Source organism: Fringilla coelebs (assembly GCF_963513975.1).
Source record: "Fringilla coelebs genome assembly, chromosome: 20".
In the NCBI taxonomy this organism is placed as follows: Eukaryota; Metazoa; Chordata; class Aves; order Passeriformes; family Fringillidae; genus Fringilla; species Fringilla coelebs.
This window is the reverse complement of record NC_140046.1, coordinates 207,362-277,984: the sequence shown is the minus strand read 5'-3', so window position 1 is coordinate 277,984 and position 70,623 is coordinate 207,362. Positions and strand designations below refer to the sequence as shown.

General features: G+C 42.7%; 4 protein-coding genes across 6 annotated transcripts; 3 read left to right on the top strand and 1 right to left on the bottom strand.

The window, feature by feature from the left end:
• Positions 1–31,731: 31,731 nt before the first annotated feature.
• On the top strand, positions 31,732–43,902 carry SLC13A5 (solute carrier family 13 member 5; the record flags this gene model as incomplete). The annotated part of the gene is made up of 12 exons (XM_084219122.1): positions 31,732–31,841; positions 34,159–34,287; positions 35,061–35,197; positions 35,611–35,825; positions 37,113–37,284; positions 38,422–38,544; positions 39,081–39,293; positions 40,078–40,199; positions 40,469–40,587; positions 41,738–41,899; positions 42,869–43,006; positions 43,774–43,902. Exons 1-12 carry the CDS (start codon positions 31,737–31,739, stop codon positions 43,900–43,902), a joined length of 1,764 nt encoding a protein of 587 aa, XP_084075248.1. The 5' UTR covers positions 31,732–31,736.
• An 8,413-nt stretch (positions 43,903–52,315) lies between these two features.
• On the top strand, positions 52,316–54,500 carry MED31 (mediator complex subunit 31). The gene is made up of 4 exons (XM_084219173.1): positions 52,316–52,373; positions 52,700–52,777; positions 53,294–53,390; positions 54,121–54,500. The coding sequence occupies exons 1-4, from the start codon at positions 52,364–52,366 to the stop codon at positions 54,311–54,313; spliced, it is 378 nt and encodes a 125-aa protein (XP_084075299.1). The 5' UTR covers positions 52,316–52,363; the 3' UTR covers positions 54,314–54,500.
• Positions 54,501–55,493: 993 nt separating this feature from the next.
• TXNDC17 (thioredoxin domain containing 17) lies at positions 55,494–57,697 on the bottom strand. Its single transcript, XM_084218841.1, has 4 exons — positions 57,488–57,697; positions 56,712–56,793; positions 56,369–56,444; positions 55,494–55,770 (listed from the first exon to the last, which is right to left on the bottom strand). Exons 1-4 carry the CDS (start codon positions 57,627–57,629, stop codon positions 55,702–55,704), a joined length of 369 nt encoding a protein of 122 aa, XP_084074967.1. The 5' UTR covers positions 57,630–57,697; the 3' UTR covers positions 55,494–55,701.
• Positions 57,698–57,700: 3 nt separating this feature from the next.
• Positions 57,701–70,333, top strand: KIAA0753. 3 transcript variants are annotated; one of them, XR_014616642.1, is made up of 16 exons: positions 57,701–57,744; positions 58,042–58,182; positions 58,987–59,599; positions 60,097–60,203; positions 60,475–60,537; positions 61,371–61,586; positions 62,666–62,876; positions 63,921–64,120; positions 65,231–65,400; positions 66,165–66,254; positions 66,428–66,515; positions 66,715–66,888; positions 67,989–68,070; positions 68,723–68,843; positions 69,069–69,208; positions 69,306–70,333. XR_014616642.1 is itself a non-coding variant. In XM_084218839.1 (16 exons), the coding sequence occupies exons 2-16, from the start codon at positions 58,093–58,095 to the stop codon at positions 69,421–69,423; spliced, it is 2,568 nt and encodes an 855-aa protein (XP_084074965.1). In that variant the 5' UTR covers positions 57,701–57,744; positions 58,042–58,092; the 3' UTR covers positions 69,424–70,333. The 3 variants fall into 3 exon arrangements, 2 of the variants coding, with proteins under 2 accessions (XP_084074965.1, XP_084074966.1); XM_084218839.1 differs by having other exon boundaries at positions 68,984–69,208; XM_084218840.1 differs by lacking the exon at positions 69,306–70,333 and having other exon boundaries at positions 69,069–69,276.
• Positions 70,334–70,623: the final 290 nt, after the last annotated feature.

The window sequence follows — 70,623 nt, the reverse complement described above, 5'->3', positions numbered from 1 at the left end:
TTTCTTAAGCAGGATCAAAAAATAAAAGCTTGATTTTGAAACTTACATTTACCCAACTGTAAATAGGGTAAATTTCTCCCAAATTTGCCCTAAACCAGGACACCAATCAATGCTCACCCAAAAGATCAAACTTCAAGCCATCCTAGATACTGCTGCGGGGCACCTTCTTCTCAGCTGGGTTTCACCAGTCTGCTGCTTGCTGCAGGGACCTTTCTGTTAGGCAGAAGCCAAATAATCACTGTAATCAGGAACAAACTATGGATTTGTCTTCTAGACAGATGTATTAAAATTGTTGTGAAACAGAAAAATTTAATACTATGAAGATATATTCCACCATGTGTTATTTACCCCAAACCATTAGCTCATTAAATCAGGAATGCATAAAGTAGTCAATACTCAGTAACTAAGTCAAATTAAAATAAAATTAAAATGCAAAATGAGCTTTAAGCAATTCCATTTAATCTCCCTGTTTACAGATCTGGCAGTGATTGCAGGCTGCCTTGGGTGCCCATGCATCCCCCACAGCGCCTGGTGGCACAGAGGACAACCATTTGACCTCAGCCCCACACACCTGGAAATTGTCACCCTTCTTCACAGCACATGTGTGTGTTGAGGGATTTAATTTAACAATTCAAAGGTGTACACAGGCCAGAGGTCCTTTAGTGCTCCCTTCCCTCTGGAATACACAATGCACAGAGTCTGTGGTCCAGCTAATGAATGGGAAAGAAATATTCTCTTGCCTGTAAGCAGCAAGGAACAGAGTCCATATTTCCAATTGTCTAGAATGCATGTGCCCATCATAGCAACAGGAAAAGTGATATTAATCTACAGGAGAAAAAGAATGTGTGGCTTTAGCCTGAAGAAGTCAGGTCAGCACCCAAAGAATGGCTGAAACACACCTTTTCCCTGTGGAGCTCAGGTGTTCTCTCCATATCTACTCTCATATTCCTGTGTGGCAGCAGATCTGGAGATTATCTGGAATTTTTTGTCAGATTTTCAGTCTCTTCAGGCTCTTTTTAATGAAATGACATTGAGGAAAAGAGAGCAAGCTGGGATTATGATAATGCTGTGTTTTAAACAGAATTATTTAAGGCTCCCAGGAGACAGCTATTTTGATAGCACGGTTAGAGTATCACTGAAAACCAAGAGATAGACTCTCCAACCAGTTTGCTGTTAGAAAACTGATGACTTTATTCAGTGCTGCATACATGGGCGATTGTTCCACCTAACATGCATGTTATTGAATGAGTGGCTCCACTCTCCAGACAGCAAGCGCTTTCAATAAGCAAATGCTCAATGTAATGGATGAAAAACACCATTAATAAATAATAGTGCCACAAACACTGAAAGATGATCCACCTTTCAGTAAACTGCACGTGCTTTTCAGATTTTGTGACTTCATCTCCAGATCTCTTGGAAGTGGTGTATAAGTATAAAATATTGCAGCTATCACCGTTCATTTTAGCAATCAATTTTGCTCTTATGTGATATTCATGTTTTGCAAAAACAGCCGTTTGAAAGGAGTTTGCTGTGCTGTGTGTGAGCTAAAAACAAAGACAGGCTGTTGCAAATGGAGGCATAAAGTGGGCCAGTGGTAAAGGTGTTTTAAGAATTTAATAATTAAGAGTGTTTCCTAAAGAACAAGGAAAAGAGGTCATGTAAACTTCTGCCTTAAGCAGCTCTCAACTTTTCCAAACATCTGTGTTTTGAAAGCATGACCTTAAACTGTGTTAATCCTCAATATCTGCACTGTGATGTTTACCTCTATAAACAGCTGGTGTTTAGACATAACACCATATTTATTAAATACTTGCTTCCTATGTTTGGCTGGGGTTTTGTTTGCCTTCTGGTTAGCAAAATGAGTGCTGTGAACTGACTCAGCCTAGTCAGCTTCCTCAAGCCCACAAAAAATGACAAATGTAGTCAGAGGAGTGCTTCTCCCTTGGAAATGCCACGACTGATGATTAGCATTTCACTAACAGCACTGTCCTGGCTTCTCCTTATACCTTCCACACATCGACACTCCTCAGTCCCATAGTCTACCAATGGTCAAATCACGCAGGAGATAAGCAGCTTGCACAAGCCACAGAGTGGCTTCTCCTAGGCATAACACCAACTAAACACACCTTCACTTTTGACAAACCTTGCCTTCTGCTGTTCATTGTGAATGCAAACACAAGCCATCTGCTCTCCTGGGGCAAGTCAAAGTTGCTCAATGCACATGTACTGACTGTGCTTCCTTCAGCACCAAACGCTACCCGGGGTGCACCTGCTCTACCTGCACCAGAGCCAGCTCTGGGATTAGCACACACACGGTGCTTTCTTTTATCTCACAAACAAATTTCAGGAGTACCTTGTGGTGAGTTTCCATCTGTTCTGGCTGCTTAGACTGTCTGGGAGGCAGACCTGAAAAAATGAGACACCTCACAACTGCGTTCACTCTCAGTGGGATGTGGTTCACTGCTTGATCTGCCCCAGCCTGAATTCCTCTTGCTCTTGCCCATCATCTCCTCAAAGGGGATCATCTGCTCTGACATGTATTTTTATGGCTCCTTCAGTGCTGCAAATGCATACACATGGTCTGTAACAGACACTGCAGAGTTGTGATCACAGTAGTTTGTAGCAAGCCTCCTTCTTTGGATGCAAATCAGTTATTTTGGATCACTGAACAATAATCACTGTCAGTAGCAGAGAAAAGAAAGGGAAAACTTTCAAGAATGGGGACAAATATCTTGCTAGAACAGGAAATAACATACACTAGATAAGACTCTGAAGTCCTGAGGCCAAACAGCAGTACAATAGATTTCCATCTACACCTTTTCCTTGTCCCTGTACCTGCTGCAGCATTTTTCCAGCGACACCAAACAAATGACATTTTCAAGTCATTCATGCACCTGGGTCACTACAGGCACAACTTTGCATTGACCTTTATGTTAATCTCTGGTGAGGTGTGTGAAATTGAGCAAAACAGTACATTAATCACAGCTGACGTCATAGTTGGGACTCCCAGACATGTAAATGCACTCAGTGCACCCCTGTGAGCAGAATAATTTCCTACCAAGCTGCTTACTAAGTCGCAATCCTGCATAAAAACACCTGTGTCAGATCCTTATGCTACAGTTATGCTAAATTGGTTTTCACTCTGTTTATCCTTTTAGTCTTATTTTTTTTCCTCTTGTTTGCAAACAGAATTCTTATGGGAAACACCAAAAGAATGAAGCACCTGACTGCCAAATTTCTTTGCTCCAGATTGGTAATTATACTGTGTGGGTACAAAGGGCTTGAAGCTCTGAATGCTCACTAAGTTCTTGAAAAAATTCTAATATTATTTCTGATTTCTCCATCACGTGGCTCATTTTTCTCCTCTTATAAAGCATGAAAGAAGACAACCATGAACCATGAATTCTTGGAAGTGTGACTATGTGGATTGCACAACCCAGACAATATTCAACTCATGAATAAATCAGAATCCATCAATAACCCTGATGCGGAAATTCCATGCAAAGGTGCTTTCCAAAAAAAAAAAGTTCTCTTTAAAACTGGGAACTCCAGCAGTGTATTTCACGCCTTGGAGATAACATGACCATGCAGACATCAGCTCTGCTACAGTCACACCTCAGGAGCCCAACACCACAGCCTCTACTGGCTTGAGCCTAGCCACAGACTGGGACCCTTGGCAAAGTAACCCACCACCACTCCTGCCCAGCCAGCAGCATTCAACTCAGCTGCTGGGACCGGGGTTTGGCTCTGCTCCATGCTCAGCCCACCCCTGCCTGGGGGCAAAAGCCTCCAGAGATGCAGCCAGCAAGGGGGAGGTGAGGAAGAGCTGAGAACAAGTCACCCTTTTTTCCTCTGGGAGAATTTCCAAGATTAATCTCTGCAGAGACAAGAGTCCTGAAATATTTATATGAAGGATTTCATGCTTCAGTGTAAATCCCATTGTAAACCCTACAGAAATGACAGGGTTCTTCCTCCTCCCTTTCCCTCCTTGGCTGTCTCTCTCCACATATATAAAAATAAATATATATTGTGTAATATATAAATGTCTATAAAAAAATGGATAATATCTAGCTAGGCTGAATAAATTCAAAGTTATTGAGCTGTGGAATTACAATTGCCCAGAGAAAAGTACAGAAGGAAGTGACTTTCCTTCCTACAATGCAGGGGTGAGTAATGGACCATAAACATGAGCTGAGCTCCTCACCCTCCTGACTGACACAAATACACATCAGCTGGAAAATGCCAGGTCCATCTGAAGCCAGGCATGTGTTAGAGCTGAGGGAACAGGAGATAGGACCATCGTTATGGGGGAAAGAACAATACTGCCATCACAGCATAGAACTTCCAAACAGCATAAAGAAACCAAACGTAACTGGGAGAGGTGCAAACACTAATTCACAGCATTGAGCACCAAACTTCCCACTACTATGCTCCCTCCACAGACAAGATGTTTTTCAGCCAACACTGGTGAGGCACCAGCAGGTCCCAACACCTGAGGCTGATGACAGATTCACCAAGAGGGAGCTGGCATCAAATTGCTGCTCCATGGGAGAGATGGCAGTAGACTTTGACCCTCAAACTCTATGCCTACTCTAGTATCACAACAGCTTAATAATGTGGTCATCTTCAAGTTTAAAAACACTTCAAACTTTCTTCATTACAAGGATTTTTGCAATGAATTGCACCGCTGTTGTCAAGCTCAAGGTTTGCTTACCTGAGAATAAATTGTGCAGAGGGCCAATCCCAGTTGCTTCACCACATCAACCTGCCAGTGATCCAGAGCTAAGCCTGCAAGGAAAGGGTCCCCTTAGCACCATCCCTGTTTGTGTTGGCATTGCGGCATGTCTGCTGAGTAGAGGGCTTACTTTGATAAATGCGGAATTTCAGGTGAGAAAAGACACACCTGTAAACTGCACTCCTAGGCATTACTTCCCATGGAGAGCAAGGGCTCAGGCACGCTGATGGATCAGCCAGTGTTTGGTGCTGGGCACACATTATAGGTGACAGGCAGTGCCCAAAAAAGCTTTTTGCTCTGAATGAGCTACAAAGGTAGTTACTACGTTTTTGTGAGCTATAAATAAAGCAGAAATGTCTTTTCATAAAGGGTTTTTTCCATCCACAGATGGGGGAAAATAAAAAGCTTTCACACAGGTGTCTTCAAACAGCACAATGCTGCCTTTTCCAACATCCTCAGCTTTTGTCTGCTCCCAGAGGTTGTTCTCAACCCCCAAGCTCAGGGTCCAGCTCATTAGGAACATGCCTTGTGCTTGGCAGTGCTTCCTACAAGAGGCAAGGAAAGGCAATGCAGAGGGGTTTCAGCACCCGCCAGAACTTCCCAGTCGCAGGCAGAGCCCCGGCAGGACAGAGCAGCCCCAGGTCCAGGGAGGCTGAACATTCCCACCCCAGGACAACGGGCCCTGCCTCCTCCCCTGGTCCAGCCTTTAGGGACAGCCAAAAAGCCACAGGGCCTATTTTCAGAGCCTGAGGTCCTGCTGCACATGAACAGTATGAATCAGAGTGAGTGGAGCTGGCAATATGGTGATAATATATGATTTCTTTTTCTCAGTAATTGTTGCATGCTAAATTTAAACATGACAAAGCACATTGTATTTCTGCCTCAACTTTATGAAGAGCTTAGAAGAGCTTTCTAAGCTTCTAGCAGAATTGGTTATTTCAGGTTAATTGAAGTGTTGCAAGGTCAATGCTGTGAGCCCAGCGCATGCCTGTGTGCGGAGGATGAGAACGAGCCAAGGGCAACGAATGCAATGCACAGCAGCAACACTCACATGGGCTGTCAAAACACTTCCTGTATTTCCTTAGTTAATAAAAATTAGGAAATTAGTCCCAGCATTTTAGGAACAGTTAATGCAACAGTAATAGATATAGATAATCTATTGCAACATTAATAGGCAATCTCTTAAAATGCATTTACAGCCTCATATAATGGAGAGGACCCTGAAGTGCCAGCTCAGTAATGTGTACTGCTTAATTCTGAGGACACAGCTCTTTCCCTGCAAGCTTCTCTGGGAGACTGGCTTTGGGAAAGCAGAATCAACATCTGGCATTCTTGACTCCAGTAAAGGCCAGCCCCTGCCCACACACACAGCACTGGCACTGCACACAACTGCTGCACTCCTCACACTGGGCTCTGAATTTCAGAAAGGGAAAATCTTGAAAAATGTATCCAAAGATCAGTAGAATAGGGCAAAAGGCTTCAGAGCCCAATGAAGTGCCATGTTTCCAAAAGGAAATGAGATGGTGGAGAATTAATGTCTCCTGTAGTATTCTTGCTTCTTTTGACACGCTTGAGACTACCACTGGGGAGGAAGCCCAGGAACACTGCCATCAGCTGCCAGCTCATGGCATAGGCCACACAGACCCTTCCTAGCCCATTACTGGTGACAGCTTAAAAGTCTGATCTGCTTTTTAGAAGTTAGTGCACAAAAACATTTCAATGCACTATTCCATGCTGGGCATCCTTTAAAGGAAGCAAACACAGTCTAAGCCTTCCCATGTTGTTTTCATAGAGAAAATAAGCAAACTTTTCTGCCAATATTGTGTCATCTCATAAATTCCCTTCACAACAGAACAGCACTGAGTGATGTGAAGCAGACACTAACCCATTCCAGTGAATTACAGCATGGTCCTGAAAGCGGTTTCTTAACACTAGCAGTGGACTTTGGCTCCACAGGGTATTTAGCTATATTTGGTTATTTAGCTGTGAATTTTGGCTGCTGAACTGCTCACTTCCTTTGTTAGGCATGAGAAACAGCCACCGGGGTGTGCAATCCTAGCATAAAAGGAGGAGTACTTAATATCTAGTCTCATGTCACCTGGGTGCTGCGCAAGTCTTACACCACTCTGGGGACTGTCTCTAATACCAGACAGGCAGAAAACAGAAGATGGATTTAATTTGGATCTTTTGCATTAAGGCAAAAGTAATGCTATGACTTGGCTGGATGGAAATGCTACACTGAGTATCCCCACTATACAGCTTACATCTGCCAGTTGCAGAAACAGTATGATGGACAAGCCAAAAAGAGATCCAAAGAAGCCAAAAAGGTTCATTTGTGTAATTAAATGACTAATCAAGAAAAAATGCATCCATGGTGTGACAGGGATGAAACAAGGCAAGTGCATTTTACAGTGAAAGACACAAAAACTAGAGAATTCATTTTCTGTATCCATGTCCATTTGCATGGCTTCTGTTAGTAATCAGCACAGAGCCAGAGCAAGATCTTTTCTGGATCAAAAATATTTTAAAGTTCTAGCCATGTGGTCAACAGACAGAAATTACTGTAAAAACCTGTCTAGAGCCCAGCTGTTCCACCCTTGTGAAAAGGGTGTCTCCTTGTGAAAAGGAGACAAATAGCCATGTACTGCAGGGGACACACCTCCAGAGAAAACAGATTCTCCCTCACTGTCTCCTTGAACTGGGGAGAGACAAATTCTTATGGAATAATTCCATGTGTGCCTTATTAAAGCAAACAGCTGCATAGCAAGAAAAAATGAACTCAATGATTTGTAAAAATTCCATAAATCTCCTGCACTATGTTGCTGTCTTCTTTATGGTAATGGTCAATACTGAATATTAATTGAAAATCAATGATACCAATAATACTTCAACTAAATACAGACCATAGCTCTAAGTTTTCTTATATCTCCTGTGTGAGGCTTTCTCCAATATCATCGTAAGCACTTAATTTTTTGGCTATAATTAAAAATACTATCATGTGCTGTCTGAAAACTGATGACAGTGTTCATAAAAGCCTGCTAGGAAATGTATCATTGTGATCATAGCTTTACACAGAAGCTTCTCTATGGAGCCAAGGCAGTGGCTTGCCACCATTCAAGATGATCAACTGGGCCTTCAGAATGCACAAAGAGAGATTGTTTTTCCCATTGATGGGTACAAAGGCTGCAGTTTAATTTATAGAAATTATACCCTAATACCTTCCCAGAAGCACGGCTTTGAATGACAGGCATGTTGATTTTGTAAAACAACATCTGAAATAGAGTGGCACAAAAACACTGTCTCCAGTGTGTCCATAGGGCCACTTCACTGCCCATCAGGACAAATGTCCTGGGGCACTAAAGAGATTGCATTTATAATAATTATGTTAGAATTACAATGATGAATTCTGATAGCTGTGACTTCTGCAGGGTTATGACTGGAATGCAAAATTACATATGATCTCTTCATTCTTTGCCATTTGACTTGCATTTCCTTCAGCAAGACTTGGAAAACCTGAACTTAGTGTTAGCATTGGTACACCTCCCCTGCAGATTAACGGCAAAAACATTAACCCATTTCAACTGATTGTCAAATTCAAACCCTTAATAAAGTAGCTCACAGAGTGGTATAAGAGTCAGGACGTGAAACAATTACAATTAAAAAACCTGAAAATAGAACCTAAGCTGCAAAAAGGGATCAGGATTACTATTTCTCAATGTTGTACAGTTTCAAACGACACCTAATTCCAAGCCATAAATTACTTTTCTTTTTAACACAAAGATATTTTATAACATTTCAACCCATTATACTACAAACTGCAAGTAAACTTTTGTATGAAATATGAAGACGCATTACTTAACTCCCAAAAGGTGTGTTTTGACAATGTGTTTTGCTTGTCCCTGACTATTTCCTTGATATCAATACACCCCCATTTTCAGTGTTAATGAAATATCAATTCCCAAAAGAAAACTGTCCCATCAGAGAACTCTTCATAGCCAGAAGGCCAGGCTGCCAAAGGCAGCAGAAAATTTGAAAAATTAAATGCTTCAGCTGTCTTTCTGGAATACCTTAGCTATCAGTTCTGAGGTTACCAATCCAAACCTCAGACCACAGGTCCTTGGCTGCAGTTCTGCCTTGCTCTTAGCACTTATGTGAAAGAACAGCCCTAGGGAATGGGATTTTCCAGGACAGCAGAAACCACAAACATTTTTCCCTTGGAGCTATTCTTAGACTGAAATATTCATCCTTAAATTGCTTCTGTGTCTCCAACTGGGTTGTCTGGCAAGCTGACAGACAAATCTTAGTAAGACATACTTGATAAATATGCCAGGAGAAGTACTTCCAGTCTTGTTACAAAAAGAAAAAAAAATGGGGGAAAAATTAGGGAAGGAGCAAAAGAGTAAGCAGGAAGAAAATACAAATTGCTCAGCTGCTCTGGCTCCATGGATAACTTCTGGGAAAAGGCAGTGAGGATTAGCAAAAATGACAATTTCAACAACTGGGTTAATGTCTTCCAGCAGATACAAGATCTGTTGCCTACTGAGTTCAACAGAGCCTTGACTTGCACAGCCACACAGTGCAACCTCATTTCAGCATGGTGAGAAAATGATTGATTGATTGCCAAGGCTCTGAAGGTACTGAACTTTTTTTTCTCCCTACAGTATTCACAGCAAGGTAAGCTACATAAATAAACAGCCCCGAGGTACATAAACTCCACTGAAAGGAAAACACATGATCCTGTCATAAAGCATTCATCCAAAAATTCTTCAAAACCATAAGTGAGGTTGTAATTTGCTGTCGCTGTAATTCAGACATTCATTTACTTTTCCAAAATTGTTCTTTCCACAGAGATCACTCTGCCTCCAAAGCAAAACTCAAAATCATATCACCGACCTGTTAGGTTTAGATCTTATTTTTGAGGATTTTTGTTTGATTTTATAATGAGAGGTTAAATACCTCAGAGCTCAGTTACCCCAGCAAACTGTCTGCATCCAAAACACCCCCAGAAGGGCTAAGCTTCTCCTAAGGAGTAAAAAAAAAAAGGCAAAATGAAGAGGGATGTTTCCATGAACCACACTTTTCTGGAGAAAAAATTTACTGAATACATAATTTTTACTGATTTTTTTTTTTAACCACACCTACTGAGAATGCATTTTAATAACTACTGAACCTTTACGAAAAAAATTAAACCCTGAACAATACTTCCAACAACACACACACAGTTCCCTGTGGCAGACTTATTCAGAAATAGAAATTCATTTAGCTCCTAATTGATTGATCATTATGCCACAGCTCTTCAACAAAATGGAATTAAGAGGACCCATGTAATATTGTTATATAGTTTCCTTGTGGGGAGCAGAGTGAGACATCTCACAATTCACACTGGTTTTTATTACAATGTCACTTGTTAGTTGCAATTTGATTCCTTTTTAAATTGTTTTCTGGCTTAGGATTTATTTCATTGTATCACTGCAGTTCCAATGGCCTGTGGGGACAGCTTGCCCGACTGGCACCCACTCCCTGCATGGGACTGGGGCAGAGAGACAGAGCCAAGTCACCACAACTTCCCTGCAAAATTTTCCACAAGACTGTCAGATAAAGCAATCCCTGCAAGGAAAATTTTTTACATACTATTCAGGATTATAGTTGTATTAATCAAGAATTTGTAGATCAGTGACTTAAAAAACCTTTAAGCTATAATTAAGCACCTGAAATTCACATGAGAATCGACATGGAAATTAAAACCACTCATATTGCAAAATAACTGTGCCCTTCTGCAGCACCAAAAAATCTTGTCTTGAAAGAATTAATTCTGATTACAAGGGATGAAAAAAAACCAAGACAGCCATACAGCTAAATTTAATGTGCATAGTCCCACTGAATTTATTAGGCTTTGAAATCAGGTGGAGGGCTGCAGAACCTTGGGATGGGCATGTCTCCCCTTGACCTGCTGTGATTCCGCAGGCTTGGGATCCATCTCAAGCAGCTCTGGCAGCTACCATGCAGCCAACAAGCAGCAGCTCTCATTTGCTGCACTCCTCAGATCACTGTTTCCCCTGTAAATCCCGCCATCTCACATCTCCCTTTGGATGTAGTATTTTAAAAAATCTGTTACAAGAGTTGCTCAGCAGTTGTTCAGCATAAATCCAGACATTTTTCCCCTCATTTCACAGTAAATAAATGACATTCCATCTTCTCAAAGATTTTGAGTTCTATTTCCATTTTAAAGTTCCTGTTGCTGGAGAAGTCCAACCTTGCTACCTTCTCCCCATCCCTGTGCTCATGAACACTTTAATTAAAGCCAAGCCATGTGCTCCAACAGCTGTATTTACTAGAGCAACTGTGGCTTGCCCTCTAAAACTAGTTCTTAGATGTTGTCAGCTGTGTTTATACAGATATGGGAAACTTCATGTGGCAAACTATTTGCCAAATACCCTGTGAATTAGCTATTTTCCCTGTGCTCAGATAATACTGGCATTACCTGGTTTTAAACTTCAACACATCTGTATTACAGTGCTGCAGATAAATCCTCAGCTAAAAGTTCAGTCTTGAAAGCAATTCTTTGGCAAGCACATTTATGCTGAACACAAAGGACACCCTGCCTAGTATTTCTTTGCTTTTCAGGATCGCACATCAAAGCCACTCTCTTGTTCAGCCATTGCTATTTTGGGAACAGCCCTCTTCCTCCTCTGAGGAGAGAGGTTCACAAGGAAGAAGAGGCAGGAGGTCACATCATCCTGCGTGGTACAAGCAGGGTGTCTGGGAACGTCACACCTGTGTAACCAAATTCATGTCTTTTCATTACCTGCAATGCTTAACACGGTAAGTGTGTCACAGGCAGAAGCATACAGGAGATACAGAAAGTCTTGCCCATTATTCACTCTGGATCCTCTTAAGACATGGAAAATTCACACCCTAAACCTAAATGATGCTGTGCTAGAACTGTGGCCAAAACAGCACTCATAGTACAGGGGCATCTCAACTATTACTGAACAGCAGAGCACCAAGGCTTTTCTGCTTCCCCTGCTGCCCTCAGTCAGTCAATAGGGAAAAGGCAAGTATAACAGGCTGGACAAACACACTGAGTAAGAAACATGCCTGTGTAGCATCCTACAGGAAGGAATCTGTGATCATCATGGATTATAGATGGAATGTGAATCGACTCATGATGTTGCTGCAAAGTATCAACTGGAGAGAATGCAGAGGGGAATGATCTGAGGTCTCAAAATTGCTTAGGAAAAAAACAGGTGAGAGAACAATTTAGTCTAAGGAAGGTCAGACTAAGGAGATCAGGTACAGATGTAACAGAAGGGAAAAGCATGAACATTAACATTATAGGGCTCTTTTCAGAGGCATTTAGATGTGCTAAATATCAAACTCTGTCAGGATTATGCTCCAAGTCACTCACCCTACTACTGAAAACAAATGTGTATCTTAAATTACAGCTAAACACTCATACAAGCAAATATCTTCCAGACGGTCAGAAGCATCATCTCAATAGAAGAAGCAAGCTTCTGCTCTATGAACAGACTTAAATTCAGAGCAACTCAAATCAGACCTCGGGATCTTAACTCCAGTTCAAGCCATGTCTATGCACATGATTCCAACAGGACTGCCGCATTTTATTCAAATGAAAAGAATAGAACAATCCTGCACACCTGCAGCAAGAGGCGTGTACACATTTATACAGTCCACATCAAGTACCTCTCGACAACTTAGTAGAACATGATGGTTAAAAATTTGAGCAAGCAGCTGTCAAGGAATTTATCATTCTGATAACGTTTGAGGTACAGATGTCAAGCGTTAATAGACCTGCTACAGTGTAAAAGAGCAGGAAGTCTCAGACCTTTCAGTTCAAAGGGAATAGTAACTCAAAGCCCTTTTGATCTGGTGATGACCTGCAAATCTGCACTTACCCACTCATTCTGCTGACTCCCAAGACAATCAAGCAGAAAAACCTCATGACAAGCAGCTTGGCAAAGCAGATGCTTACAGGATACACAACAGAAAAGTGACACAGCAATAAGTTTATAGGGATCCCTTCCCAGTATGTTTCTTAATAATTGCAACAATTTATCTTTTTCTTGATGTTTCAATTAGACCAGATCCCAGAACTAGTGAAATCGAGGAAAATCTTTCTGCTGATCTCAGGCACTTTGGACTAGTTTCTTCTGAAGCAATTTGTGTTTCATTCGACAATGCAGGTTAAACTTGCGTTAATCAAAGCACTGGTGACACTATCAGAAAGAAAACGTGACTTTTCCATGCCATTCCACCACTTTAAAAAAGACTCCGTGAAGAAGTTGACCTCTTCTCAGTCAAAATAAAAATGCCAAAGTTGCAGTAATCTACCTTTCCATCACTCTCACCTCGATAGTGAAAAACCCTCTAAGCGCTACACTTTAAACTTTACCAGGACCAGATGTATTTCAAAGGCAGTCTTCCCTTTCAGGATGGATTCTCCATCTCTGAAATGCAATTAATCTTACGCAACTTTTCCTCACAAATGTGTGAATACTGGGGATTAAGACTCACTTTAAAAGAGTGAAGGACTATGAAAATGTTGGGGAAGGGCAGGAGCACCAGGCACTTGCCTGACTACAAGGCCACGGGCTGTTGGGGCAATTAATGCCCCTCAGTCCGGCAGAGATCAGATCTCAGAGTCCCACTCCCTCGGCAAAGTTTCTGCTAGTGCTGTAGGGAATGCTGCCAGCCAGGGGCAGAAGGCACAGGCACCAGCAGTAGGAGAGGACCTTACTTCCTGGGGAACAAGTGTCTTACCCTCTTCCCAAGGTTCACACTTTTGCCAGAAAATATGCTTCCTAATGAGTTCCCTCGGAAGCAGAAAATAACGTTCAAAAGGCGAATTTTTAAAACTCAGCCTGAAGGAACCACAGAAAAGTTCTGGTTGAGAAGAAATGCTGTAAGGAATAAATGATCCAAAGTCCCTGCTGCTCTTTAAAGACATTTTTCCTTTTGCTTTCCTTCTCCTTTGAACTGAATGAGGCTACAAGTCCAGCTTGTCAAAAGAGTAGTAAATATTGCTCTTGAAAGCTCACCAGAGCTGAAACTTTACACAGGCTCAATTCTATTTCAGTTCCATTTGATATTCCAGGATATTCCATTCTTCACTGCATGGGTGAATGTCAAGTGTTTAATTCAACCCTCTGTGTCACTGTATGTCTATCACATTATCCACATACCCATGAAGTTACAGGATATTCACAATTATGATATATGAGCCCCTCCCCTTCAGGGAAAGGATTGCTACCTTTAACATTGAGTTTTGGCTCAGGGAAAAAAAAAGAAAGTAAGTATTTATACCAAAGTGTCAGAAGATCCCTAAACTTCAGTTATTGTTTCCATTTCACAGAGAAGGCACAAACTTGCAGTGCTAAGTGACAGCATAAAACCCTTAGATAGATGCATAATAATTTATTAATTACCTCTAATATAGACAGAAGTCCTTGGACATAGATATGATACAAGGAAACTGTCATGAATCACTACCACAGATTAAGAAACATCTGGTTTTTTTGCTTCCTCTTATCACTCATTCCATCTTTTTCATTTCCTAATGTTTCATTTCATGGTAGCAATGTTGAATACTAAAAAGACATATGTATTTAACTGTGTTCACTCATTTCCATGCTAATTAATTAAGGTTCCAATATATGCATTTTGTACAGGTTTGATAAATCCCTTTTAAATTGGTAATTTGAGCCCAAATATTCTTGCAGGGCAGAGAGAATCATTCACCTTCTGGCCACCTTTGCCTATGATGTCAATGCAGGGATTATTTTAATTAAAATATAGGTGAGAAAATCAATCAAAAGATAACAAACAGGCCAGATCACCCATTACCTGTAGCCAGTATATATATGGGATTCTAATCCAATTTATGAAACTTTAAAGCCAGTAAACCAATTAATTTTAAAATGCGTTTCAGTCAAGATGAAAAACCACTTTGTCTTGTGCTTTGTTTTTTAACGACACAAATACAGTGATTACTCCTAAGTGATATCCATCAGAAGACTCCTGGCAGTTTATATACCTCAAATACTTTGAGAGTGATGTTAGCAGACTGTTTTTTTCTGCTGTTATTTGCTTTCATTACAACATATTAAACCATGAAACAGAGGAATCTACTATGGTCCCACTGTGTTGTTCTTGAAAAAATACTGAAATTATGGGACCACTATGCAAGTACATAAAATACAATTACCTTACATCAGGTATTTCACTGAGCTCAAAACTGTAATTATTGTTTTAGGTTACATTATCATTTTAAAAAATAGGAAAAACCAGAGTGATGCAGCTAAAAAAGCTCTTCACTATGGAGAATTAAGTGAAAGTTTTGAAAAACAGGATAGTGTGTAATTAGACTTAACATATATCCAAGCAGATATTTACAGTCTTCAGGACAGTAAGACAAACAGGAAGCAAAAACTACCCAAATACAGCAAAAGTCACCATCAGTTTGGTGTACCAGAGGGTAATTTCATTCTGCATCACCAAAAATGGTTATTCAATGTGATGTACTCCATTCTTCTGAGCATCTTTTTCTCAGTTTTTCAGTTTGCTTTTTTGTCAGGGAGAACAAAAATAGAAGAAGGAAGAAAAACGGGAACAAAAAAAATTTCTGTCTCACCCAGCATAAAATGTATTTCATAGTAAAAGCACTCAGGAATCAGAGGAGAAGAAAAAATTTCCTATTTTTATGCCAAAGCTATATCATAAAATAATAGTTTAAGAACTGCCTCTATTCATAACCTCAGTTTCAATAAAAATGCTGCATTCATAAAATGAAATATAGGGTGGTAGGGCTGGATTTATCACTGGAATCTGCACACTGCCACAAAGCCCGTCCTGTATTAGTGACAACAGCTGTTGGTTTAATAACCCTAGAAAAGACCATTAAATTCCTTCAAATTTCCCATAAACAGATGGAAGAAATGCAAAAGTGTTAAAACATACGGGAGAACATATTGGAATTCAGCAGCCTCCTGGAGTGGCCAGGAATCCCAACACTGCAGCTTCCAGGCTGACACGGGTCCCCCCACAGTGCTGGAGGGAGCTTTGCTGTGGAAATAATGGAAATACGGGAAGATGATGGAACAGGCTGGATGTCTGGGGGCAGAGGTTGCTCTGACAGTTCACCCTCATGGCTTCTGCAAGCACAGATTTCCTTCCCACTCTATTTCCTTGGGAAGTTCTTTGCACCCAGAACTTCAGGACATGCAAAATTTTAACACACAGATGAACCCTTTCCCCAATAGCTGCAACAAACCTCGGACTGTGTATCACCTCTGCACTTCCTAGAACAAGAAAAAATTCATTTTAGGAAATAGGAATTTCCCAACAGCTTGAAAGAGAAATGGCAACAGGTCACAGATGAAATGTTTCCTGCGAGGCTTTTTTGTCTTGCACTGCAGTAAATCCCCCCAGCTGGGAGGGACCCCAGGACAGAGCGCCCTTTTTAGAGGCATTGGCATTGGAAACAAGACAAATTAAATCCTTCCTCACCAACCAGGCTGCAACTCACTGCATGTGGTCCAGACAGGAAAGCAGGACCATTGTTTCACTGACCTCACTCAGTGAGTGTCTGCATGCAGTTATATGCAGAAGTCTTTACATTTTTTACTCTTTATATATCATCAGCAATGAATTTTGTGAACTTTTTATCTTCCCAGTGAATGCAATTCCCACCCAAACAAGCTGACAGGAAGCTCATGAGCCATCTGCAATATGCTGCACCTTCCTTGTGTACACAAATAACTTTAGGTTTGCTCTTTCAAAAGACTACTTTTAATTCAGCAAAACCCAGTTACAATATTAAGCCAAAAATCTAGGCCTTGTCTCATTGTTTATTTATGGTAAATTTTCATAAACAAATGTTTCTTGTCTTCTCTAAATTGACAGCACCAAATGAACAAGTTTATCAAAGTCATTCCAAACTATATATAGCATAAACGTGGTTTTGTAAATCCAAGTCAGGCGTGTAATTATTGCAAATAATATTTCCTGCATTACTCACTTGACCAGAAAGGCATTTCAGTGAAATTTTGGCTAATAATTGACTCTTCTGAAAATCCATAATTTCAACTCAAAAAAAACCACATGCAAGTTGATATATTTATATACACACACTTCTACTTGCCATCTCACATGCCTGCCTACCCCGGTGTACATCACCAAACCTGGAAATTCAAAGGCTCTGTTCTGTCCCAGAGAAGTGTTATAGCTTGAAAGGGTTTACTCCCTACACCTTTTTTTTGTTTTATGTTTTTGATTTTGCGTTTTTGAAAGTGCTGCCAAGCATCACAGTCCTTGCTGAGAATTTCTGGCAATAGAACCAGAAATAATTGCTGTCTTTTTTGAGCCCAGTACAAAAGCCAGTGATCCTGCTCTCTCCTTCTTGCCTCTTGCATTCCTCTTAGTTCTTCAGACCCATTTTCCAACCCTAAGTATTCTGTGACTTTCTTTTTGTAGTAATGACTTCATACTGGAAAACCAATTTATCATCCAAATCAATTGCTTGTGCATTCTTGCAGAGCAGGCTTTCAATACACCAGTAACAGATAGAGGTGAGTTACAGCTACTGCTGGTGCCTCTAGACCCCCAAGACTCCCAGCACCTGGCCAACTGGGAAGCCAGACACAAATCTTTAAAAAACGTGAAACAGATGCACAAGATACTTACTTGAAGGCCCTCATTCAGAAATGGCCTTAAATTGTTATTCCTTATTCCTCCATAGCAGATGAAAGCTAATTTATCTTTGAATGAAAACATCTGCAGGAGATCTAATGTGTTTTAAAATATTCACAGTGACCTCACATAGAGCTGGACCTGCTTCAGCTTTCCTGAACACTGATGCAGAGATCAGCTGCAATGCAGGGATTAGAATTGCATCAGGAGCCCCTCTGACCCCCCCTGCAGAGCCATGGGACAGGGAGATGGAGAGGAGCTGTCATGGACTGCCTCCCCACAGGCCAAGCTGAGCTGACATCCTCCAACAGACAGAAACACCTCTGACCCTTTTATTCAATGACCGAAAGAGACACTTCACCCATAGGCTGACTCCTGGAGTTTTAGAGGGAAGTTGGTCCAAACAGGGCCCTTGAGCTGTGCCTGTGCTGAGGCTGAGCACAGTAGAGACCAGGTAAGCCTGGTGCCTCTTCTAAATCATGGCTTTGCTTGTTACTGATGTCAAATCACTAATCCCTTCTTTCTTGTGAGGCCAATTGAAAGGGGACAAGGAAAGCAAATAAACAGAAAAACAACAAACAATTTTTAAAAACCCAAAAAACTACAAACAACCAACACAAAAACTTGCACACAGAAACAGTACTTTCCTCAACAGAATTAGCTAATAAAGAACATAAAGGCACTTGGAGTTTTACTGGGTTAGGCTTCAATCCTTATTACAAAGTTTATAAATTATTTAATAATATTTATATTAATTATTTAACAAACCTTTTATTTAAACAGGCATTTGGTAGCAGAGAAACTGGAACAAACCATTTAAATCCTCAGCTTTATAATCTAAATAGGTAGGCTTAGCAGATATAAAAGTCACATTTCACAGGGAAAATCCATTTGCCGGACTCATTTCACCTTCCAAATTTGTTTCCATTCCTCAGAAACAGCATAAGATGAGGTTAAAAAGCACCTTTGGTGCCTGGTGCTGGTGTGGAGTGCAATACCCTCCCCAGCACCCCACAATCCCACCACAGCTTCCCCAGCAGTGATGGCAGAAGAGGCGAATGGCCCCTGTGCAATCATCAACACCATGGGGAGGGACAGGGCTTCTGCCTAGCCCCGGCCCGGCCCTGCCAGAGCAGAGGCTTAGGGGGTGGTCCTCATCATTCAGCTAGAATGAACCTGCAAACCACAGCTCTCTTCTCAGTGCCAGGGGCAGCTCTCACAGCTGTCCCTTTCAGCTCCATGGCAAACATTCTGATGGCTGCACCTCAGATCTTGCAGTCACTTCATCCTGGTGCTGCACAGAGGACTCATCCACTCACACAAAGAGGATGACTCACTCCCTCAAACTGGAAAACTGAGAATAAGCCTGTAGAGCATTGTCACCAGCAATTCTGTCTTTCCAGTCAATATTTAAACTCTGGTGGAGTTTCATGAGGGAACTTGCCCCCAAAGCTCCCTTTGAAAGCTGTCTGTGCCTTTCCCAACTTAGTGGTCGGCAGCCAGCACAGGGCTCCTTCAGTCCACAGGCTATGCTGTGCCTGGGCTTTAGGAGTGTCATCCCCAGGTGACACTGCAATGTGTGTGTGCATCTGTGTGTGTGCGTGTTAAGTCTCACTTTTCTCAAAGCTATCAAACTGCTTTAACTACTTCAATGCTCTACGTGCACAGTAATAGAATTGTTAAAGCTGAATCGTTAATCATTTGAGCTAGATCAATAAATAATTATCTGTGCCACACCACTGTGCTCATAAACAGAACCTTCTAGACACAGACACATGGTAAGTAAACAACAGCCACAGGGACATGTGCAAGAAAGGAAAACAGACATTCCTCACAGAAGCCGCTTTTTTTTCCTTAAGTGTATAATAGTGAGATTTGTGAAGTGCCAGAGCTCTGAACTGATAATTTATTCCTAAAACAATTAGAGGCTTTTGAAAATTTTATTACATAAAGAGCAAATTAATAATTATCATATCTGGTATTATTTCTGCACTATAATTTTAAAGCTGACCAGACATGCACAAAGGCACACAAACATGAGCAAAGTCATCATGACATGCCAAGGAGCAGTGATGGGGGTCTTGACCTGTGTAGGAGTTTTATGTAACACATTTCTTGCAATAATCTAAAAGTTGTGAGAGAAGAGGGAACAAAAAGTAGGCATCCAGTCACTGCCACCATTAAACTCCATTTTAATGCCCATGACATCTTTGAGAAATGCCTATTTAATTACCTCCTAATTAGGAGCCCTCCCATCCCCTCATGTCTCAGCTCTCATCTTCTCAGATAACTCTGGGAACTGGAGCTTTAAGGAGAAACAGCAAGCACTGCAAGACTTTAAATAAAAATTGCAAGACTTGTCATCCCTGCTACTTGAGTGTTTTCCTGTTTTCAAAACAGAGCCCTATGTGCTCCACCAAGGTGCTCACCACCAGACAAGATGTCACAACCAGGTCCATATCCCAGTTCTCATGAACCACCCCTGCAATGTCCCTTTTCAGTCTCTCCAGAGACACAAGTCCTTTTTTCAAGAGGAACCTTGCCCTAGTTTCAGCATGTTTCCAGGAGTAAAATCCTTACACAAGATTAAGAAAACAAAAGTAAACAAACAAACAAAATAATCCCAATGCTTCTCTAATAAAATCTACATAAGATAATGCATTTTTCATAGTGCATGAAAATAACAATAAAGATTCAAGCTCTTGTAGAAATCCATGATTCTCCTATTTCAAAAGCTTTTGTGCAAACAATATTTCCTTGAACTAATACAATACATTAAAGTGAAAGTTGTAATTTTACTATAATTGCATCAATAGGCAGTCACATTCTTCCATACAAAACTCTGAAGATGAAATTTTAAAGCAAGGTTCATAAATACAAGAAGAGAGAACGAAATAGCCTCTTTTTTGATAATTAAACAGTTAGCAGCTAAATTGCACTGTAATTGATTGGAAAATTGCTTTTTTAATGAGATTTAGTCACAAGGAAATAGATTTTTTCTTCAATACATCCAATGTGCATTGGGGTCATTTAAAGAGCAAACTGCCTTCCTGGGCTCTCCCGTAGAGATTGAACTTTCACTACGAGAAGTCACATCACCCAGCAAAGGATTTCCAGCCCTGCAAGGCTCAGCCCTGCAGCTCAGTTGTGCTGGACACCTGCAGGGCAGATGCAGGAGTGCATTGAGGGCATGGCAGGTGCAGGGGGTACAGGGGGTGCAGGTAAATACTCCTCACTGTCCCAGGAAATGAGCTTGCACCCTGCCAGCTCTGTTGTGTTTGGCTGATGCTGGGGTGGACTGGGAGCAGTGCTCCAGCAGAGGCCCCAGCCTGGACAGTCGAAATAGTCAAAACAATGTGAGAGAAAGTACTGAAGTATCTTTTAAAAGATGTATTATTTCAGACCTAATGTACTACTATGATTAATACAGTGCACAAAAGAGATAAAGTAGCCTTTCTTCAATACCAGAAAGGCCATTAAAATATTTGTTTTCAATTACATAGGAAACAGTCTAAAAGAAATCTTGTCCAGCTACCTTAAGAGCACTGAGTAAGCACATATTAAATGTAAATTATTATTTCTCATCCGTTAGTTACAGGAATTTTCCAAATGCTACAGGAAAAGAAGATTTTGAAGAATCCTGGTTTCTGCAAACAACCTATTATGTACAACAACACACGCATTACACAGTTAAGTCAGATTTTTAGTGTTTAGTTTCCAAGATTTCTATTGATGTGACTTGGACTGCAGTATAAACAGCAGTGATCACAATCATTTGTTGCTGCCATAGCAACGGAGAAAATTAAAAGGGCAAACACTGAAACTGAAGTGGCATCACAGTTGTAGCTTATAATTGCCTGACAGTAAAATGCTGTGCGCAGGGTAGCAGCAGCACTTGCAGATATCTGTGAAGCAGGTTTGCTGGCAGAGATCAAAGTCATTTAGGTCAGTTCTGAAATCAAGAATGAGCACCAGTTCTCATTTTTCTACAGTTCGTTTTTTTTTTTTTTTCCTCTCTCTCATGTAGGTAGATTTTTAAAAAGTAGTTCAGAGCAATCTTATGGAGATTTAAGCTATGCCCCCATTTTTCAGGCTTCTAATTTGGAACTCCAATGTAACTATTATTTGCCACTTCTGTTCTAGATTTTAGAATGTGGCAGACAACAGAGTCGCCTCTATTCATGCAGTTTCCACAGCACAGGGATGAATTTGCTTTTACTCTGCTGCCTCTGCAAGGTTTGCCATCACTGGAGATATTTCTGCCTACCTTAGTCCACTCACTCTCCCCTCCTGGTTACTTGCACTTTTACTGCATTTCCTATTTTCAGGGTCTTGTGTTCATATACCATAGGAGAAGGTGGTCCTGGTCATCTATCTAATAGTTTACTTTTTGCAGGGTTTTTTCTAAATAATCAAAAAAGTACTTGAGCTCAAGTTTCTGCCAAATTTTATCCCAATGTGACTCAAGACACCCAGAAAGACCTTCAGCAGCAAATGAAGAGATGCCAGTTATGAGGTACACAAGTTACATAGTTGGGTATGGTTCATAAAATACATGCCGTTTGTTTTAACATGCTGAGGCAGTGTGGGGGCCCTGTGTTGGCTCAACAGATGACTTTTACCCACTGGATTATGGAAAATCCACGCTCATAGAAGACAACAGTAAGACAATGAGATCCTGCATTGTCTTTTGCAACAGAACCACTGAGAAGCAGCAGTGGGCAAATTCAAAAATAGGTCATTCAGCTTCTCCCCATCAGCTCACTGCAGGGTATATTGTCAGTTTAATTTCCTCATTTAGTTCCTTCTGCTTCCTATAACACTGCTTTTGAATCACAACAGTGTTTGGGAGTAGGATATGCCAGCTGGCTTTGCAATGTTTTGTATATACACAAAAATCCTGCCTTCAAATGAGATTAACCTTTGAACAAAATTAATGCACACAGCATAGTGAGAAGCAGTCACCAGCACACAGCACCTAGGAAAGGGAGAAATATGACGTGTTCTTCATTCTTGTGCCTCAGAGATTGGGGTTAAAATTGTCACTACAAGAAAGGATTGTTTAAAAAAATACTGAATGGAGAGGCATGTAGGTAAGGATTTACTAGGTAAGAGGGTGATACAGAAATGGATTGCCTCCTGCCACTCCCAAAGTATAAAAATGTGACTTAAGCTTCAGGGTAAAACACTGAAATCCCAGAGTATTTGAAACTTCAGCAGTGCTTCAGGAGTATGATGCCATGTCTTCTGAGTACCTGTCCTGTTAAGGCTGAGCTTCCTTTTCTTGCACAGAAATATATTTTTAATCTGATAATAGCTTTGTGCATGGTAAATACAGCCTATCTATTTTTTTTAAGAAACAGACAGTAACAAAACAAATCCTCATTACCGAGCAGAACGACGGCACACTTACGATCTTTGCTTCTCTAGCATCTTCCAGTTCTATCTCCTGGGGAAATCCAGGCCGAGCTCTACGGTCCTCCCCTGCAGCCCAGAGAAGAGCACGTTGGGTCTTTATTGCCATCTAGTGACCGAAGCGAGTGCATTGGCACACCGAACACATCTGGGAATTTGGAAACCGACAAGCGCTGCTTTTCTCTCAGCCTGAACTTCGTGGTACCCAGTTACCCGCACCCCTTACGGACCTTGGGCCTCAGCTTTGCAGACGTGTGGGAACTACTGCTTTCATACAGTCCCGCCGCTCTGCAAATGAACCGGCCCTTCACCCTCCCACCAGGACCAGGCACTTTAGACAGAGGCCACTCACAAAACCAAGGAGCCTTGGTTTGTCCCCACGGAATACACCGAGCTTGGGAGCAGGGTCGCCGCACTGGGCAGCACATCCAGCCCCAGAGCGACATTTGGGTTGGCATCAGATGCTAACAGCCATCTCCTCACCCTGGGAGAAGTACAGAGACAGATTGCTTGCAGGTGTTTTGAAGATCCATCAGAGATGTGTTTTGTTTTGGAGGCTCTCTTGGTACTGAGACAGACTCCTGGCAGCTGGTACACCTGCACACAAAGCACCAGAGCATGCCAGGGGGCTGCAGAATGTTCCAGGCCATGGACACCTGGCTCGCTGCTCTCTTTTTCCAGATGCTGTTGTCTTTGACCCAGCTGGGATCTGACGTTATGAATTACCGAATGGTCCCGCGCCCGGGCTGGCCAGGCTGCTCCCGGTTCTCCTCTCGCCCGAGCCCGAGCCGCGGCCCCTCGCGGGGGAGCCGGTGCCACCCACAGCCACACGGTGCCTCTGCCGCCCACAGCCACACGGCGCCGGTGTCATCCACAGCCACACGGTGCCGGTGTCATCCACAGCCACACGGCGCCGCCCACAGCCACACGGTGCCGGGTGTCATCCACAGCCACACGGTGCCTCTGCCGCCCACAGCCACACGGTGCCACCCACAGCCACACGGTGCCTCTGCCGCCCACAGCCACACGGTGCCACCCACAGCCACACGGTGCCACCCACAGCCACACGGTGCCGGTGTCATCCACCGCCACACGGTGCCGCCACACGGTGCCACCCACAGCCACACGGTGCCGGTGTCATCCACAGCCACACGGCGCCGCCCACAGCCACACGGTGCCTCTGCCGCCCACAGCCACACGGTGCCACCCACAGCCACACGGCGCCGGTGTCATCCACAGCCACACGGCGCCGCCACACGGTGCCTCTGCCGCCCACAGCCACACGGTGCCACCCACAGCCACACGGTGCCGCCACACGGTGCCTCTGCCGCCCACAGCCACACGGTGCCACCCACAGCCACACGGCGCCGGTGTCATCCACAGCCACACGGCGCCGCCACACGGCGCCGCCACACGGTGCCTCTGCCGCCCACAGCCACACGGTGCCACCCACAGCCACACTGTGCCGGTGTCATCCACAGCCACACGGCGCCGCCACACGGCGCCGCCACACGGTGCCTCTGCCGCCCACAGCCACACGGTGCCACCCACAGCCACACGGTGCCGGTGTCATCCACCGCCACACGGTGCCTCTGCCGCCCACAGCCACACGGTGCCGGTGTCATCCACCGCCACACGGTGCCTCTGCCGCCCACAGCCACACGGTGCCGGTGTCATCCACCGCCACACGGTGCCTCTGCCGCCCACAGCCACACGGTGCCGGTGTCATCCACCGCCACACGGTGCCTCTGCCGCCCACAGCCACACGGTGCCGCCGCAGCACAGAGCACCGAACACCCCGCGCTCCTTAGCGGAGGAAACACCTCTCTAATAGGCAAGGTTTTCCCGCCCCTCCAAAGGGAAGAAATGGAAGGCTAAAGCCCGGCCTTGTGATCTGAGGCAGTTTTGTGGCCCTTTTCAGGCACAGCAACCTTGGTCCTGGTGCTGCAGTACGAGGTGTGACCCCATTGCCCTCACAATAACCTGTGACGGAGCACAGATAGTGTGCAGTGCTCTTGGTGTAACAGGGCTGGTGTGTGCATCATCGCTTTACCCACCTGTTCCGGCCCATTTGCTGTCCCGCGAGCATCCACTCTCCTTGCACGTTTCATTTTCCTGCCATTGGACTCTTATCAGTTTTCACTTGCATTTCAGGAGACAAACACCCTCAGTTATTCCTGGATGTTTCTGCCATCTCCTGAGATGAAGGTATTTGTGCTTGTCTTGGGTTCAGTGGTTCACTGAAGTCATGGAATGCAGGGTTTACTGCTTTCTAATTGAGAGAGCCACTGAAGTCATGGAATGCAGGGTTTACTGCTTTCTAATTGAGAGAGCTCAGCCCATGGCTGCTCATTCAGCAAAAAGGGGTTTTGTCTTCTCTCACAGCATTCCCAGCACCCAGCCAGCCCTTCCCACGGCAAACCTAAAACCATGCTGAACACGAATTCACCCCACAATCTTAAGGGCCGAGCCTCACCAGAAGGCCCTGTGGGAAAGGCCCAGCTGCAGGCCGGGGCCTGGGGGGGGGGGGGGGGGGGGGAGTCAGTTGGGAGCTGAGAGGCAGTTAGGAGTGAGGAGAGAGTCAGTTGAGTGACAGCTGGAAGTGAGGTTCTGATTGGCTGGAGGAACGTGTGGACAGCCATGAGCAGGAAGCTGATTGGGTGACAGGACGCGTGGACAGCAGCACAGCGGCTGAACCAGCCAATAGGTGCCCTTCTTCTGTTCAGTTCTGTTAAAGCTCGGTTGGGCTTCAGTTGTGTCCGGTGTTCATTAGAGGCATATCGCTATTTCTGCAGTAACGGGCTCTTCTTCGGACGCGTAAGAAGGTCCGTGCCACTTTGTTCCCCATTGCTACAGAGTCCTGGGCATTCGGGAGATCAGTTGTGATTGTGTAAGTATAGCCCTTTGCACGTGGGAAGCCAAGACCCGTGTGTCACTTCTCATGGTTTTGAAGGGTTGGAAGTGGCAGCAGAATGTTGCAATAGTCACAGGTCACCAGCATGTCAAAAGACTGAGTCTTTAAGAGCTTGAGGAACATGTGGCATTGGAGTCCCTGGGTTGATAGGAACGTAGTCTTTTCTGGGAGAGGGAAAGCTAATCTTCTTTCTTTTGTAGAGTTTGTCCAATGGCCTTGCTACTGTTCAAAACACACCAGGTTCTGTGATCCTCATGGCCCCTTTCAGTCTTCTCTTGTATGAAAGATGGCAAATTACCCTGAACAAAGAAATGAATGTTTTATCACTTAATTTCAAACGTATCAAGAAAAAGAATCATCAGTCATGGAGGGAAATTGAGGCAGCTGCTGGGTTTGCCATCGTCCATGCCCTGACACCTCTCTCTGCCAGATACTGCAAAATCGCCCACAGTGGTATTCTGAAAAGAGAGAACATGCAGCAGGAGAGAAGGCTGTGAAAGAAACCTCTACACAGCAAAGTAGCAAAAGAGCAGGAACTCGGGAATGTGAAATGCATACAAAATACTTTTGTTTCCTACTCAATGGAGGGCATACTCCTGCCATGTGGTTCTTCCTCTGCTGCCTCTCTTACAGGAGACCCAGATAACACTAAGGAAAATCCTAGAAACTCTTGAAATCCCCACTTTGTAGGAGTGAAGATCTCTCACCAATTTTTGCATAACTTGCTCTCTCCTGACATTTTTGTTTTTATTCTGCTGGAAATACTTTCTTCTAAGAGCAGAGAGGAAAAAAACCCCAAAACTGGAAGGCTCTGTTACATTAATTCTACCCCAAACATCTGTTTAGCCAAAACATTTTTTAAAGGAGAAGCAGCAGCATTGCCAGACAAGTATCAGGACTTGATTTTCAGTGGCAGTTCCACACACAGATTAATTTGCTAATCTTTAGAGAAACTCTGGGATCTCAGTTTCCTTCTTTCCCATATAGGTTTGAGTTACATTAGCTGGTTCAGCAGGTGGCAAGGTTCCTCCACCCCACCCCTGTCTGGCCTCTGCCCCCAGCACCCAGGCATGCTCCAGCCCAGGAGCAGAGGGAGCCTGTGACACCCTGAGGAAGGAGGCATGGCATGAGAGGTCCCTCCAGGCTGGCCTCAGGGCTGGCTTGTGGTGAGCAGGAGGGTAGGGGCATGCTGCCATCCCCTTTGCCTCTTGAGGGATGGTCATGATAGTATTTGGCCCCTCAAATGCACCTTGGCCTCCCTGGGGCAGTGCTGCTTTCCCTTGGACAAAAGCTGCCAGCTCATGGGAGGTGTTTTCCGTCCATCTCCACCTGGGAGAAACCCTTCATCGGGCCTCAGCCTCTCGTCCCCAGGCACACATGGGCTGCTCAGCCGTGCCCAGCAGATGCCTAGGCCTCACTGGTTCCCCAGTGGCCCTTGGAGCACTTCAGGGTATTCAAGTACGTTCCAGGTGAAATCTCCAACCTGCATTAGCCAGCACTGCCGTTCCTCACTGGGGATACTTTGCTGTGATTGGGATGGACCGACAGCACAGAGGCCCCAGGAACAGCAGCACATCCTGTCTCCTCCTGGACCTCAGCAATACATTTTTAAATAGGAAACTTCAGAAGATATATAAATTAGAGAGAAAAATAAACAGAACTTCATGTTTTTAATGCTAAGAAGTTTCAAGACTTTCTGAAGGAAAGTCGAGCATTTGTGTACCTGTTGCTACAACTGATCCCTTTTAGCTCTACAGTGCAAGTGGTGTCTCTGATGTGACAGACTCTACCCACTGTGGAACAATGGGATACAGGAGATGCAGAAAATATTAACTAACCTTCTTAGTCTGTCAAGTAGGGGCACTAATATTAATTATTTCACTTTGCAGGAGTATCAGAAAGAATCATTCACTAGTCTTTGCACAATGTATCATAATGTCATAGACAACAGCTGCCACAGATATTTCTCAGAAATTGGTGTGGTTCATTTCCCATCTAAACAAGCCCCTTCTGTCCCCCATTTTTCTCTGGGAAAAATGAAAGAAGAAGAAAAAGGAAGCGCAGTAAGCCATTATTTAGATCTGGGAATAATGAATGTTTATCTGGATTTTGTAACACAAATTATGTAATGAAGCAGAGAAAAGGCTTTTGAACAAATATGTTAATGAGATGGCAGCTAAGGGAGAGGTTACAGAGCTGCCAATTCTGAATCAAATTTTTAACGTGATTTTCTTTTGGATCTTTTTTCTTTTGTAGTCATTAGCCTGCACAGCATTTGAATGGGCTTTAGGGAACAAACTATATGGGAAACACCAATTCTAGGTCAAGGAAGACTGATCAGCAACATATACTGACTGAGAAAATCCCACTGACTCAAAATTCATAATGAGCCTTTTATGTAAAACATTGTTGGGCACGGGGATTGTGCCGAAAGGACTGTTCATTCAGAGTCTTGAGAGCTTTTCCTGGAAAAATATCAGATGCTCCACTGGGAACTTAGTTGAAAGCTACTCCTGAAGCAGGATAGTAGACTAGCAGTAACTGGGAAGGACCGACTGGAGGGAAAATGGAGAGCAATGAAGGAGTGGTTTTCTCTGAATGCTGGTAAAACTCTTTCTATTTAAATTCTGTGTAAACCTTCCAGTGCATAACATTACCATACAAGACCTCATCTAGGTACCTTTTGAAGGCAAGAATCAGATAGAGGTAAGTTTTGAGCTGGTTATTTTTTAAATATAACTTTCAGAAACCCTAGTAGAAAACATTCTTTTTCTGCTACATCCTAGAATATCTCAGGGTCAGTTGTTTTAATTTTTGCTTCTCGGTGTCAAGTATGAACCGACTTACAGTCCTTGTTTAATTTTATTTTGTTTAAACTTCTGTACCTCTTGCTGCTGCATGGAGCTTGCAACATGAAAGAACTTTAAAAAGAATGTGAGGGAGTTTTTGTCTCGAGAGAGAGTAGCAGTTATCTAGGTCAAATGGACTGTTTAGAACAAGCAAACCGTACTTGTGTGCTTGGGCAGCATTTGAATTAGAAGCAGAAAATATGTCTATCTGTAATTAAATGAACCAGCTTCTGCCTGTAAAGCCACCTTTTTACAGATCATTGCTATCCTCCAATAACTGGAGTAACTGGGATGCTTGCCTTGTAGAGAGTACAATATATCAGAAAAGCAGTTTCTCAGGAATGAACTAAGCTGTAAAAAAACCTGTATTTTACAATTTTTCTACCTGGACTGGCCCTGGAAATTCTGCTTTCTAAGTGGGATTGTTTTTCAGTCCCTTTCTCTACAAAATGATACACGTCAACCTTTCTTTACTAGTCTTCAGCAGTGTCCCACTTGTAACTGCAACTCTTGGCCATGGTTCACATAATTGACTCTAGTATCTGAAATACAAAAGGAAAGATTGCAAGATGCTGCAAGTGGTTTGGCAATGCTGTCAAGGTCACCTGGGCATTTTCTGTCTTGAAAGATGTGGCTGTTCCTGCCACAGCTGTTCCTTGCCCAGCCATAACTAGCCCAGTCTCTTGAGCTGGCTCTAGTGCTCACTGAACACTTCATTGAACCTATTCAGTTCACGAACAGCAGAAAAATGGTCTGCTTTCCTTGTCAAGTTAAATCAAATGAACCCCAGAGCCACCAGCTGAGAAACGCTGCAAACGCCAGGGAAGGTTGGTGGCAGTGAGCCACAAGATGGGCTTGGCTCTGTTACTCAAACCCTTAATTCTTGACATGTTTCAAAATACCTGGGTTTATTAGGGCAGCAGAACAGCAAATGGAAAAATGGTATCTTGCAACCAGGAAAAGGGATTTCATGTACAAGAGACCTGATTCAGCTCCTGGTTCCACCTCACATCACCACCCATGCCTAAGCCTCTTTCTAACTCAAAAATTTGAGTTCCTTTGAAAACTGATTTGAAACTTACTATCAAGAAGAACAAGAAAAGTACATTATTCAACACCAGGGTATCTAAGGATGCTACAGTCTCCTGCTTCTAAATGATGTCTGCAACCAAAAGCTGGTTTTGCCCACTGCTTCTAAAGCACTATTTAAAGCTATTGTGCTCAACTATGTTCAGAGCCATACTAACTAGAGGAAAGGATTCCTTTCTCTTGAAGGTGCACAGTTGGTCTCAATTAGCATGAGCTGAATTTCAGGCTGTGGGAGGTTTTTGTTTGAATGCTCTTTGGAGCACCTAAAACTCATCCTGGATGTTTTGCAAGTGCTTAGGCTCTCTGCAGCTCCCTTCTACCCAGCTGTCAGAACAGTTCTGTAAAGCAAGCAGCCAAAACTTTGTCTGTCCTCCCCTTGGCACAGTGAAAAGGAAGCTCATAATCAAATGATATGAAGGCCAGTTTGCAAGAATTCTGCACAATAAGCGAATATTGATTCCCTTTTCTGTATTGACAAAAAAAAGGACTGAGGCATGAATTAGCTAATTTAGCTAATTTAAATTGCTCATGGAGTCCCATGTCTCATCCCCAGGTACAGCAGGCAAGTCTCCTTTCACAAGATTAGTCCATCTAAAGGTATCAACACATTTTTTGTCTTTCTCTTTATGTTCTTTTTTCTTCACTGCATCTTATTGAAACAAGAAGACAACAAATAATATTTGCACTGTTCTATCTGAGTTAACCTTAGAACAACTCCTTTAGAGTGAACTATTTGCATTTTCTTATTTAAGTGCTTCTAGTCTTTTTTTCTTTTTTTGACTAGGAACCATTTTTTCATTGGAGACAGGCCACAGGAATTCAAGTTTTGGCCAATTCCCCCACTTTCTGCTAGACTTTGCACTGGTGTGAAGTGTGTTTCCTCTGTGTTGGTAAGTTACCCAGAGGGACTGCTCCAAAAGGTTTGAAGATTTGGAATATGTCCAGATCCGGTTGGCTACTTTTTTTCTTAGTGGGCATTCACTGCTTTTATAAATGAAAAGTAACATTGGAGTGTCTTGTTTTGAACTTCTGTCACTCAAGTTCCTTTGGTCAGCAGAGGACAAAGAGTGTAAGCTGTAGTCAGAGCTCCCTCATTACTTGCTGTGGAATCTGAAATTCTTTATTTCTGTGAGTAACTGCTTGGTAAGACTGCATTAAGAGACTGCAGGATCAAATTGTTGAGATATGATTTATGCTGACTTCAATTTCAGGTGGCTGTTGCCATCCCAGAAGCAATACCTAAAATATCAACTGTTTGTTTGTCCTCTGTCTAGTTGTCCCTTTCTGCCCACTCAGTCATGCTGGCCACCATCAGTAGGGCCGTCCCTTTGGATTCCAAGGCTGAGCTGTAGACAAAATCACTGAAGTCAACGTCAAAAATAACCTTTCAAGTTAACCTTCCTGGGTTATTTTTAACGCAGATCCAGAGGCACAATGTCTCTCAAAATAATAGCAAAACACAGCCATGCATGCCTGCACAGACCTTTGTTTTGGGGAGATCCCCACTGTGGTTTTAACTCTCCATTTCGCATTAGGAGCTCAGTCCTTCCTCAGCAGGGTGGGAATGAGCGAGGCGGGAGCAGCACCTCCCGAAAGCCCAGCTCCCGAAAGGGGCTGCGGCAGCCCCACGGTCCCTGCACGCTGTGGGAGTCTGTGCGTGCCGGCACCCCTCTGCGCGCTCTGTGAGCCGGGAGAGCGTTCTTACAACACTCTCCCGGCTGGGATGGTAGATGATACACAGCCCATTGAGCCGCTTTCCTTGGCACGGAGGTGGTCGGAAGGGAGGGGGTACGAGACCGGCCCTCGCCGTGTCCCGGCAGCCCGGCAGGGAGGCCGGGTGGGAGCGCTCCGGGAGGCTCGTTCGCTCTCGGTCCTCCGCCGCGCCGCTGCCCGGGGCGGCCCCCGGCGGGGCGGGCGGGACGTGTCGCCCCCGGCCGGGTCCCTCCCGTCCCTCCCGCCCCGTACTTAAAGCGGCGGCGGCGGGAGCTGCTCCCGCGCGCGCCCTGACCGTGTCACCCCACAGAGCATGGCCCCGACGTGCCTGCAGCCCCTGCTGAGGTACCGCAACTTCGCCATCCTCCTCCTCACGCCGCTGCTGCTGCTGCCTCTGCCGCTCGTTGTCACCACGAAGGTAGGTGCCTGCGGGGCCCCTGCCGGAACAGAGCCCGGCTCCGGGCCTGCTGCCCCCCGGATGACCCCGCTCCGCCCGGCTCCGGCCCTGCTCCCGGTGGCACCCAACCCACCGTGCCAATTAGATGCAATTCATTCTGGGCCAAGACAAACCCATGCGTAGCTGGCCGGCGTTGGGATTGTCCTGCATTATGTCGTAGCGATTGGAGTCAGCTGACGGGCAGGAGCGCGTCCCCCAGCTCTCTGCTGAGGGTCTGGTACTCCCAGCATGTTGCTTGGTGACATTCTCCATCCTGATGCAGTCAGCGTTGTGTTGTTTGAATTGGTCAGGATTTCAAATGCCATGTCCTCCAATTCATCCATCTTACTCCAGGGATGGTGACGGCACAACTCCTTTGCATTCAGTGGAGTTATGCTGGCATAAAATTGGAATAACCCAGGGAAGTTTGAGCTTTAGTGCCTTGTAGCCTTCTTGACCAAGTGTGAATGCTCAATTTGCAGTATTTTAGCCTACTAGAGCTTTGGAGGCTATTCTAATGCCAAAGCCAGCCTTTCTTCTGAGCAACTTGTATTGCTCAGTCTGTTTTAAAGTACAGGAAAATTTCATCTGTTTATAAACCAAATTGTCAACCCTTCTTGTTTACCTGTCTAAGTTATACCAGCCTGGCCTTTCAGTTGAATGGTGGTGCTTTATATAATGAGGAATTCCTGACTGTTAAGCTCTACTTTGATCAGAACTAGGAAAGATAATTTCAAAAAAAACTAGGTATGTCTTCAGTTTGCCATTATTTGCAGGCATATTTTGTCATTAGTCTAACCTAAGAAATTACATTATTTCACAATGGGAAGGCAATATTTCTGTCAGTGACTGCTTTTTCATCTCTCAGCCAGAAGGCAAGTCACTGTGTTTTGTGTCAACCGCACAGAAACACTAAAGAGACATTCTGTGACTGTTTCCATAAATCACATATATATAGGTATAAATACAAATATCTATTTAATTCCAAATCTTTCATTGTTTGAATTGGCCACAGTTGCTGGAGTTAAATTATAAGCATGGCTGTATTTTTGAACTTCACATAAATTATTTACTCTCTACTCTCTAAAACCAGGGTTTTGAATTTTATTCACTTAGAGTTATCTGTCTTTCATTCTAGCAACAGATTAACCAGTCAATTCTACCCCTGCATTACTGCAGTACAGCATGAATTGTATAATGAGTTGACCTTATATTTATAAAGGGAAGAGACTTCAACAGGACCTGCCTGATATCTTGTAGTCTCTGAAGAATTTATCTTTTCAAAACTTGTGCTGTAATTAATCTGGAAACTTGAGGGGAAGATTTTCACATTACTAAAAAAAGGTGTTTTCTGGTTCTTAAACTTCTCAACAAAATTAACTAAAACACAGCCCTACTTACTAATATCACCTGATGTCAATTTTTAAGTGTTACTGTCACACCATTTATTTTAGCAATAAAGTCACATTTGTTGTATTAGAGTAAAATCCCATAAACACAGGCCCTAAATAGGAGCAAATAGTGAGCTACAGAACACTGACTTCAGCTTTCAAGCAGTTCACTGTTAGCTAATGAATACCCGCTTCTCCTGACAATTTTTAGAGTACAAACCACAGAAGGCTGGGATACAGAAATGCCTGGTCAACAGCCCAAAAAGACATGTTACAACAATTCTAAACTAGGGAATCCCCGTAGCAGGTAGGGACAGTATGATATGGGAAGATAGTTTAATACCTCTAATGTGCTTAGTCACAAAAAAAAAAGGGGGGGGGGGGGGGTGGTTTACTTTAGGAGTTAACTTTAAAAAGCGAAGAACTTTTAAATTATTCAGTGAAATTGTTTCTGAGCTCAGCTCTGTTACTAGACATACATCAAAGACTTGTGAATTTCAGGAAAGCTAATCATCCACACTGGGAAATTTGGCTATCCGTTTAAAAAAGTTAACTCTATATTGCTGTTCTTGGCTCCTAGATGTAAAATCTGCTGACCTCAACGATCAAGAGGTACTTTTACATAGCAAGCTGTGCACCTACCTAGTGGTGGAAGATTTGTTTTTCTCACAGCATTTATTTTGTGGGGTTGTATTAAAGCAAACACTATGGTCTTCTTGGTCAAAGAGATCTTTTTATACAAGTGACTTCAGAACATGATTTAAAAGCACAAGTTTAAGTCCTGATTCAGTATAACTTGTTAAGCTACAGACAGTGGAGTGTGTGAGCCACTTGTAAGAGCTACCAATGTGTTTCTTATCTTTAAAAACAGTTTCTAATGCTTAAATATGTCTTCTATTATGTTGCAGGAGGCCAGATGTGCATATATCATCATTATCATGGCTGTGTACTGGTGTACTGAAGTGATCCCCCTGGCTGTCACCTCCCTCATGCCAGTGGTATTTTTCCCCCTGCTTGGAGTTCAGACCTCTAAAAAAGTGAGGAACTTGTGCAATCCAGGTCTGATACAGAGAAATCCAGTGCTGTGATCCCTCATCAATATTTAGCCAACAAGTCTGTATTAGTGTTCGGGGTTCTTATATGGGAGGATGCTGAGCTATGTACACATTTGCCCAAAGTGTTAACAGTGGGGGGCTTGAGGTGGTAGAGGGGAGGGTCTCTTTTGGACATGGATCCTGCTGGAGAGCATTCCACTAGTGCCAGCAGTTTGTGTGTTCCCAGCCACAAGGAGAAAGAAAAAGTAGAGCTGACAGTCTTCTGGGAGATCTCAAAATACATGGGACAAACTTGTGAGAGTTCGTCCCATGGTGCCAGCAGGTGTGCTGTGTCCTTCCCGGATCTCTGCCTGGGCTGTTTGTGCTGGAGACACGAGGCACAGGCTGTGTTCAGGTGCTGCAGCCCAGGTTCACTACTGCCCAACAAGCTGGTAAAGGCAGGTTGCCGATGGTGCTGAGAAAGCCCTTTTGGAGCTCAGTATTTCCAGCATCTTCCATACTTTGAACCCCCTGCTGCGTTCTAGGAAACTGGTCATTTTGCACAATGATGCACAAAGAGCTCCTGCACAGGCAAGTCAGCAGTTACACAGGAGATGAAGGGTTCAGGAAACTGCAGGGAGCCTGCAAGCAGCAGCTGCCTCTTGTTCCAGTGTTGGCTGGGGCCTGGTCCAGTCCATGGATTTATGAGAGGGTGGTAAGCAAATTGTACTAGTGAAGCAAGTATTTTGGCCTGACTTACCTTCTCTGTCTTACAGGTGTGCTTGCAGTACCTAAATAGCACAAACATGCTCTTCTTTGGAGGGCTGATTGTTGCAATTTCTGTTGAGCAGTGGAATCTTCACAAAAGGATTGCACTGAAGGTCCTTCTGATTCTTGGGGTGAAACCTGCGCTGTAAGAGTGTTACATTGTTTTTTTTCTTACCTCTTAGCAAAGGTCTAGGGACAATATTTAACAGTCAGCAGAGAAAGGATCCTTCGAGAGCCAGTTTAGCTGTACTTGCACAGAGTTTCCAGAAATAAAGACTAGCAACAGGAGCAGTTTATTTGTTCTTTATCCAAAACTAGCATCTGACTAAATTTTAGAGGCTTGCCATTGGGCACAAAATTATGACAGACTTAATTATGCCTTGGGATTCCTTCAGTAAACGTGGCAGAGCTGTTCTAGAAGGGAGTCTGGCCCTGCTCTATACTAGTGACTGCACACATCTCTGCCTGGGTTTTGCTCTCCAAATAATAGTGGCTATGAAGCCTAGCTGCATCTGTTCACTTTCTTCCTCTCTCCTCTGTGTCTTTCTCTCTTTTCAGCTTGATGCTGGGATTTATGATAGTCACTGCCTTCCTGTCAATGTGGATAAGCAACACAGCCACCACTGCCATGATGGTTCCTATTGTCCAGGCTGTCCTGGATCAATTGGACTCCACAGAGCATGATGGGACCACAGTGGACCAAACAACTGGGCAAACAAGTACAGTGATTGAGCTGAAGGAAAAGAGCACATCAGGGTCCACTGCAGTGCAGGGTAAGGGTCTGCTCACCAATAAGCTGATGCTACTGAACTTGCTACACTCAGCTCCCCGACCTAGGAGTGCTGTGTACCCTTTCCAAGGAAAGAGGATGGTAACCTGACTGAAATTCTGTAAATGTATGACATTTAGGTTTTACAAAATAGCTTTCAATTTTAATGGCTGCCATTTTGTATGCAAGTGCTAGAGCCCAGACAGGTTGTTATGTTCTTTCTTTCGAGCTGGAGTCATCTTCCTGGTTTCCCTAGACTTAACTGCCTGTTTAGGGAAGTGAAGAGCATATCCTGTGGGAAATAACCATCCAAACACCCAGCATTCCACTTTCTAAATCTTGTGGTTATCAGTGGGGATTCAGGTTCTAGGCCATGTAGGACTATTTGGAAAAATTATGTAAACACAATCTATTTTGGTTGTAGGGTAATAAATATCTCTTTATTGACCAGATGGTATGTAGAGGTAGGGAAAAGAAAGAGGACTACTTTAAAAGTCACATGGGAAAGAGGAACTGGTGTAATTTGACTCACAGTAGACAAGCTGTTCTTGTGTGTGATCTTACCCTGATGCTTGATTCCTCAAGGTCCTCTGCCACTGATGTGGTTCTACAATAGGTTTCACTTTAAATATGTGCACAAACTCAGACCCTCTCATTTCAGTGCTCTGCTGTGCTGTTACACAGGGCTATATTATTAAATATGATTAAAGATCAGATTCCAAGTGTAGTGAAGATAATAAGAATGTGCGAAAAATACCCTTTGGTATTGTTGAGTTGGTCGCAATTGCCATAAATTCTTTGTCCTGCACCATCAGTCCAGTCAGATTTCAAGATTAGAGTGTTACCCTCAGAGAACAATGGACACAGCAGTAAAGTTTCATGGTTATTGTAAGTTGACATAATGCCAAGCAAGGATTTGGGTTTCAGTGGGTTTTTTTTTCTGCCTGTATTCACAGCTGTTAAAGCTAGTTGGGTTCTTGTTGTGGAATTGGAATGGTTTCAGTGACTACAATATTTGGCTGGTGGTAAGCCTCTCTGTGAATCAAGACATTACTGAATAGGAGTTGTGGCACTGGTGTGGGCAACAGCATCCTTGGATCATGTAAACCCAGTCCATCAACCTCCTTCTTCTGTTCCTCGTGAACATTAGTCTGAAGTATTTAGGGAGATATCTGTGGGTTTTTTAATTAAAATAAATGGCACATACAAACCAGAAGCACTAAGCCTACAGACCCTATCCTGAACTCTCTGCCTTTCCAACTTTACCTGAGGCAAATAATTTTCTGTCTAGGTGTAAGCAATGAACAAGCCACTGATGACTCCAAATCTTCTGAGGAAATTAAAACGAGGCAGCGTATATGCAAGGGAATGACACTTTGTGTATGCTATGCTGCCAGCATTGGAGGAACTGCAACACTTACTGGAACAGGACCAAATGTGGTACTGAAAGGCCAGATGAATCAGTAAGTAATTTTTGCTGCTTCTCTTAGTTACACTGTCATACTGTTTGTGTGACCAATTGACTGGTCTTAGATGACAATTTCTGTTGTGAACTTCAAGCAATTAGTTGAGGAACTGAGAATGAGAAATGTGTAGGAAGTGTTTGGCCTCATTTTTTTTGCTTCAGCATCTTTTAAAAGGAAGCTATGTGATGGAATTAAGGTCTTCTGAAAAAATTGGAAGTACTTGTTGGCAATCAACATCCAAGTGGTTGATTGTGCGATATTGGTTCTTCTGTGTCCTGTTTTTCAACTGAAATGCAGCACATCTGGAAGAGGAACTACAGTAAAGAGCACCAGAAGAATGTGGATTACCTCTACTCATAAGCACACTGAAAAGAGCTAAAAGGAACTTGGCCCTTCCTGTAACACTGTTCCTCCATGCTGTGGCTGTGGAAACTGTGCAGTTGTGTTGTTGTGTCATTGCTAAACTGAGGTTGGGAACTGATCTACATGGAACCCAATCTGCAGTGGAAAATTTTCCAACATTACTTCCTTGTGTTGCAAGTGTTACAGCCTTACCTGCTACATTATCTCTTGGTTTTAACACCCAGCTGGAAATTGGCTATTGATATTTTTCCTCCAATCATTATTGGCAAGCACAGAGAATAACAAAAATTGCCTTTCTTAAAACACTGTCTTCATTCTTTCAAGTCAACTAGCAACTTTTTCATCTGTTGAAGGCAGCAGAAGTACAGATGTTAATTTCAGGGAAGATATTTATTGTTCTCTTACTAGAATGAGTTGGGAGGAAGAAAAAAATATCCTTTCTTGGAATAAATGAACAGGCGTGTTAGGAGTGAAAGGTGTCTAGAATTAATGGGAGATCTTTCGGCCACGCTTGTCTGACTGAGAACTAAAGTGTCATCATAAGCTCCTGTATGCATCAAATTAAAGCACAGGGAAAACTGACAGTCATTTAAGTTCTGCTCTGAAATCAGGCTGCCTTATCCCATGACTTAAATTAGGCTGTGCATGTTACATATGATTGCTTGTAATGATTGTCCTAGATTTACATGCATAATTGTCTCTAGCACATATTAAAGGGAGACTAGATTGCTAAATGTTTTGACGTTCATACAGAAAATAATTTCTTTACAGGTTGTACCCCGACAGTAATGATATTGTGGACTTTGCTTCCTGGTTTGGATTTTCATTCCCAAACATGGTCCTGATGTTGGTGCTAGCTTGGATTTGGTTACAGTGCTCCTTCATGGGACTCAAGTGAGTATTTATCTACATGATATTGTGTAAACCCCTCAGTAAGTTAGTGCAGATCAGCTTACTGAGATATCTGGCTAAAACAAATGCAGTGGCAAGTTATTAATTTTGTAGCAGAGAGCCGGTCCATTTTACAGAGATTTTCAGGTCTGGAAACCTTTTGTGTTCATGGGAGGTATATTAAGGCAAAAGCCATATACATTCTTAATCTTCAGTCAGAATTGCCTTTTTATTTTTCAATCTCTTGCCTGTGAATTTCAGCCCTAGGAGAGCTGGCATAGCTGGTTTGCAGCCCTTGATTTAAGCCTGACTTATTCATCCTGGGTTACTCCAAATTGCCATCCTTTGATAAACCACATTCTTCTGTGAAAACTGGTGTGTCTCCACCAAAATACTTTGGCACAGTTGTAGTTTCTTTATTAATGGCCTCTGCTATAGTCTGTGTCTGTCCCCAAGAGGGGCGGCTGCAGACTGATAAGGATGTTAGATCCCTCTAATATGTTCATACTTGCAATATTTTTTTCTCCTTTTTTTCAAAGCTTAAAAAAAAACTGGGGCTTTCGGGCAGAGAAAACTGAGAAAGAAAAAGCTGCATATGATGTGCTGAAGGCAGAAATGAAGAAGTTAGGCCCTATGACTTATGCTGAAATAAACGTCCTTCTTTTGTTTGTATTGCTGGTGGTCTTGTGGTTTTCCAGAAACCCAGGCTTTATAAAAGGCTGGGCTGGTCTACTCTTCAAAGGAGGAGAAAAGTAAGTATTTAGGGTTTTTTTCCATCTTTTACCCACTTGGTTATTAATCAGATTCCCTTGCTCATACATTCCATTTTGAATGTGGCAAAGATCATCAATTCCAACTTTACCTGACTTCACATGTTTGCTGGGCTTGATACAATGGCGTGTACATGACACTACCAATCATCTGTGATTTGACAGTTTGTGCTACAGTGAAAAGGCTGGAGACTGAGACATGGAGCAAGCTGAACTTCCTAAAAGAAGAGAAAATTCTGTAATGTTGGTCTCAGTCACACTGACATACACCTTGGTATTTTGTTTGTATGAGCTCCAGTCGGTTGCAGTGACATATGAACATTTGGTAATATCACCTTTAACCAATACCTTAGAACTCACTGGAAAATTGATTTTGTGCTTGGAATGGCTTCTTTGTGTAGTGTTCGTGCATGGCATGTTAGGAATGTAAAATACATATTGGGACTATCATTCAGGCCATTTCTTTAGACGTCTGTCTTTGAGATACAACTGTTGACTCTTGGCTTCAGCGCAGAGAAAGAACCCTGCCCCAGGAGGGATGAGTTGCCATTCAGGACTCTATTTATTAATGTGTATTGTAGCTTGTTTCTTTTATTATTGTGTTTAAATTATGGCAGGTCTGAGAGACTTCAGATATGAGCTAATGACGTATTTTGCTCAAGCCCCAAATGGGATGGCAAAGATCAGTGACTAGAATGCTGGAAGGCAGCCCTTTTCTAGGAGAAAGATGTCCATTTTCTAACCTGTATTATCTTTTCTTCATTAGGTATATCACTGATTCTGTTCCTGCTGTGTTTGTTGCCCTGTTACTGTTTGTCCTTCCTGCTCATAAGCCCAAATGCATAGGCCGGAATCCAAGCATATCTGACCCTGAACAGACTGAAGAAGGTATTTAAAAGAGGGACTGTAGTACTGTGAAACATCTAACCCACTCAGCCAACAAGGCAGAAACATGCACTGGATTTGCATGCAGTTCTTTAGAGCATCTCACCTATCTCCCTTGTTGGACAGCTCTGGGGCACAGTCCATGTCCGTGTGTGTTACCCTCACCCTGTGCAGATTTCTCAGGATTGGGCATCTGCCCACCAGTATCTTACAGAACAGAAAAGTGTCTTCACTCTGCTAAAACATGTTCTACTTTTTATTTCTCACTTCAGATAAGAAAAAGCCATTTTTATCAGCCTCGCTGCTAGACTGGGATGTGGTTCAAAGGAAGATGCCCTGGAGCATTGTGCTGCTGCTGGGAGGAGGTTTTGCTTTGGCTGATGCAAGCGCAGTATGTCCTGACATCTGTTTTTCTCTGATTCAAAGGCAAACTTCCCTGGTTTGTTATCTAGTCCTGTATTACTGGGCATGCACCCAAAGCCAAACCCAGTAGCCAAGTTCAGATCTGAAGGGAGATCTAAATTATCAAAAACCAAGGAGAGGTGAATGCTTTTGAGTCTTCTTCAGAAATTTTTGTTCTTTAAAGCTTCTTTAGTTTATCTTACCTCTTGGAGACTCCCAAGTAGGTTGGGATCTTTGCTGTCTGGACAGTCCAGAAAAGCATCCTTTCTTATTTCTGTAATCATCCCAATCCCAGCCCCGGCTAGAAAAGTAGAAGTATAGATAGCACTTGTCAGATTTGCAGTACCATTTGAGGTTTGTTTGAGGGTTATATATCTTCAGACTGAAAGCAAAACCACTGCTGAAGTGGTCAAAAAGAAAATCCTGGGTTGATGCTGTGTTTACAAATTCACAGAAAAGGCAGCTAAATTCCCAAAACAGGAAGGAATCTTGAGGTGAACCATATTGTTACTTTCATCATTGCTAAGATGCATCTAAATGAAAGCAAGCATTAGCGATCAGTAGTGCGATATTTTGGGGAAAGTCATGTTCACATCCAAGTTTTGTGACTAATTGGGTTTAAACCATGGGGCAAGTTAAATTTCTGGCCCTGAAATTCATCTACATACAATACACATAGATTATTAAAGCTCCAGACCATTGAAAACTATCAAGTCAGATTTTGTAACCTGTTTGTATCAACTACTTCCTGTGTTCCTGCACTAGAGCATTCACACAGAATCATAACCTTCAGAATCCTTCGAAGAATGTGCCAAGAAGCTTCTGGGCCATATACTAAGTATTTGCAATGACCTCAGAAAAATTTTCTTGTTCAGCAAGAAAACCATAATTTTGTAACCTCTGTGTGAGCAAGTATTTGGTTTCTGGAAGAATCAGAAAAAGGGGATTCAGTGTTATGTCTAGTTGGCAAGGAATTTTTTTTTAGTTTTTGTGACAGATAATTGTACTTTCCTGGATGGTGTTTGTATAATTCAGGCGTCCTTTAGTATTATTTGTCAGGAATGTTGCCCATAACATGGCTTCCCTGTTTGTGAGTCAGGGGTTTTAAACCTCACTGAAACCCACTTTCTTTCTTGCAGAACTCTGGACTTTCAGCTTGGATGGGTCGTCAGATGACTCCACTGGGATCTATCCCACCATGGGCCATTGCATCAGTGATCTCCCTTATTACAGCTGTCTTCACTGAATGCACCAGTAACACGGCCACAGCTACCCTCTTCCTGCCTGTCTTTTCATCCATGGTAAGATTGCTTCTGTCCTGTTACCCTGTCAGCTGGAGGATCAGAGTTAAACTGGGTGGCAAAGCAGTATTATAATTACTGTCTTGGATGTTGCTCCAGTGTACTTAAAAGGAAGCCAGGTCATGCCTTCTGTAAGGTGTGGGCCATGGCCCTGGAGAGGGTGAAGTGACAGTCACTTTTTCAATACAGTTCAGCAAACATCAGTTACTTCTGGTCATTTTGAACCATCAACTTAGAACTGGGAAAACACACACACAAACCCCAAACCAAAACAAAATCCAGCACTTTCTGATGGTGCCTTTGAATTATTCATCTTCACATTTTGTGCTAAAATACTCAAAGTGGTAGTCCTGATTATTAGGAACGTGTAATTTCTCTTAGGAACCCCAAAAAATTTTTAAACTTAGGGAGGAAGGCCTGATAAGTTTTGCTGCCTTTTCTGAGCAGAAGCGAAACTGTGGCATAAAGAGAAAAATAGGTTACTTTGTTCTTTAATTAGAAAAGAACAAATACTTTATTCTAGACTATTTCCTCAAAGCAAAATTACCCCAAATCAAGGTACTGAGCTATTAATGACTTAAATTGGCACTTGAGTTTTGAGTGCCACAGAGTTTATGTAAAGTCTAAGAGTGTCACTCCATGTGCCTAGTAATTATAATTCCCATTCCTGGAAAAAGGGTGGTCCGAGGTCAAAGAAAAGATTGTTGGATATATTTGACCAGAAATCTAAGTTATACCATAGAGCAAAACAAACAACATGAAAGAATTGTTTTTAAGTATCATTGGACAGGAAGCAAGTTATCTTTAAGCACATGTGGATTTCAGAATAAAATATTTGTGAATTATTTTGGTGATGTAATACAAGGAAACAAAATAAGTCTATGTATCTCATTGGTCTGGTGTAGGTTGATCCTTTATGTTTTTCTTTTCAAATACCCCCAGAGTGATATTCTCTCCATTTCATTGCAGGCTGAATCTGTCAAGATCCACCCTTTGTATGTTATGCTGCCGGGTACTCTCAGTGCTTCATTTGCCTTCATGCTACCTGTTGCAACACCACCAAATGCAATAGTGTTTTCTTACGGCCACATCCGTGTTTTGGATATGGTAAGATAATTGCCTTCTCTCTTATGTGAAATTCTCCATTGCTTTCTTCCTGAAATATGGTGAGAGTTTAATTTTTTTGCATAGTATTTCCAAAGTGCCAGGAAGTTCTTATGGGCTGTAAGTGCAACTCTGTGCCACTCTCTTCCGCAGCGTTAATATTGTGATAAAAATTTGCATCTCTGAAGTAACAGTACTTCTCTCATGGGCTTTGGCAGACATACAGATTGGCCCAATGAAAAACTGACAAGTCATAAGTCTCTGAAACCTGAAGGGTTAAAGTCCAGGCATGCCCTGCAGTGTTCTGGGGCTTTGTCGAGTATCTGAAGCCCTGTCTCCACTGAAGCTGAAAGCAGAAGGTAGCAATCAGTAGCCCTTGGCTCTAGTCCTCTGATTTTCTGCCAGACCACACAGGGCAGGTTCTGGGCAGAACACACAAACATTACTGGTTTTCTAACTGGATACTTGAAGAGGGCATAAGCTGTTCTCTAACTAATAAGAATGACATGCCTTAAAGCTCCTCGACTGGTTATATACATAGCAAAGTGCTCAAAGACTTTGCACACTGTGTTCCCTGGGACCTCCACCTAAGCAAGAGCAGAAGGCAGTGGATACAGTGGCTATTTCTGTGATTTATTTGACCGTCTTTCTTGTGTATGTACAAGAAGGTCTTGCTGCAGTTTGCTGTTCTGGTGTTTGGGTATTGCTTGTTTGGGCTTGCTGTGCTGGTGTTTGGTTATTGTTGTTGGTTTGGATTTTTTTCCTCACAGGTTAAAACTGGAATAGTGTTGAATGTCATTGGAGTCTGCTGTGTCACACTGGCCATCAACACATGGGGAAGACCTATGTTTCAGCTGGACACATTCCCAGCCTGGGCAAACAGAACAGGAAAGCAGTGAGCTGTGAAGAATTCACGTGTTGAACAAGGAAAGTACCCTCAGTACTCCCTATTGCCTAAAGTCCTGTATAAAGTCTCATCACCACTTCAGATCCAGTGTTGGGTGTTTGCTGCCTTCCAGCAGTTCAAGTTTGAACCAACCCAATCTTACTCCAGTTGTGCTGGAGCCAAAAGTGTTTGCAATTGTACAACCCCTGTGTCAGGATCATAAGTATGTTCGAGTGATCCATTGTACCTCCAATCAAGGTCAATAATTAGGATTTATCAAACTTTCAATAAAGAGAGGGGAGGCTGTTATATGAAATGGTTTGAACTATTATGTCACTGGTATGTACTTGTAAATCATTAGCATTGAATATTGCATTCAGGCAGGGGCTGAACATTCCTTACCTATTCCTTATATTTACAAGTCAACAACTGTACTGAGAAATCCCTGTTGTCACTTGTCTAATGAAGAAGGGGTATGTGATGTTGTGCTATGTTATGTTTTAGTTGGGCCCCAACCATGTGGTGGGATCTTTCCAAGTCAACATCCAACATACTTTCTCTTGCCTTGTTTTCACTCCCAAATCTCACTGCATTTAGACACCTTTATTGAGGGTTGAGATAATGTAATTCCATGATGGTCATGATTCAGCTGATATGTTGGACAACGATGCACTAAGGCTGGCTCTGTGTTTCTTGCACTGTGGCAACTAGAGGGCAGGGAGCCTTTCCCTCAGTCACAGGCGTGATTTCACGTGCCAGCTAGTGTTTTCCGAGTGCCAGCCTGGATATGACCAGTGGCCCTTGGGACTTCACATCTATTGCAGAAGTTCCTGAATTAGCCCCTGATGTGCCTTATTAATTAACTCTGGAATTTTTGAGTGAAGTCAAGACGTGAGGAAGGCTCTAACTGATGACCTGGGAAAAATGTAGAGGCCCAGATTTTAGTGCTTGTGCTGGCTGACAGCAGTGGGAGTTGTCCTGTGTACTTTGGAATTCATATCTTGTGAGAAAAGTAGTTTGTAACCTAATTATGCCATTTCTGTTGCAGAAGTAGTCTACAGAATGATTGATGTTGGGCTGGGTGCATTTTGTCAGTGGTACATGTATGCTTTTCCTTCAGCCCTGGGGATGGATGTGGGTGGGAGGTAAAGCAGTGTCTTACAGTGGAAAGATCTGTGGGTATGACCTGGGATTTGCTTCCAGACTTGCCATGGATCCCTGTGCGAGTCAGTTCACCTCTTTGTGCTTATTTCCCCTCCTAAAGAAGATGTTATGGAACTTATGTACCTCACCAAGGTGTTGTGAGGACATAAGGTAAAATTCTGCAGCCATAGTGATTTCCCACCTCATGATAATGGGTGGAAGGTGTTAAGTTATAGAATTATAGAATTCTGTGTATAAGATCTGGCATATAGCATAGTATTGTGTTTAGGATATTCAGTAGTTCTTTTATTAATGTGAATTTTCTTTATGGAACTGGAAAAATACATTTTTATCTAGAAGTGAGGGAAATATTTATCCACAAAAAGACCAGGTGCTTTTTTGAGCAGAAAAATGCTTTAAGAATTTATTTCCATGCCTTTATCTTTTATGCTCTTTCATGGTGATGAGCACCATAAACTGTCCACTGAATGTTGTTCCCAAGAGCCGCCAATGGTTCCCTGCCTTCCCAGATAGGCTGCAGGTGGTGCAGCCTCACAGTTCTTCCAGGGAATGGTGGAGCATGTGGGTAAACACACTTCCACTTGCAGAGTCTGTCTAAGGAAGAGGCCAGTTCTAGTGCCAAGAATTGGCAGATGAGATATTGCTCACAGATATTTGTCACCACCTGAACTTATGACAGTATTTTTTTGGAAGAAAGCGAATCCAGGAACAGTTGAGCATGTTCTGTCCTTTGGCAGTCACCGCTTAATGCTGATTTGCGTCTCTAGGTATCTAAATACACTTGAGAAAGGGACTTCCTCTGCTTTCTGACAGATTTCACAGTGTGAGAACACGTTACTTTTGCCAGATACGTGGTGCTTGCTCTGCTCTGACAAGTAAGATACAGGGGTGCTTGCATGGGTAGATGATACTGAGCTTGGCTGTCTCAGTTCATGCAGACCAAAACTCCTTTAAAACCAGTTCCAGCTAAAAGCTCTAGGGCAGACACTTTACTGTCCTTTTTGAAGAAAAGAATGTTCTGAAAGTTTCTTGAAGGGGAGAGATTGCCCTCACCTCAGCCAGTGAAGAGCTTCACTCTGTTGCTGGACAAGAAGGAAGCCAATGCTATTTTCATCAATAGTCACACAGGGTGATTCATGGTCAGGAGTGCTGGGCCAGGGCAGTGTGCATGTGGGGTAATAAACAGTGTTGAGCTTATTGTAACTGAATTATTGGATGTGTCACCTCTCTGTACTGTTAATAGCAGTTTCTTTTTGAAACACTTTTATGACATCCTGTGATTGATTTATATTTAATTTAAATGGGTGAGTTGCATAATTAGAGCCTGGCAAATAAAAACGTTCTAGAACTCTCTCCCCTCCTGTGTAACATAGTGAACCACTTGTTTCTGCATTAGCTTCCGCTGTAGCACAGTGGTGCCCCAGTAAGATCCAGGAAGGTACATGCTGTAGTGAATAATGCAAAGCAGAGATTTGGACATCACTTTTAAGTGTCTTCAGACCTGAATATCAGTGGTTTCTCTTCTTGAATCAGCTAAGTGATAACTCAAGTTCGCATCTCCGAAGATGTTTAGGTGGGACCAAATCAGGTGGCATACCCTACAAACTGTTTCATTCATTTCAGAGTAAAGGATTATGAGACTCTAAGAAACACATCCAGTTTTTAAGAATAAATGCTGTACAAACTTTGCAATATAACAGGCACAAATGGGCTTTTCTTCAGCAGCAAGCATGCATGGCGTCCTGTTCCAGTGCCCTGAGTAAATACATGTTACTTGCAGTGGACAGTGCAAGGACAGTTGCTTTGTGACTAGATCTGGTTTACAGCCCCTTCAACTTCAGGACAAGTATCATAGAAACTTACCAGACATTGCAATTGTTTTGTTGCTCATCAAAGGAATATTGTTTTAGGTGCAGAAGTTGTGATGGTCCTAAGGTAGTGGCATAAAAGAATCCGTTTGCCCCCCACTTTCAAACGTGCACCCCCAGCACCCACAATAAACATGGGAGGATCCTCAGTGTGGGCTTTGTCAGGGTGTTCCTCAGCCACCCTGAGTGAGCACACAGTTCCCATTTTACCATATGGGGGCAGAGTGTGATTCCTTGTGGTCAGTGAGTCTGTCAGCTGGCCAGCTGGCAGCACAGCTGGCAGTGCCGCCTCTAAGGAGCTAAATTAAAGCTTTCTTATTTTCTGCCCACTTTCTATGGATCCTTGGCTTTTCCTTTCTTCTCTCAAAATACAATTTTACCAAAATATCAAGTTGCTAATGCTGCAAATATGGAGTGTCCTAAGTGTGCAGCATTGTGATCTGAGCTGCTGTTGCACAGGGTTCCTGCTGGGTCATGTACCAGTGTGCAAACTTGTTCCCACAGTGTGTGCTTGAGAATGGTGTCACAACTGTGAATGAGTTCATGAACTATCAAACTGCAAGAAAACACACAAAGGGAGAACAAAGGTATTTCCTGCCCATGTGTTGAACATCTCGATCTGTGAAATAGAGAAGAAAAACCTTTCAGCATTCTCAACATGATTAGAAGTCCCCAATCTGGAGAGTGGTTTGGATTTGTTGGTGTCATCCACTGAGTTCAGAGCAGCGAGTAGTGCATTCCAGCTGAGTTCTGTTCTCACTTGAACTCAGTGTTTGGTTTATTCAGCCTTTGTTTTCCAGCTCAGGTGCGTTACCACTTGAAATAGCAATAACCTGGTTGTAGCCAAACCCAACATTTGCTGACAAAGTTGGAATTGGACAGTTGGTGAAAATCAGTCCAGAAAAAGAAATAGATCACTGAATCAGACCTAGCCAAAATGCAGCAGTGGTTCCTTAACATACCACCTCTTCCTTTTTGGTAGGGGCATATTGTATATATTTTTACATACTTGGTATCTTTTTTTTCTCCCAAGTGTCTGTGCTAAATATGCGAAGAGGTGGGTGGTAATGAATCCTGAGCCCTTGGATCAAGTGACACTTTTCACAATGTTTTCCAGTGTGGGTGAATAAATGTGTGACTTCAGACAAATCTGAGCAATCTCTTTGTGCCATTGAGAAGTTTCCAACACTTCTGTGCCTCGCACCACAAGGCCACCAGTCTGCTGCAAGACTTAGGCTCAGCATTTGTCTGTGTGGTTTAATGGCAGTGTGCTGACTCTCCTCTGCCCAGAAAAACCATCCCAGTGGCAGCTCTTCAGTGTCAGATCAGGCCTTCCCCTTTGTGCATCTTTGCTGGCCCCTGAGTGAAGGGTCTGTGGCACAGGGAGGGCTTGCCATGCACTGCAGACTGCCTCTGCTGGGCACGGAAACTCTGAGGGAAGTACAGCTCTTACCTTTGCGAGCACAGAGTATAGGTAGGCGTGCCATGCTGCCCTCAGGTGATTGGGGACTGCTTAATATAATGTTTGGTAGTTATTTAAAAATAGAGCTGACTGTACTGAAGCTTTTTTTGCCCATTTAGGTTTTTCTAGAGCACTTTGTCAATAGTTGCCCATTTATTATGGTGTAAATGTAGATTTACATTTACTGTAGATTCTGGCCATAAGAAAGAGACTGTTTCTTCTGTCAGAGAAAAGATGTTATCCTTCCCCAGTTTACTTCAGTGCTTTATTTACCCCCCCAAAATTATTTCCCAGTCTTACTTGGCACATGGCACTTCAATGAGTTTTCATAACCTGTTTCAGGCCAGAGTGTGAGCCTCATTAAAATGTTTATAAAAGTTTTTTTTTAATAGACAAACCATTTTCTTGAAAGAACTGAATGTTCCAGATAATAAATCCAATTTATTGCAATTTCCTTTGTTTTGAGTTGGGTTGGGTCTTTGCAAATATTTTAGAAAGCCAGCTGAAGATCAAATTTCCACCAGAAACAAAGTTAACACAACCTTTCAATTAAGGAATTATTATTCTGGAGGAAATTTCTATTTTATTTCAATTTTTTGCCTTGGCTATATGGTCAGAAATCAGAAACATAGGAATGCACATTGCTCCTGGCAAATAGCTGACTTCAAATTCGCCGGCTGTCCAGGTGTCCTAATAGAAGCCCTCAGATATTTTTAGCCAACTTATTAATGAAAAACATAAAATGCTTTCTGACACATGACATTTAATCTTGAATTTATCTTTGAATTCTAGTGTTTGTCTGAAGCTGGAGGAGTACCACAGTCACAGAAGTACATGTGCCAGTGCCTTCAATACACCAGTCTTTTTACACCATTTCATCCAATTTGCAGCTTGCTTGAACAGTATTTGGCATCTGTGGATGAAGTGGTTCCACCATGACTGTTATTGGCTGCCTTCTGAAATGCACATTGCCTGCCAGTTTCTTGACCTCAAAAAAGAGAACTTCATGAAGAGTTAAGCCTTTAATTAAATATGTTCTGACAATTGTTTTAGTCACTGAAAACTATGATTTTGTTTCTATTGAATTACAATTATAGCATTGGAGTAAAAAAATTGCAGACTTCGTGCTGGCTTGTTATATATATAACATAATGCATACTCTGCTCTCTGTTATTTAACTGTATTTGAAGCAGGATGCTCTCCAGTCTACAGGAGCTGTCTTGCATTCTGTGGGTAAAATCCTGTCAGATGTCCATGCTGGTATTGGTTTGCATTCTGTTCCAAAGCAGTGGGCAAATGGGGGTGAACAAGAGGGGATGTCTCGGGTTTCATGCACTGGTGTGAAACACGTCCCTGTTTCATCTCACTTGATGGGTTTTCAGTGATGAAATTGCTGGACCTTTTTTCTCTCTGCAAATGCACTGCACTATGGTGTCACAGAGGAATTTTTTGCAGCATTTCTCTTCCTCAGTCTTTACCTTTAAAATTCAACAGCATGCCGGATGAGACTTTATTTTCTCTTGTGTCTCATAAAACCTGGGTGGCCTCAGGTCCCAGAAGTGGCTCCATTTATGAGCTGTGTCTCTATGCCAGTTCTAATGAGTTAAGATAAACTTATTGTCCTAAACCATCACACTTCTGGGCAGGCAACAGCAATGATAACAGTCTAGTCTCTATGAAAGGAGAAACTAAAGCAGCGGTGTCATCCTGGTTCTATGGCAATAAGACAAATTTCTCGCTCACATTTATATTAACACATGTCCTGCAAGTCACCCAACATTTAAAAACAAAATAACAAAAATCAAACTTTTCTTAGAGAATGTTCTCATATATAAAATCCTTTATACTATAAAATCTCATGTACTAAAATCCTGATTTTCAATTTTGTTCCTCATTTTGATGGACAAGAATTGAGATGTTTGACTTAACTCGGGCAAACCTACATAGTAATTTATTTTTGTGACCAATCCTTTTTTAGGGTTCTCTCCTCTGAAGTCACTCTTGGGAGAGAAACCCTGTTCCAGAATAGCAATGCAGACACGTGGGATCTATTTGATCTCTTCTTTTAGCTCAAAGTCTGTGTTTACTGGGGAGTGACTTGTTATGTTTTAATATAGTAATAGTAGTATTCCACAACCACTAAAATGTTGCTTAAGAAAGCAACCCTTCTTTTTAATAAGAAAAAACTATGCACGGATCCTTTTTGTATGGTTTTTGTAATGCAGTTCCTGGGGGAAAATTCATACTGCATAGGAAAATATAGTATTATAGAAAATTGCTATGTCGGATGCCAAAAATACTTCAACAAATGAAAATTGAAAATGATTCAACAAAAAGAAGAAATTAGAAGGGTTTCAGGTAAGCCTGTAGAGATTGCTTCCACTGCTGCTGCTCACTCATGGAACATTTGCTTAGTAATGGTTTTACTCTGAGACTACTGTGTTTTAATGAAGAATTAAGGTTAGAGGTTGACAGAAATCTCCTTGGCTGACTGTAAAGTCACTACGAAAAACAAACAAAAAACCCCGCAAAGCTCCAAACTTTGTCCAATATCCAATATTTACCATTAAACTTTAAATACAGTTTAGTATTTTAGGGTTGGTTCTCTCCACTTCCTTTTGCTCTGGAAGTGATGAACAGTGGCTTTGTCTAGTACAAAGCTAAAATGAAGGTTCTGCAAATACAAAGAAAAGTTTATCCTCTTTTTATCCTTCCCAGCTCAGGGGCTATGTGGGGAAAAAGCATACCTGGATCACTGACCCCAAAGCCAAATTCTAATGGCACTGGGACTGACTGGCCTCTGTGGCAAACGGACAAACCAGTACCCGTGCTCCTGTCAGAAGGAATGTTCATGTTCGGGAGGAGTCGTAGGAGCTGGTGTCGCAGGAATGTCGCTCTGAGCTTGCACTGGACCCCCTGGCACAAGCAGCGCGAGTGTGACCGGGCTTTTCTCCCCTCCGATGGGGAAATTCTGCAGGGCCGGAGGCTGCCGCAGGACGGTGCTGAGTGACGCCGCCAGGACAAAGCGATTGCTGTAAAACGGAATGCTGCTCGTTTAAAAATACACTGGTTTGTACTTTAATGATTTCCGAGTTCATTGTGGTTTGCCGTGAGCTGCAGCAGTGCACCGTGAGAAGGAAGGAATTTGGACAGTGCCATTTTCATTGCGGGGTTTATTCGGATATTGGGATCTCTGAATTCTCTTTCCAAGAGCAGCTACTCAGTGCCCTGGTGCCGCAACCCAGCAGGGGCTGCTCCCTCACCCGGGGAGTGAGGGAATGGTGTCAGTCGTGCTGAGCTCCCGACACCCGAGTGATTGCAGGCTGCTCTGCCGGGCAGGCGCGAGGGAAGCGCTCCGAGCAGTGCGCGGCCCTGGCGAGACCCGTGAGCTCGGGAAACGCAGCCCTTAAAATGACCCTCACGTGTTCAAGGGGCGCCGTGTCAGTGTCCAGGGCGAGTGCGAAGGACTGTGAGTGGGCACACAACCGGGAGCGGGACCGGGAGCGGGACCGGGAGCGGGACCGGGACCGGGAGCGGGACCGGGAACGAGCGGCGCCCCGCCTCCGCCGCGCCCCGCCTCCGCCGCGCCCCGCCTCCGCCGCGCCCCGCCTCCGCCGCGCCCCGCCTCCGCCGCGCCCCGCCTCCGCCGCGCCCCGCCTCCGCCGCGCCCCGCCTCCGCCGCGCCCCGCCTCCGCCGCGCCCCGCCTCCGCCGCGCCCCGCCTCCGCCGCGCCCCGCCTCCGCCGCGCCCCGCCTCCGCCGCGCCCCGCCTCCGCCGCGCCCCGCCTCCGCCGCGCCCCGCCTCCGCCGCGCCCCGCCTCCGCCGCGCCCCGCCTCCGCCGCGCCCCGCCTCCGCCGCGCCCCGCCTCCGCCGCCGTTGCTAGGCAACACCCGCTGAGTTCCCAGAGTGCTTAGCGTTGCGTTTCGCCGGGCTGTCGGCAGGGGGCGCGCTCGCCGCGTTCGGGTGTTTGCGCCCCGGACATGGACGCAGGTGCGGGAGCTGGTGGGAGCCTGTGGGGCCCGTGCGGGGCCCCCTGGGGCCGCTGCCGGAGCTTCCCAGGCCCCCGGAGCGGCGGGCCTGACGGGACCGAGCAGGCCGAGGGCGGCCGCCGCCCGGCGCTCGGGCCCCTTGGAGCCTGCGGCCCCCCAGGCCCCTCCCGTGCTTGCCCCGGCCGGGCCGGCCCGCGCGCCGCGCGGTTCGCTGCCGCCGGCCGTTCGCCCACCCCGGCCCGCTTTGGTCCCGGGTGACACAGCGACTGGGATTACTTTCAATCTGTTCTGTGGGTCCTATTCTTACTGGTTTTTTTCTTGATTCAGATGATACAGGAAATCGACTTCGATTCCAGTTGGAGCTGGAGTTTGTTCAATGTCTGGCAAATCCAAATTACCTCAACTGTGAGTACTTAAATAAATACCAGGACCCGGACGAGTTAATATAGTGTATTGATGTTTATTGTTACTGGTGATTGGAGAGAGAGCTAAACAAAGAAAAGGCTTTCTCACAGCATAAAAGTAATCTGTAAAGAAGAAAATAACAAGTTCGAGTCTGTTATTAAAAAGTAATGTCAAGTTAACAGCATTCCTTTATCTGATAACAGAATTTTACTAATGTGAATAGTTTTAGGTACTATACATAACTCATTGCTAATTTTGATGCTACAGTCAAATTTTCTTGTTTCAAAAAGTTGTTCCATTCAAAGGAAGATGCAAACTGTAAGGGAGATGAGACCAATCTATTATTTTGTTGTCATAAAAATCTTATTTTGCCCTGTGTTTTTTTTAATTTGCCAAATCTAAATTATTGAAATTTGATTGTAATGAGAAAGTTTTGACTTTGTGATTTTTTTCAAGTGTGCTGATATTTTACACCCATCTGTAACTGTCAATTCCTTATTTGTCATTTTATTTCAGTTCTTGCACAAAGAGGCTACTTCAAAGATAAAGCTTTTGTAAATTATCTTAAATATTTACTTTATTGGAAAGAACCAGAATATGCAAAATACCTGAAGTAAGTGCTAAATTCCAGTACGTTTCTGCATTTTAATGGTTTGGCATTGACCTCATTTTACACACTGTACAGCACCACGTTACGATTTCATTTCTGCCTTTAACATTACTTTTGTCCTCCCCACAGCATGATTATGCAAGATCATGGTTATATGCAATGTAGATTTTCCTGTTTCCAATAGTCCACATGTAGCAACAATGGGCAAAATTTAAAAAATTTCATGAGTTGTGCATAGAATCTTCCTTTAAAGCTAACCTGCACTTTCAATGGGTTTAAAATCAAACTATTGAACATTAGGGTAAAAAAGCAGTTAAGTGAATGTTAAGATCAGTTTTGCATTATTGATGCTTACATGAGGCAAAGGGTGATTTTGTGTTTTTGCAAGTGTGCAAATTCCTCTGGTTTTGGGAAAATGGTTTTGGTCATCTTTAGCTGGGCTCTGGAAGCAGGCCTCGTTAAGCCTGCTGGATGGATGGATGGATTTGGCCTGTAAAACCAAGCCATTGGAGAAGATACTCTGAGTAGGCCGGAATGTGCATTTATTACTGGGATTGGATTCCTTGTTTCCTGGCCTGATGCAGTTACCAAGCCACAGTGTGCATGCTGAAATGGTTTCACACTTGGGCAAAGACATACGAGTCCAAACTAACGACCCACAGAAGTACTGGAGACTCTAGATTTAGTGCCCCTGGTAAAAACCTGTATTAAAGCGTGTTTATTTTTAACCCAGGTATCCTCAATGTTTGCATATGCTAGAGCTGCTCCAGTATGAACATTTCCGCAAAGAACTGGTCAATGCTCAGTGTGCCAAATTTATTGATGAGCAACAGATCCTCCACTGGCAACACTATTCCCGGAAAAGGATGCGCCTCCAGCAGGCACTGGCTGAGCAGCAGCAGCAAAACAACACCTCTGTAAAGTGAAAAGCACACGGAGTAGTGGTGATAAGGTGTACTTTGTGTTAATGAAGTATTTACAGGAGATGAATGAACCCTTGTGCAAGTTTGGCTCTGGGTGTGTGTCCCTTTTATTTGAATTTATCAAGTGACTGGGGTTGTTTTTGTTTCATGAACTCTTTTGAAGACTAATAAACACCTGCAATTTATTTTATAGCATGGACAATTTTGTAAGAGCTTTACTACAATAGTTATTGATTCCTCTTCATTTTGAAAACAAAATCTGGATTTGTTCCTTACTAACTATCTACAAAGAAGTGTAACTCTAAAGGCTGTTCCTAGGAAGCCTTTTCCCTGGAGAATAATGATGTGTCTCCAAGTGTCACTGAGAACTCCCTGCTACTTACAGCTCTGGGACAAGCAAAGGTGAAGCGATGATAGATAAAGTCAAAACTGCAGTTTTTGCTTTAAAGCAAGCTGAGCTATTACTTGTCACTTGTATGCTTCCCTGGCAATCGTTGTTGGTGGAAGTTTGTTTTCCTTACAGCACGTTGTACGGATAGAAATCAAGTGTACAGGGTGAGGTCTGGGGAGCGGAGCAGTGATAGGTGCTGGTAAACTCTGCAGGATAGAGAAAGAAACAAGCTGTAGCTGTCTCTATTCTATTAAACTCAGCTTCCTTGAATCTTGGCCTCTGCCTGTGCAGCAGTGGCTGCTCTCGAGTGTCTTTACGCTCCATGTAACAAGAACAGGGTGTGTGGGGAAAGGTGCCATTGCTTAGAGTATTGGAGAAGCATTTGCCATTTATTCCTGTATAGTTTTTTTAAGTCTAAGAACATAGCTCTTGGCAGCTGCCAGGGTTTTAATTTTCATATTTTCAGACTGTATTTCTGGTGCATTCATGTTGTAGTTCCTGTCCTTGTAGGAGCAGGTACTCCCACTGTTAACCATTGTGATCAGTGACACTACAGCTGCCAGCCATCACATTATCACACTTGGACTGAACAGATAAGCCATTAAACATCTTGGGCATTGAAAATTTATCTTAACAGTTACAGTAATTATGTGGTCAGGCTTAGGAACGAGGTCTTTCTGTTTCTCCCCTTCCTCCTTACTCACTGTAAATGTAACTTGCAGTTACATTTCAGTAAGTGCAGGCTAATCTGAGTTTCTAACATAAGTTCAGCTCCTTTGAAAAGAGTTTGTTCACAAATTCAAGTTTATTTGGACATGAAAGATACAGTTTTTCTTATAAGATTTTAGTGTAAGGTTTGGACCCAGAATTTCAGGACATTATATCTTAACTAGTCCAAAGTAATTAATCATTAAAATTTTAAAAAAGGTCCATGATTCCTTGAAAGGACAGTGCAGTAATTAAGACTACCACCTTCATCAATGATTGACTAGTGAGGCTTTCAGTCTTCAGTAAACAACATACGCACAAGCTCTGATTTAAAACATTCTTCTTCAACCAGCTTCTGGGGCTGAAATAAAAAAGTTCATAATTAAAAAACCTGTTCTAGCTGAGAGCTATTTGTACATACTAACATTAGCCACATCCAGCAACTTTGTCCTGGGGAGTGAGGTAGTGGGGGTGGAACAAGAAAGGTAACTACAACTAAAACATTCCTGAGGGTTTTCTGGCCTTGGAAGAGGCATTTCTAAGAAAGTAACTGCTAATTTAACTAACATGTACAAGTTATAACTTGAGCTGCAGTCTGAGCGAAGTGCTCCGAACTTGTTTCACTCCTGTTGCTCAGTGTTCGGAATTGTCAAAAGTTGAGGCGCTGCAACTTGGGAACAGTAACAATATGTAGCTAATTAGTTTCTCAGCCCCTCTAGCACAATGAGCCAAGTGCACATATTCCTTTACTGCATGTTTATTATAGACATTACACAATAAGCAGAATGGTTCTCTCTTGAGGAACTGGGAGCAGAAGAGCTGTTTAGGATGCTCTGGTCTCCTTAAACAAGAGAGGGTTCTCAAGAGAATACAAGTGACTAATTCATTTACAGCCCTAAATTCCTGCCAGGTCCCCATCTCAATGCCTGTAGATTCAGAACATAAAACAAATCACTTACTGTCCCATATTTAAGTAGTGTAGGCACTCCTGTCAGTTTCAGATTCCTCCTGAATTCATTGTTGGGATCCTTCCAGCTGTTCAGAAAGAAGGTGTTAAGTGCAGCTTGTAGAGGGGCATTTTGAAGTTAAAATAGCTTCAAAATTATTCAAAGGCCTTTGCCTCACACCTTCCCAATGTCCTTCTCAAAACAAGCATGCAGATAGATTATGTCAGAGATAGTGAGGACTTCAAAAATTATTGACTCTTTACAGAAAAGGATGGCTCAGTTTTTTCAACAGGTTAACCGCCAGTCCACCAACAGAACAAAGTCATCCCATTTGTCAGCATTTAAAGGTACTTACTAGGCTCTATCTCCAACTAGACAGTAGATGAAAACTGACTCATCAGGCAGGTTATGAAGTTCCTTCCTCACAATTGGCTCAGCTAGAAAATAATTTTTAAAATCTGTTAATACTAAATACTTGTGCTACAGAATCACATGGATTAACTTGGACCAGCAAGGCTGTTTTGTCTGCTTTAGTTAGAGATCACCTGGCTATGCACAAGTTTTTCAGAGTTTATTACATGCTTGAACGCTGACTAGACTTGTGTTGGAGTAAAAGCCAATTTCTTCTGTAACACGAAGAGAAACACTCGTTCTGTCCTGTCCTGGGTGTGGTAGCCCAGCACAGCACCCTTCTGCAGGGTGACGGTTCTAGAAGGCACCCTCACACCTGCCCAGACACGTAAAGCCCAGCAGTTCAGTGCGGTGATTTCTCAGAAGGAAATGCTGCCGCTGGACACCGTCGGGGAAGGCACCGCTGCGCCTCGACACGTGCAGCATAGGTGAAACACCCGCAGGGCTCAGGTCCGTTTGTCCGCCGGGTCGTGCAGCAGCCTTCGCCAACAGCCCGTGCCGTCCGATGTGCGCAACCCAAGGGGGAGCGCGGCAGCTGCGGGTCCCAGCCCGCTCGGCCTGTTCGGTTCACCAGGGGAAACTGCGCCTGGAGCCCGGCACCGGCTCTGGGGCTGCCGTGCCCGCCCAGCATTTTCCGGAAAGGCACCCGAGACCTCTCCGGCTTCCTCAGGACCGACACGGCCCATGCCGCAGGCAGGGCGCTCCCCCCACGCGCCTCACCCGTCACGCAGTCGGGACACCAGCTCCTGCCCTCGGCGTCCTTATCGCCGCAGAAGAGCGCGAAGATGGGCCGGCCGTGGTAGCTCTGCGCCGTTCGCACGAACTCGGAGTACCCGCGGACCTGCCTCTCCTCCCAGCCCATGGCGGCAGCGGCACAGGCTCCGCCCGGCCCAGCCCGCGCGGCCGCCGTAGCTCCGCGCGCTCCCGGCGGCCTCTGCGGCTCCTGCGGCGGCGGGACCGGGTTCGAACGGCGCCTGGTGCGTCCCGGGCGGCCTGGCCCGCCCGACCTCCTCCTTCCCTCCCTCCTTCCCTCCCTCCGTCCGTCCGTCCGTCCGTCCGTCCCTGGCGGCAGCGCCCGGGGCCCGCCGTGCCGGTGTTGCCCGGCACGCCGTGAGGGCCGGGGGCGGGAGCAGCCGCGGGCCCTGAGCGGTTGCGGAGAGGCCGCCCCAATCTGTTCACGGCTCCTCGGGCTGGCTCTCCCTTTGTAAGTCACATCAGACCCGGGATGGCTTTTGCCAGTCTGAAATAACGGTTTATTGTTTTCGCATTCACAGCTGTGATCGCAAGCAAGGGATAATAGCGGGATTTGCTCTCGAGCTGATGAGATGGTGCCAAGCAAGACAGCGGTGTCTGATGATGCGTTTCCATTCACCGGCCAGCGATACAGGAATGAAGCTAAAGCTTTACAAACACAGGTGCCATTTACCGTCTGTAGTGATGCTAAATTGGTTTTCTTTGTGATTGTAACAGAAATATGAGTCTGACCCACTTCATGAGACAGCCCCGCGGGGAGTGTCATACTAGCTTTCCTCGTGCTGTCACACATTATCTTAACACCGTTCTGTACCAAGGCTAGAGATCGCAAACTATGTGTAATTATTCTTAATTTTCTGTTGTGGTTCAATCCCAGTAGGCAGCCGAGCACTTTCTCACCCTCTCCCAGGTGGGATGGGGAAGAGAACTGGAAGGCGAAAAATATGAAAAGTTATGGGTTGTGATAAAGGCAGGTTAACAGGGAAAGCAAATGCTTTCCTGTTTGTGTGCACAATCAAAACTAAGGAATATAAGGCAAAATAAGGAATTCATTCTCTACATCCCATCAGCAGGCAGGAATTCAGCCATTTCCATGACTTCAGTACATATAACAGTGACTTAGGGGGACAAATGCTGTCCCCAGTCTCCCCTTTCTTCTTCTTCCCTGCAGCTTTTACTGCTGAGCGTGATGCTACAGGGTGTGGAATATCCCTTTTGTCAGTTGGGATCAGCCATCCAGTTGTTTCCTCTCTAGCTTCTTGCCCGCCCCCAGGCTACTCAGTGGTGAGCAGGTGAAGAGCAGAAAAGGCCTTGACCTCTGTGAGCACTGCCTAGCAAGAATGAAAACACTGGTGTGCTGTTAGCAGTGTTCATCATAAATCCAAAACAGTGCCATCATGACAGAGTTGCATTGACTGTGTATAGCATTCTGTATAACACCAGGGTTTTTTTTACACTTTGAACAGCTCCAGTTTAATAGAAATGTTCCTGCAGTTCCAGAGAACTTGGCTCTCAGATTCTCTCACCCCCGTCCAATTATAATAGAAAAACTGAAGGCATCCAGTGATCAGAGAAATCTCATTGGAAGTGAGGACCTCAGCCTGAGAAGCTCTGGGATGTTCTCAGTGGTATCTGAAGAGAGACTTAAATTGGCCGTTCATCTGGCAAAAAGGGACATCAAACAAAGACGTCTCGAAGAACAAGTAAAACGGCAGGTATTTGGAGATGTCGTCAGTACACCGTTGTCAACCCAGAAATCACAACCACAGAAGACTGAAGTATTTGCAAGTCGAGAAAATAAAAATACCCCAAAGTCTCAGACTCACTTGACATGTCAGCAGAGGCTCGCCCAGCCTTCCCGAGGGGAGCCTGCCAGCTCTGACACGAACATTCATCTCTGCCTAGTTAAGGAAGGAAAGCCAATACCAGCTGTTCTGGACTCTCCTCCCACCTGGGACACAGGACCAAACCACAAGCCAAATTTAAATAAAAAAGAACATCAAAATATGCAAGAAGTTCAGCGTCTGCAGAAAGAATTGAGGAGCTATGTCCAGAAAATTGAAGATTTTATTAAAAAAGGTGTAAGACTGAAGAGTAATTATATTATATAAATGTACACTAGTTTGTTGATTTTTTTTCCCCTCACTTTTTGGATTGGATTAGAATTTGTATTTATGTCTGGACTTTTGAGAACCATCTATTTTTTGGAAAAGTAAATAAAAGAATAGCTAGCCAGCTTACGCAGTTGGTTCTTTTGTAATAACTAGCAGGAGGTTTAACCATTCCTAATTTTGAGTGCTTTATCTGCGACTTTGTCATAAAACTAATCATAGGCATGAATTTTTAAATAACTAATGAGCTATATTGTATTAGACCGTTTAGCGAAATTCTAAATAGAAACAGAATGTAGAGTTTACAATAACTAACTTGCATTACTGTTAAAGGAACCACCACAAATATGTGGCTTGGTTCGGCGTGGAAAAGGCTTATTACTAAATTATGTCTGTTGTCATGACTTAATTGGCATTTTCACAGGTTAAATTAAGGTATAAAACTTTATATTCTATGCTTTTTAGGGAGAGATAAAGAACTTCTAGATCCTGAAAATGAGCAGCGGCTTTGCACTAGGAGACAGCAACAAGCTGCACGGTCAGCTCGGATGTTGTATGTGCTCCAGCAACAGGTAGGAACCATGATTTTGACTGGGATGCACAGGGGCTTAGTTTGCTGTGATGAATTTGTCAGAAACAAACTAAAACAAGAGGGAGTCTGAAGTTCCATGGCATTCTAGTTTAGATCTGAATGGTGCGACTGATTTCCCTCGTGGCTGGACAGAGAGGTGAGCATCACTGCTGGAAAGTCTCAGATGCTACAGTGAAGATCTATTGTTCATTTATAGAATGGAACTAATTCTGATTGACTTGCTCCTCTCTGACTTCTTTCTTGATAAACAGGTAAAAGAAATTCAGGGCGATTTAGAGAAACTGAGTCCTCATACAATCAAACATACTAAAAAGGTAAGATGTAATTATCCTCAGGCTGTGACTTATTGACAGAGTTTTCTGGTTAATTGAGTTTGATTGTCTAGGGTGCAGCTAAGCCTTTTCCAGAAAAGAGATTTCCTTTGTATCTTACATATTTCATCTCATTCTCCAAGAAATATGGCTTACTTGGCCTGATACTGCCTTTGCTGCCTCTCCTCAGGTCTCATCTGCAGTAAATGAGAGGAAGGTGGTTGGTCTTCTGCATTTATGTGGCTTCTAATTCCTTCTTCATACCAATTTGTTTTTGCAAGGAATTAACAATGTGTTCTACTCTTGACTGCTTTTTGTAGACTTCTGGTTGATGATGCTCAGTCTTACCAGCCTTCTTTCTGATTTTCTTCTCTGCCCAGCAGCTTTCAGGGGGATGGCTGAGATCATGCCAACAGTCTTGCCAATGTTGCCCTGTTGTTCTCTTGTGCTTTTTCAGTCACCTGCATTTTCTTCTGTAACAAAACAAGGAGGTTTGAGAATATTCTTGTTTGTGCAATTGTTGCACATTAGACTCCAGCCAACTGTAAATGGCTACAGTTCTTTGTTGGCACAGGTAGTAGAAACATCATGACCTGATATACCCAGGCTGTTTTACCTGAGGCCAGCATGATGTTAGTAGGAGTACTCTTGTGAGGAATCTGGAGTAAATTACTTCAATGCTGGTTTGTTTTGTCTCACAAGTGGATTAATATCAATTAAAATTATTCCAAGCCTGAGTGTTTCTGCACGACATTTCGGCAACAATTCTTCCAGTAGTATAAGTATCCATAGAAACTATAGGTATTAAAGCATTTATTTATTTTTCATTTTTTCAGTCTCAAGCAGTATCCAGATTGGCAGCAGCACACAGAGGAGCTGTACGAACCTTGCAGGCATTTGCCAATCAGTTTACAGATCAAACAGATGAACAGATTCCTGCCCATTACAAGGAACTGGGCAGTCTCATTCGTCAGCTGTCTCTCTGCTCCGCCAAACTAGAAGGGGATTCTTCCATTTCTGAAGCTATCATAGACATTTTGCTGCAAGTTGAGGTAGGAAAAAAACATTTGTTTTTGCTAAGGTGGGGAAGAGGTAGTGAAATATGAGATTGTGTTAATGAAATGGCAGAATATATTATTGGGTTTGTTTTTATTTTTTAAAGGCCTTATTTTCTAATGTAAAAATGTACTTCTAATGTTCCTAAGTAATGCTGGTCTGAAAGAGATGTGCATACTAAACACAGAAGCTACCTACTGCTGGTCTTGTTGATGCTGTTCCTAGCTTTCTTGGCTGTCCTGGTAGAATGAGGACTGGTAGTGATAATTGTAACAAAGCATCAGTTTCTAATTCATTAGTCATTTTCAGGACAGAGAGAATTCATTTTATACATAAGTGTGCATTAAGTGTTCTATTACTCTGGATGCATGCTTTAGTCATCAGCATCAGTGGTGAGCGCCTGAGCATCTCATACGGTGTTGCGTGCAAAGTTGTCCAGGCAGAAGATAAAGCTGTGGCTACAAGAGTTACTTGGCTCTGTGCCCTTCAAATATCTTTTTTACTGATATCTGATGACTTATACATGTCATTAGTATCTCAGAAAAGTTCTGATTCATGTTGCCTGCTGTATAAATTTAAAAAAGCAATACCAGAGCCATAAGATACTTTCCTTAAAATACTGTTAAAACTGTAAGAGCTGTGTTTTTAATTTTAGTGTTATGACCTGCTTATGAGAACAGTAAGAGTGCTAACTGCCTGGGAATAGAAAAGGAGGTAGTTGTTTAAATTTGGACATAGCATTGGAAGAAGTGTTACCATAGCCATGTGACTGTGAAGTTTTTGTTGGTCTGTATCCCTTGTGTTCAATTCTTTTTGAGCATTCTGTAAGCAAATGGTTTGCTGGAGTCAGTTGTAAATACAAAAATGTAAGCCTTGTCAGGAAGACTGAAATAAATAATGTGAAAAAGCTTTTACATGAATAAGCTATCAGTCTGAAAAAACCTGGAAGTTATTGTCTGAAAAAAAACCCAAAACAAAACCAGACCAAAAAAGCTCCAACTGCTTAGAATGAATTTGCTTTTCATTACATCAGATTTACTGAGAGAGTAATTAAAACTCTAAATATTTGGTGCAGGATCTGAATTCACTGCTGGAAAGCAAAGAAACACCAAAAACAGTGAAGAAATGCATTTCAGCTTCTCAGGCCAAATCTCCAAGTAACACTGAGACATTTCCAGACAGAAAGCACTTTCTGTCTCCAAAAGGAGAAAACAAACGTCTCACCTTAAAAAGACAGGATGGACAAGAGTCTAGAAAACCTCCATGTGTCAGGACTCTTTTGACTGGTTTGTATTTTGAATAACTAAATACATTTTTATCTCTTAACTTGCCATCTGCAGTGCAATTTTTTAGTATGGTATTGTTGGTCAGAAGTTGGTAGTACCAGGCTGTAGTTTAACTGTTTCAGTGAAAAGTTATTGTTATAGTGTCTTTGGCTCAGAATTCCCTTGGTTGGTACAATTTCTCTACTTCTGGGAGAAGTGGCCGTTTTATCCTGGCCAGTTCATTACTGTTAATATCTTTTGCACAATAGTTACACTTTTGTACGTAGAGACACATGAACTTATGATTAAGCTGAAGACTTGGGGGTTTTAACCACTATCTTGCAGTGCAACTGTTTGGAATTGGCTTTCTATATAATCCTTTTGCTTTGGGTATGAAAGGAGTTTTATTCTTTCTCAAGGTGTTGTGAGATAAATATACCTGAAGTGTTTTAGCATCTCATGAAAGCCACTGTACGTTCTTACATTATCATATAAACTATATTAACTGTTTTCCTTCTTTGTGGTGACTTTCTCGTACCTCAGGCTGGTTTGTACTATAATACTAAGTATTCCCTACTACCCCCAGGTAGCAGGAATTCTGTGTGTTGAATTCTGGCAGTCCAGAGAAACAGTATATAAACATGTAGTGGTTTCCATGTGTCTTGCTGCCTAAAAGAGGATGCTTTGTTATCACCACCTAGACTTCATAAAGCAATTGCTACCAAAAGACTTTCCCATGACTTGCACATATATGCATATTTTCAAATAATCTCTGTACGTATAAATACGTATATGCACACAAACCCCAAACCTTTCTGTTCATCAAAACAATGTGAGAAAGACAACTTCTTTGATACTTGTCAGGAAATACAAGGCTGTAATTTTTCATTTTGTCTTTGATTTTTTTTTAAATTATGGTAGAGCTTAAAAATTCATTATAAGGTATACCTAGCATAACAGAGGTATCAAATGTAGAAAAAAAGACAATTCTTGCCCCTTTCAACTTACAGTTAACAGTTCATATGTTTAGTATAGATAAACACTGACATATTGCAAATATTTCAGCAGTTCAACAGGCAAACAGTTATGCTCGTACATTACACAATAAATACCAAGAAGAAAGTGGCCTGCCTACTTCAGAGAGAAATGCCACTTTGCAAGGAAGCACAGATGTACTGATGAGAGCTAGAGCTGTAAAAAAAGAGTCTGTCCTTGAAAGTGCTGCCTTGAAGAAGAAAGGTGTGTTATTGCCTGCAAAACCACAGGTATGGAAGTGATAAATCATTCATGCTGTCCTCTACTTGTGTTCTGGGATTTGTTGTATAATATAAGACACTGTCAAAGCTTTGCACTTCCTCACAATACTGTTATTCTGAGCCAGGAGACATAGAGGGATAAATTATGTCATCTGCTTGCTATTGCTAGTGGTTATGACTATTTTAGCAAATGTTTTTCAAAAACAGTGTTTACTGTTCCTTGGAAATGCACTCTACAACTAGAAACAGCAACAGAATTGGTAAGGAAAATGCTTACTGAAACTAGTTTAATGTTTGAAATTAAGGGGTTTTTTTTCAATTTGAAATTTAAGCTGAAGTATCTTTCTCCTATGGTCATCCTCTATCACAAAAAATGCACTCAGCAGTAATGTTGGGCTAATGTTAGTAGGAGAATATAAGTCACTCAGGCTTAATTGATAACAGAAATGATAAAACTTCACTATAAAAGTTCTGGTTTCTGCTAAGTCCTCGCAACCGGAAAGAAGCTCCATAGAGGAAAGAAAACAATTCTTAAAAGACTAGGGCTATATTTTGCTAAGAAGTGTATTTTTCTTTTATTCCTTCCTCAGAGTATCAATTTAACTAGGAAAATCAAATCTGACACAGTAACGTAGGCATATGCTTATGTAACTTTTACTGCTTCCTATCTCTGTGGATCAGTGAGGATCATGAGCAGGAAGGTTAAGCATTTCAATAATTGATATAGAGGGGACGAGCCCAAGTGACCTTGTAACAGGTGTGAGAATATTATAGTTTTGTGGCTGAATACAATGTTACCTTGGAAATCTTCTATTTGGATTTATAAATAGTTAAAATACAGTGTAATTCTGAAAAATCAAAAGTAAGTTTTTTCCTCATGAAGAGAAACACTGGAAAAGTTAGAACTGTTTGCAAAAATAATAGTTGCAGGATTAAGCATATGTTCTGCTCAGGCACAGCTATACTTCCCTTTAAAGCATTTGTAAACCCTTCAAATACATCAACCGCAGCAAAGCCAGCAGGCATGATTTCAAGATAAAGTCTGAAGCAGAATGCCAAATACTTTAAAAATTCAACAACTGGAACAGGTCTTTTTAATGCGGTCGTGTTAATTTTAAGGGAATGCTGAAATCTTTAAAACCAAGACGGGCACACCCTCCAGAAAAGCATGCCCGATTTCAAGAGCCAACTGTAGCTTTCCAACTAAAAGAGAACAAACGACCTGTTAAGGAGAGCAAAATGCCTTCCGTGCCTTCAAAGCCTCCACCTCGGTCTGTTTCACCTAAGCGGTATGTTTGCAGTCCCCTGGCACCCACCTTTGCCCTGCTTCCCAGGGGAAATGCTTCTGGATCTGTGCTAGTGACTAGGACAGAGTTGGCCAGGCTTCAGTCCAGTGGCACAGCACAGCTTGCTGTCACCTAGCTCCTCTCCTTTCCCTTTTGGCCCAGAGCAGCCCCATTCCCTGAAGCCTGAGAAGAGCCAGGGCTTTAGTCTTTTGTCTCAGTAGCTGCCTGGGAGTCAAGAGCAAACTGTGCAAGGCAGGGCAGTGACAAAACACAGGAGGAGGAGTGGGTATTCCCAGCACTGCATTAAGAAGGTAAATATTATCTCGCTGTTTCAGAAGGACAAAATACATATATTTGTCCCAGACAATAATAAAGTGCAGATTTGTTTACTCTAAACTCTGTTCAACATACTGTTAGACAGGGGTCTCCATATTTAGGTTGGTTTGGGACTGGTGTTTGTGGCATTTGAAGCCAGGAGATCCAGGTGCTGTATCCATACTACGCAGTGTACATGGTAAGATGAAAAGCTGATTTCTCTGGACAGTATTTGTGGATAAGCATGTAGTTCCTGTTACAGCAGAAACATGATTCAAGATCCCTCATTCTCAACAGAATTTTCTGGATTATATGGTTTTAAAGTCTATTAATTTTCTCTCTGAAGTTTCTTGTAACTCTTCCAAACTAATACTGGAAATTACACTCTTTCATTCTTCAGTTGTTAGAATGTACATTTTGTAACTCTCTATGCTACTGTGATATTTTTAAAGACTAGCAAGGCTTGAAGCAAAAAATTCAAGAGGAGTGAAGGTTCTAACTGATCTTCGCAGAGGAGAAATGGAAAAAATACAGAAGTTGAGGTAATGACTTTCTTTGAAAAATCTCATAAGAGGTGTCAGATCTGATATGAGCTTCTCCCCACTCCCAACAGTGGGAGTAAATGTAAAAATACATTTATGTAGTTTGGTGTTTTAAATTATTGTTGGTATACCAGGTTTCAGAATGGCATTGTCCTGTGTTCTTCTTTGTGCAGGTCACACACTGTTTCTCCAGCCCGGTGTGCAGACAAAGCTGAGAAGGAGGTACGGGAGTGGTCAGAGCCTCCATTTGACAGGACACAGGTAGTACAAGCAAGCTTATGCTGCTGGGTGAATGATGCCTTGAGAGCTGTCAAACATTTATAAAGGGGCAACAAACAGTTCATTCTCAACTTAATGCAAATCACTTTTGGTTTGGGTTTTTTTCTTTCTTTCTTGTATTGGGTTTACTTCTTTTTGTTTTCTGTAACATTTGTTTTTGGGATTTGTTTTTTTTAAGTAGCAGGTTGCAACAAATGCAGATATTCTGAGTGAGAAGCTATTGGATGATCTTTTGGAAGATACTGCTCAGGAACTGTGGAGCATGGATCAGCATGAGAGACTCCAGGCCGAGGCCCTACCTGTGGCTGACACTCATAGCCTGGAGTCAATGTTGCAAAGAATGGAAGAAATTGAAGTAAGATTCTCTGTCTTGCTCAGTCTCATTAGTGTCAATTTCTTATTTACTATCCATAAATTATAATAGCTTTAAGTATCTACATTCTTAAATGAAACAATGTCTGACTAAATCAGTGTCCGAAATCAAAGACCTGGATGGAGTTTGTGTTTCCAGAAGACACAGTGTAAGAACAGAAGCAGAATATTTGATTAATGTGTTGCTGTAAAGTTGGCAGACCTGAGTTTGCATGCCATCTCAAGACTTTGCGCCTTAAATCTTTGTGTGTGAATGGGTGAATCAGTATGGTGATTATGTTGATTGTCTAGCAGAATGGAAAGTATATTAATATTAATTTGAATTTTTCCCTTTTGTGTACTATGGAATCTCAGTATTCTAGCAGTATGACCATCTTGAGGAAATATGCTCTGGCAATCCAAAGTATTTCACAGGGCAACATAGAGAAATCAGACAAATACATGGTTATCTGTGCCTATATAAATATTTAAATATTATATATATATATATAAGTATTCTTAAGGTTATCGTTTACTTGACTTGCGTTTTCTCATATATTGCTTTCTTAAAAAGTTTTCTTCCATCTATTTTTTCATAGTGTCTGGTTTGAGTTCCATTTTGACCTTCCTGTTCTCTGAAATTTATTATGACTTAGAACTACACAGTTTAGTGCCATTTACTCCTAGAGATCTGTTCATCAGTTGGAAGTGTGAAGTTGCAGTGTCCTTGTCCCTGAGGCACTGGAGCACACACTTGCATTCACTGTTGGTGAGGCAGGAGCAGCTCGAGGGCTCTTCAGTTGTTTGGCTAAGGGCTGTTGGTCTGAAAAGGGAGGAGTTCCCATGGGACTGGCAAGTAGTCTTGTATTTGAGAATGACATTTTGAACAAGACAAATGTCTGTGTTTTCAATCTCCCACCCCTTTTCTTTCTTGTGTTACTGGCTAAAGTAAGCCTGCTTAGCCCAAGGGGAATCCTGACTTGCTTTGCTGTTAGTGATAATCAGTACAGCTGAGCTGCCAGGTCCATGGCTGACTGACTGACTGACTGACTGACTGACTGACTGACTGACTGACTGATTTGTGTGTTCTGTGTGTGTGTGCAGATGTACCAGGAGGCTGTCCGCAGGAGAGTTACTCAGATTGTCTACAGTGACTCCCAGTTCTGGGCCCAGGAAGACAAAATGGGTAATTGTCTTTTTTAATACAACTTGGTTTCCCTGTAATCTGGGAATAGGTTTAAATTCAGGTGTTTTGAAATCAAGGTAACTGGATTATGTGTGATCAAATAGCACCCCTTGGACACATTTTTTACCATAGGTGCTTCTTTCAGAGGACAGTTTCTAAGATGTAGTTCTAAAATCAGTACTTTACTCCTTTTCTTTATCCTGTGATTTGATTGAGTAGCACAGTGAAGCTACATTGATTTTCCATTGGATCACATGCAACTTTACTGAAACTGTATTGTTAACCACAAGTTGGAAAATCTCCCAGTAAGACTGGTGAAGATTTACCCCAAATCTTTATAGAGTCTTTTTCCATGTGTTGGATTTACCACTGAATTTGACAGACTGTGCTATTTTTACAGTGGTATTTTTTGTCTCTCTGCTAGAAGTACCCACTGGCAGCACAAATGATTTATACTAAAGGTAGTATTTCTAAAATGCTCAGCTTTAATACACTGAGCTGTATTTATGTTTTTTTTCTAATTTTAAATACTTTACTTACCTGGAGGACTTCCCCTTAAAAGAAACAAAAGTCTTTGTGAAGACTTAACCTGCAGTAGATGTAGTTTTTCTCTTTCAAAAACCAATTTAAAATTGTATTTTCTTCCTTCTAGAACTACAAATGGCATCAACAGCTGAAAAACTTACACCTCCTCATCCAGTTCAGATAACCAAATTAATCAGACATGGAGAGCTGGAAACAGACATTTTATTTGAGAAACCTTTTGACAGCACGTAAGTGGAATACTTGGCCCTACATTAAATTGTGGTGCATAAGACCTATGTGACTTCATTATAGTGTTTTCATTACACTGACTCTTCAAAAAGAGACTTAAAATTTTAGCTCTGTCTTGATGATTATTTTATATTTTCAGTGATATTGATGAAAATAAAGAAGCAGAGGAGAAATTGCAGACTGGAAATGACATTCTGCAGCCCTCACTTCTGAATTCTTTACAGAAAGCATATTCTGTGTCTCTCTCTGTGCCAAGCAATGTGCTCCAGAGCATCTTGGATTATAACAGCAGATACAAGCATCATTTAAAGCTTATTTCCCATGAGGTTGTGGGCAGTTTCGATCCATGGCAGATTGCTGAGAGGTATATGAACTGTCTTTGTGGTTTGGAAGTGAAAGACTGGAATTTGAAAGCTGACTTTCTGAACCTTCTCTTTTTTTTTGCCCTCTCTCTCCCTCAGTCTTGCAGAGCAGCTGACCGAAGAAGCCCTGTGTGACGTGGCAGCGGAGCTGCAGGATGTTTGTGAGGACTATGCAGAAGCTGTATTCACATCAGAGTTTTTGCAGCCGGTGCAGTGAATTCTTTCCCACCTATCCCATCAGCATCAGCCTCAGCCTGACAGTCTGTGAGATTTTCTGCACTGGATCTCAATCAAAAATTCATCTGAGGTTTTTTATAAAGCTATTTTAATACTACTTTCCTTTTCAGAAAGGACTTCCTTACTTTTCCTTTTATTGGCTAATCACCTTAGCACATGCTACACTGAAGTAAGTTCTTTTGGAGATGTAACAATCCGGTGAAGGATTCTCATGGCACACCACAAATATGCAAACACTTGTCACTGGCTGTACTTGCAGGCTTGCTTGGGCTCTTGCCATCGGCTTCAGAATGGAGTTCCTGAGCACCTCTAGTACATAATGCACAGGCAAAAGGAGACCTTCCAATAGAAGCATGCGATAGAATTCTTACTTTCTTTTTCTTAAACTAGTCTAAAATGTTACATTTTTATCAGCATTCAGTGAGTGATTCAACCCCACATTCCTTTCTCTTGAGAATCCCATTGAAATCAAGAACAACAAAATAAATGAGCAATTGGCACTTCTGCAACATTAAATTAACTTGTTTCAAGTAATCAAGGTATTAGTTTGGATTATGTCTGGAGTCAGAGCAGTGACTAATAATTATTTGAGGTAACCCAAAGAACATATGACAGTCTGTTTCCTTTGTCAAGTTTTTTCTCCAATACTGTTCAATCTATAACACATTCATTTTTAATCTTCTGAAATTATTTTTATTTCCTCATAATAGAATGTATATTTTAAAAGTAATTTAGTTTCTCTTGAAGCCTCCTTTACTATTTCAATTGTCTTCAAACTTACATCAAATATAATGATGTAAATGTTACTGCTGAAGTGGAACTTTGCTGATATGTGATTTCTGTAATTTAAACCAGCTGATTTCTAAAATTATAAGTCAAAAATACTAAAGCAATAGTGTCTCTATGTGTATATATGTGTGTGAAAGTATTTTGAAGATGTTTTATTTTTTAATAAACACTTGTTTATTATCACTGAACAGAGTTTTAATTTAAGATAACTTCCCTCTGAATCCATGTGGAATAGCGCAGCATATTCTATGATTCTGTATATCCATGGTCTCTCTCTAGGATTGCTTTCTTTGATGGCTTAGTGACACTAGCACCTTTGGGAAACCATCCTTGTCAAATCTTTTAAACAGGACTTGTGTCCAGCAGCAGAGGCAGTGTGACTCGAGGGCGA

Excerpts from the sequence above, each read along its gene's own strand:
- MED31 (XM_084219173.1), top strand. Across the intron at positions 52,778-53,293 it reads AAATCCAAATTACCTCAACT|TTCTTGCACAAAGAGGCTAC; the intron begins GTGAGTACTTAA and ends ATTTTATTTCAG. Across the intron at positions 53,391-54,120 it reads GAATATGCAAAATACCTGAA|GTATCCTCAATGTTTGCATA; the intron begins GTAAGTGCTAAA and ends TTTTTAACCCAG.
- TXNDC17 (XM_084218841.1), bottom strand. The coding sequence starts at position 57,629 with ATGGGCTGGGAGGAGAGGCAGGTCCGCGGGTACTCCGAGTTCGTGCGA. Across the intron at positions 56,794-57,487 it reads GTGTCCCGACTGCGTGACGG|CTGAGCCAATTGTGAGGAAG; the intron begins GTGAGGCGCGTG and ends ATTATTTTCTAG. Across the intron at positions 56,445-56,711 it reads CTAGTTGGAGATAGAGCCTA|CTGGAAGGATCCCAACAATG; the intron begins GTAAGTACCTTT and ends CTTTCTGAACAG.
- KIAA0753 (XM_084218839.1), top strand. The coding sequence starts at position 58,093 with ATGGTGCCAAGCAAGACAGCGGTGTCTGATGATGCGTTTCCATTCACC. Across the intron at positions 60,204-60,474 it reads TGTATGTGCTCCAGCAACAG|GTAAAAGAAATTCAGGGCGA; the intron begins GTAGGAACCATG and ends CTTGATAAACAG. Across the intron at positions 60,538-61,370 it reads CAATCAAACATACTAAAAAG|TCTCAAGCAGTATCCAGATT; the intron begins GTAAGATGTAAT and ends TCATTTTTTCAG.